Source organism: Spinacia oleracea, chromosome 2, assembly GCF_020520425.1.
Source record: "Spinacia oleracea cultivar Varoflay chromosome 2, BTI_SOV_V1, whole genome shotgun sequence".
Classification (NCBI taxonomy): Eukaryota; Viridiplantae; Streptophyta; class Magnoliopsida; order Caryophyllales; family Amaranthaceae; genus Spinacia; species Spinacia oleracea.
This window is the reverse complement of record NC_079488.1, coordinates 61,818,572-61,890,660: the sequence shown is the minus strand read 5'-3', so window position 1 is coordinate 61,890,660 and position 72,089 is coordinate 61,818,572. Positions and strand designations below refer to the sequence as shown.

Below are 72,089 nucleotides of genomic sequence, written 5' to 3'. Positions count from 1 at the left end.
TTTTTAACACATTTTATTCTATGCTTTTTTTTTAAGTAATAAGTAGGAGTAGGAGTAGGAGTAGGCTAGGCATAGGCAGTAGCAGAAGCCATGTTTTTTTTGGTATGTTTTTCTTTTCAATTGTTTTCTAATTCATGCCTTTTAATATTAGGATAGCTACCGATGAGGGGGGTTCAAGCACACCTTCCTTAGACACCGTGGATCCGACAAGAAAGTATGGTAAACCGGAACCTACTAATAAGACCAATTGGCATTGTAGATTTTGTCGTAAAGTAACAAAAGGAGGGGCTCTACGAATTAAGCAACATTTGGTAGGAGGTTTTAGAAATGTGACTAAGTGTCCTACTTGTCCCGAGCATGTGAGGGACGAAGTGAAACTTTTTATGATCAAGAAAGCGCAAGCTAAAATTGATAGTCAAATGATGCCAATGGTTAGCCAATTTGATCATGATAATGATGATGAGGAAGAACAAGATTGTGAAATCATGAACTCAAAAAGTAGTCAACCACTTCGCAAGAAACCAAAAATCAAGGGTCCCATGGATTTCTTTGTCACTTCTCCTTCCGAAAATGTCTTGAAAGGTAGAAATGATAGAAAAGGTATCTTTGGTGCTTGTGATAAGAAATTGAGAGACAAGACTTGTAAAGCGGTTGCAAAGTGGTTTCTTGATGCGGGGATAACCTTTCATGCGGCTATTTATGATAGTTTCAAAGGCATGCTTGATGCCGTTGCACAATATGGCATGGGATTCAAGCCACCAAGCATGCATGACTAAGAGTTCCTCTCCTCAAGAGTAAAGTAGAGGAGATTGATCAACTAAAGTAAGAGCACAAGAAATAGTAGGGAAACAAAAGGTTGCTCAATTATTTCCGTTGGATGGCGTGATTCGATTGCCTCAAAAGATATTGTGAACTTTCTTGTCAACTCTCCAAAACGCTCTTTCTTCATAAAATCCATGGATGTTTCCGATGTTGTGAGAGATGCGGATTTGTTGTTTCATATGCTTGATGACATGGTAGAGGAAGTTGGAGAACAAAATCTAATTCAAGTTGTGACGGATAACGCATCCAATTATGTTAAGGCCGGTAAGAGATATAGATCTTCTTACTTTATATGTTACATTTTTTCATTTTATTTGAAACTAATTAACTGAATGTCTTTTCTTTTGTTATAAATTTTTTGGAAGATTGTTGGAGGCTAAAAGACAACATCTTTATTGGACTCCTTGTGCCGCACATTGTTTGGACTTGATGTTGGAAGATATTGGGAAAATTCCTAGGGTCAAGAATGCTTTGAAGAAATTCATGTTCATGAATGGTTATATATATAACCATATATCTCTTGTGAACTTGATGAGGAAATTCACAAATCAAAGGAATTGGCATAGGCTGACGGTTACAAGATTTGCTACATCTTTCATTACTCTTGCTCAATTTCATAAGCAAAAGAGTAGCTTGAGGAAGATGGTTACTTCTCAAGAGTGGAATACCTCTAAGTTGTCAAAGGATGTGGGAGGAAAGAAAATAGAAACATACTTTTTGCAAGACACTTTTTGGAGAAATGTCTTTTATGCTCTTAAGTTGACCGGTGCACTAGTTAAGTTGCTTAGAGTTGTTGATGGAGAGAAAAAGCCTCCTATGGGATACATTTATGAAGCTATGGATAGGTCTAAGGAGGCTATCTCTAAGAGTTTTGGAATGAAAGAGGAGCGAGTTTTGGAATGAAAGAGGAGCAATACAAAGAAACTTTTGAGTTCATTGATAAAAGATGGAACTGTCAACTTCATCGGCCTTTGCATGCGGCCGGTTATTATCTAAACCCCGAGATCCATTATGATAATGTTGAAAATGTCGAATGTGAAGAAGTGATGATTGGTTTGTATGATTGTGTTGGAAGTTTAGTTCTGGATATTGAAACTCAAGAGAAGATTCTTTTGGAATTGGATTCATTTAAGAATGCCACCGGTCTCTTTGGTCATTATATGGCTAAGAGACAAAGAAAGACCAAATCACTAGGTAATAACTAACAACCTAAGTTTATAAAACTTTAAGTATATCAATTGTTTTATGTTGAAATTAATTGATCACTAACTTAGTTTTATTATTTTTGTAGCGGATTGGTGGTCTAGTTATGGATCTTCAACTCCCGACCTCAAGAATTTTTCCATAAAGGTTCTTAGCCTAACTTGTAGTGCTACGGGTTGTGAGAGAAATTGGGGTGTTTTTCAACAACTTCACTCCAAAAAGAGGAATCGGTTGGCACAAAGTAGTTTGAATGACATGGTGTATGTGAAAGCTAATCGGGCTTTAGAGCGCCGATATAAGAGAAAAGACATCATTGATCCCGTTATTTTGAGAGAGATTGATGAGAGTAATGAGTGGTTACTTCGGAGAATGGAAGAGAATTCTTCAAATGATGAAGGTGATCTTGTGTTTGAGGGCGATGACTTGACATGGGATAGTGTTAGTAGAGCCTTCGGAGCCAATGATCCAATCTATGACACTAGAGGAGCAACAAGTTGCTAGGGAGTCCATGCCATCCTCATCTAGAGTTGATAAAGGAAAAGGTCCGGCTACTACCTCCACTTCTAAATTTTCTCGTCGAGTTGTGATTGTTGATGATGATGAAGATGAGGTGGAAGAGGATATTAGTGAAGATGGAGATTATCTAGATGATGAGGATGAGGATGAGTATGATGCATTTGATGATGAAGAAGATGATGATGATGAGCTCTAGGAGCATAGGGGCGACTATAAGCTTGAAAAACCGAGTTTGCTTTTCTTTTTTCCTTTTTTTAGTCTTTCTACTTACTTTTTTATGTTGGTTGTGACTTTTGTGAGCTTGTGACTACTCTAAGTATTTGGTTAGTACATTAGCCTCTTAGACGTATTCCGGTTTGGTCTCTAGTAATGAATTATGCTTCCTTTTGTTAATTTATGCATTTATAATATAAGTATCATATTGTTTTAAGTACATAATATGTTCTAGAAGTGATTTTAAAGGTTTTTGGAACTTAAGGTGCGCTTCACCTACGAAAACTCCGCACTTTCGCTTTACGCTTTAGCTCCAGGGCCCTTGTGTGCTTCGGTGCGCTTCGTAAAATTAAGTTTCCTAGTTTATGTGAGTATGAACTCACATGAACATCCTTTGATTATTTGTTAACTTAAAATTAGAAGAATAAAATAGAAATTGAGAAATTAGATCCTCATAATTACCTAGATTTTCTAGGTTGATGCTTCCAAGCTTGGGCTCCAATTGCTAAATTATTGAACTTTTGTATGAGATTTTTGGAAAATATTGTATTTTGGAGAATTCTAATCTGTAGGAGGATTTGTGCAGCGTTACGGCATAGTTTGCTTGAGTTTCTCCTCCTTCATTTCGTGAAAAATGAGGAGAATTTATAGAAAAAATGCTAGAATACTGCCAGCAGGGGCAGCACCAGGTGCTGGACAACGCTGGGCGCTAGGCGCCAATCGTGATGTCAGCGGGATGGTTATGGTTGTCTTTTAGGCGCGTTGGAGGCCCTAAAGTACAACCATCCTTTTGTTTGTATTTTCCTTAGGGATGAAGGAATCCGAATTGAATTTCGTACATGAAAGCGACGTTTTGTGTCATTTTCGGGTTCTGGTTTATACTGATTTTGCTCGGTTTTGCGGGTCGATGCCCGGGGTGCTCGGTTTTATGGGCCGGGCGCCCGAATTTGAATTGCTTAATGGCATTTTGATTGGAAACGTGCCTCGAGGAATGATCTTGGTATCCGTTTCGCGAGATTGTATTTGGATTTTAAACTTGTGTTTGGAATTGAATTTCATACCAAGTTCCAGGATGAGAATGGACTTTGGAATTTGATTTTGGAACTTTAGACTTGGAATAAGTTCATTGAATTTTTTCAATTGGGGCTTCATCTCGGAGTTGCAACTTGAAGCTAGGGATTAGGATCGTCATCGGCCCTAGGGGGAGACACAAATTAGGTGTCTACAAGGAGAAATTGGCCTTTCTAGGCTCGTTTCAATACTTTTCGGGCTACTACACGATCTCGAGCTAGCTCGGGATGATCCTAGTCGACTCTAAGGAGCCTATGAAGCTTATGTTTGAGCCCTAAGAGGTAGACTCGTTTGGAAGAGAGAAGGACGTCCTAGAGCTTATATTGAAGGTCGCTCGACGACCAAAGGGTGAAGAGCGCCCGACCTGGAAAATTAAAGCAATAGACGACTGGGCGACGCTTGCCTGACCGGGCAATGCTAGCCCGGTCCCCTTCAGGCGGAAGCTTTTTTCTCCAGCTGAAGAGGCAAAAGCTCTCCCATCAGGCGTAATCTCGAGTCGGCCCAATCGGGAGGTTGGAACTTCACGGTTTTTTTTCCAGCTGCTGCTACTCAAGCCCGATCGGGCGACGACTCATTTTTTCCTCTTTTCTTAATTAATGTTCCAGGTTTTTCCTAATTTTTGGAAAGCCTATAAATAATAGTTTTAAATATTTTAGAAGACTCTTTAGTTTTCCAGAATTTTTATGCACTTAGTTTATTTCTCTCTCTAGTAAACCCTTGGTAATTACTTTTCAATCCAAGTTTCGATTTTTTAAGTTCAATCCTTCGTTCTTCAATTCAGTATTGCTTTATTCTCTAGGAAAAATTGTTTTAAATAATCCAACCTTTCGATGATTTTTTGTTAACAATCTAACCTTTTGATTATTATCTAATAATACAACCTAGCTTTGCCCCCCATTAACTTTTATTATACCCAAATGACTTTGTATCGGCTAAATAGGTCAACTTTATAATTTATATACTTCGTATTTTGTCCTCCTACTTCCTTCCACCTGCACTTTCCTCTTTGAGGTTTCTCCATTGTTGCTCATCTCGCTGCCCCCTTCAATGCCACATCTCCTTCACTACAATTTGGGAACCCTCAATAAATCAATTCAACATCAGCAACTAAAAATATGTTGGGTTAATTAGGTACTTGCATATACAACCAAGTTCAACCCCAAATATTGAAAAGCAATTTGATTGTATCTAATGAAAAAAATTAAATTATGTGGAAAGCTAAATTGTTGAAAAATCATCCAATAAACAATACCCATCAAAAGGTGCTAAACATACCAAAATTTACCCCCTTGATTTAGCCTTGAAGAACAATTTCCCTGCATACCTTAATTTTTTTTTAGATAAAAATTAAACAGAACTTCGATAATACCACAGCTCCATTGATCTTACAATTCCCCCACTGTAAAATTCCCATAATTTGCAAGCACAAAACTTACCACTCACAAATTCATTTCTCCATTGCCAGTTTTGCCACAAATGTATTATATCAAAAGGGGACCAAGTATCAAAATTTATCAAATTCTTTCGAACTTTCTCTAATTCAATTAACTAAACATTAAAAATCGATACCATAAATTCTCATAAGATGATGCTGGTGAAGCTGCCGTAGCTACAAAACCATTGTTGATAATGATTTCTCAGAATTTGAAATTGTGATTATAATTGAAATTGCGATGGATATGATTATGGTTCATGGATTGTTTGCATTATCTTTATAAATAGAAGGAGAGAAGATACTAATAAGTATGTGTTTCTTATGGGTCTCTTTCAACTTCTATTGTCTATGATTGTTGTCTTGTTGTTGGTGAGAAGGAGACATGTTCGTGTCCGTGAGGGAGAAGTAAAGGACGCCGCTAGACAGGAAAAAGGAAAGAAAACAGAAGAAATAAAAGAACAAAAGGAATTAAAGGAGGAAATAAGAAAAAGTAAAATAAAAATTATAATAAATGGTTTCATGACCCGTGTATAGATTACCTGTTGTATCGAGTTAGTGACCGATTGGGTGCAATAAAAGTTAATGGGGGGTAAAGGTTGGATTGTTAGATAATAATCCAAAGGTTGGATTCACTACTAGAAAAATAGTCTTTAGGAGCACTTATGTAGAGACACTTGTTAAAAATAATGTTGGAGCGGCGAAGGGACTGAACAAATTGGGGCGCTTTGATGAAGCGTCGGATGACTTCGCTATCGTGTAAATAAGAAATGATTAAAAAAAGTCAAAACCCCTAAATGCCCACTACTGCCTGTAACCTCCAAGTCTCCACACTCTTCATCTCTCCCGCCCACTATTCATCTCTAACCCTAAATTCCTATCTCACTCTTTTCACTCTTGGTAATATTCTTCTTGAATTTCCCTGGTATGTTTTCTCCATATGAATCTCTTTTGTAAACTTTTTATATAAGAACTTCTCTCAAGATTTGTTTTGTTTGGAGCACCAATTGCAAATTTAATAATTGTTTTCACTTAGAATTGATCTCTGTCGAATTTGGCTGGTAGTTTTTCTTCTAATTTTTATTGTAGTTTCTACTTATTTTGATTTAAGTTTCTCTCGAATCGCACTTCTTATCTCACATTTTCTTTGTTATATTCTCAGCAAGTGATTTTTGATGTTGATATAACACATCCTTCAATTCTTAAAAAAAATCCAATCCTTGTACATTCTTCCGAATATCAACTACGAGGTTAGATTTCAATTTGAGTTACGCTAACATATGCGAATACATGTCAAATTTTTCCTTAAATTATTGATTCCACTTTTAGTTGCTCTTGAATTTCTCTCAATTAGCTTGAGTATTTTTATTTCATTATTTTTTCGATTTGAATTGAGATGCGTTTAATTGTTTGTTTTAGAAACCTGTAAAACTATGTTATTACCATCAATACCATCAATACTAGTTTTCTTCTTTCAATTTATTTGTGTTTCTAGAATGATTTTTTTAATTTTTGAGAACTAATTTGTATATATTACCATGAGAATTACGCTTCTATATGACACTATTAATGTGCCCCTCTTGGTAGTCACCGAAAATATGGAAGCGTTCGTTAAACATTTTGCAGCTGCTTTAAAAGCATAGTAATGCTCTTACAATGCTTTTACTGTGCTCCTAAAGGTATGCTAATGAGAAAATCTGTAACAGATCTTTGGCAGCACTTAAAAGTGTAACACCCCGGCAATTCTCTCTTTTCTAAAATAACCTTTTAACATAAACTATAGAGAATTATCAAGGCATTATCGCCCGTGTGAAAACGTATCGGCTTATTCAAAATTTTGCAGCGGAAAACATAATAACTAACTTTAAGTTTATAAATAGTCAACTACGGAATTAACTCCAAAACCAACCAACGAAAAACAAAGTCGACGTAACCAATTCAACATATTTAAAGTCCACTTAAAACAAACCAAAGTCAACTTAGAATATCAAAACTAAACTACAAGCTCTCCAATCCCGAACCCAATGATGCATCATCTTCAAACCTATAGATAGACAATGCTTATTAATCCTTAGAGAATGCTCACCAAAATGGGTCATACAGGATCAATAAGGCATAGCCATGATCAACATACACAAGAAAATCACGTAATCATCAAAACTGAGTACTACATACTAAATCCATAATAATCCTAACATGATTCCATTAAACAAACAATCCTAACATGATTCTATTAAACGAACAGTCCTAACATGATACTAACAAATAATAGACGATAATAATTAACATCATAAAGACTCGCAAATAACTTTTACTAGACTGACTTGAATAACAATTCATTTAATTGGATTAGTCAATGGACCAAGTTGTCTAACTGGAAAGCTTCCATTTGGAAGAAAGAATACGGGCGCGACTCCGTATTCCTATGACCTGCGATATCGAGGAACCTTTTTAATTAAATAGAACACCGTGATCAATCCGATCCCAGAAAAAGCCATGGGCTACCACCATGAACTCCAACTCCTAATTGTCCGTCACTTCAGACGTGCACAGTCTAAAGCTATTGCTATCCGGTTTCACTTTACATGATTTATCAATTAATTATGTTATGACTCATCAACAACATACACAACACAATCAACAAATAATTACAACTTCCTTTTTATCATGGAATTTAATAAGTGATCACACAAATTACAATCCATGATTAATTCCAACTTTAATTCAATCATTCCTTAACCAATGATTAACTACCTTTCATAGGTGTAAATATCAACTTTCTAAACAAGGTCCACGGTACTCATAAAGTAGTGAAATGCTAAAAGGGAACAACGATCAATCATGCTCCATACCAATATATAAATAATATAAAGTTCCCAAATCAATCATGCTTGCATAAATCAATCATGCCAACATAATATAAATCTTATAATAAAATTTTATGTTCAACATGTTAATACAAGGGTATCGAACATGCAATTTCCAATATAATCAAGTCATACATGAATTCAACATAGTTTCCATTCATAGTATCACATCCACAAACACATAGGTATGTACGTACCTTGTGTAAACAAATTGTGAGGCCACTTTAACAACTCAAAAGTCGCCTACGGAGAATTCTCCACTTAAAAACAACCAATATAAATTCATATCAAACCTCCATGAATTTACAACAACATTAGAGTACTTCAAACCCTTCCTAAACATAATTAGAACATTCCCCAATATCAAAACTTAACTACTAAACCTCCTAGCATAGTGATTACTACACTAATGGTCACAAATCATCATAAACTCCAATAAACATGCCCTTTACAAATTTCCAGCAATATAAGATAATTTAAAACTACTCCAAAATATATTCAACATGCTTAAAATCATAAAAATAATAACTTTAATAATCTATAGTCATCCTACCATGATTTAACTACTCTAACATTCTTTCTTGTCGACTGTTTGTTTCTTGTTGTACTGTTTGTTCTTTTTTGTTGTACTGTTTGTTCTTTCTTGTTGTACTGTTTGTTCTTTCTTGTTGTACTGTTTGTTCTTTCATGTTGTTTTTTAAATTCATCATCAAATTTTCATAATTGTTGTATTTTTTGTTCTTTCTTCTGGAATTTTATGTTCTTTTTATATTGTTTATTCTTTCTTGTTTATTTTTTTGTTTATAATAATCATATGGTTAATGTTCATAATGAAATTAAACTCTTCATTAATCTTTTATGTTTTTACAAGCGCCAGTATTGTTTATTCTTTCTTTTTGTATTGTTTGTTCTTTCTTGTTGTACTGTTTGTTCTTTCATGTTGTTTTTTTAAATTCATTCATCAAACTTATTGTTGTATTGTTGGTTCTTTCTTCTGGAATTTTATGTTCTTTTTTATATTGCTTGTTTTTTCTTGTTTATTTGTGTGTTTATAATAATCATATGGTTAATGTTCAAATGAAATTAAACTCTTCATTGATCTTTTATGTTTTTACAAGCGCCAGTATTGATTATTCTTTCTTTTTGTATTGTTTGTTCTTTCTTGTTATACTGTTTGTTCCTTCATGTTTTTTTTAAAAAATCCATCATAAAATTGTTCATAATTGTTGTATTGTTTGTTCTTTCTTCTGTAATTTTATGGTTTTTTTTATATTGTTTGTTCTTTTTTTTTAATTGTTTGTTCCTTGTTTATTTTTTGTTCATAATAATCATCTGGTTAATGTTCATAATGAAATTGCATGTCCATACTTTTTATTTTATTTGTTCATACCTTTTGTATTCTTTGTTCGTTATTGTTCTATTAAGTCCACTTATCTAAACAATACCAGATTGACACCGGAGGAATTTAAAGGAATTATTAATATTTTCAATTGCGGTTGATGTGGGCTTGAATATCTCCACAATAAGGCCCAAAGAGGCTGAATGGTGAGTACGCCCACCTCCAGTTGATCCATGGGTCCAAGGCCTGGAAGATGGCTCAAGCCTACATACTTAAACAATAAAAGAACAATGTCTTTATCAAAAGCCCACCTTTGTTGGTGGCCAGGCCCCAATTGCAAAGGGTCCATCAATTATTGCCCTAGGACACGTGTCCTAAATCCCCAGTAGGCAACACATCCTGCAGCTAGGGTTGTGGGATCAATTCCCAAGAAACCCTAGCCCTATAAGTAGCTCAGATCCCAAGGTAAGAGGGCGATCAATTCATTCCCACTAACCAAAAACTATCTTTGCTCTGCCTTCTCTCTACAAATTACTTCTCTCTCTAGCTTATACTTACTTAAGCATCAGAGGGAATATTCCTACGGGAATATTCTTGTTTTGCAGGTTGCCAGAGGATCGTGCCAGCTCATACTTGATACCTCCGAGGAACGCGTGACACGTCATCACCGTAAAAGATCCCACAACATTTGACGCCGTCTGTGGGGAGGTATAGTACCATGGCCGAACAGCAATCTGAGGAAAGCGCGGAAGAAGCATTGTCTGCTATCAACGAAGGGCATCCCCCTGTTAAAGGCAAGACTAGCAAGCATTATGACGCCTCAACTAGCCGTCCGGCTTCCGCGAGGTCCCTGCGGTACCTGTTGAATGGTCTCCATCAGAACATCACGGATGAATGGCAAGAAAGATTTCAGCACGTCCTCCAACATGAAATCACCAGATCCTTCACCGAAGCCAACTCAATGCAGGGAAGCGGCAAAGTGGTGGAGCCAGTAGTAGATGGCCACGGCCCACCCAGGGAAAGACGGCTTCTAAAGGAAGAAAGTCAACATGTAAGAGAAGAGCGTCCGGGATGGCGGACGAGCCTACCATCACGACGGCCAGCTTGCAAGCCTCAGGATTGTCACTTCACAAAAAGGCCCTCCACCATAACTTCTAGAAGGCGGCACGTGAACCTCACACGGAAAGAAATTGGCCGAGGCAGTGAAGTAAGAAGGAAACGAAAGAAGCCGTCAGCAGAAAACCTGTTTATATACAACACGGCTCTTGAAGATATCCTCCTAGCTGAGGGACGAAATCTGGGAATAGAACAGTGGTCCCCCAAACGGCCGACTTCATCAAAACAGAAGGCTCCGTTCTGTGCTTTTCACAAAGAGGAGGGGCACGACACCCAAAACTGTCGGATGCTGAGAAAGATACTGGATGGCTACATGGCTAAAGGATACCTACGTCAGTACCTCTGTTTGACAGATGAAAATAAAGCCAATAAGAGAACGAGCGAGGAGTCGGGTGCCTCCCCCATCTCTGACAACGGCAGTAGTTATTCAGACGAAGGATTCGTAGCAGTGATATCAGGAGGGATTGCGGCAGGAGCACCGTCTAGAGAAGGACGGCAATCAAGTTCGTCTCATCTCTGCCCTAAGAAAATGGATTTACCTCCTGTGGAAATTTCCAAAGACGATTACCGCAAGACGGCAGCACCATATGATGATGATCCTTTGGTCCTGGAAATTAGGGTGGCCAATCTCAGGGTGAAAAGAGTGCTGGTGGACACGGGGAGCTCATCCGACATAATCAGTTTGCAATGCCTACAGAAATTGAAGCATGACCCTGGAACGATAGAAAAAGTGTTCAGGCCCCTTGTGGGTTTTGGGGGAAGTGTCGTCCGCCCCATTGGCTCCATCCTACTTCCCGTCTCCATTGGCACCCCTCCAGTGACTAAAGAAGGTGCCGTCCGATTTACGATTGTAGCAAGCCTCACCTCTTTCAATATCATACTTGACCATCCAGCACTCAATGACCTAAAAGCAGTAATTGTCCCTCATTTACTGCTAGTTAAATTTGTGGGAAGCAATGGTCGCATTGGAGCCCTCCACGGAAACCAACAACTGGCCAGAGATTGCTACCTATCTACATTGGAACCGGCAGCCTAGGGAGCTTCCCCGAAGAAGAGCGAACAGTTGAAACCACTGAAAAGCAAGAGAAAACTCAAAGAAACACCTATGGCTCATAGTGCGGACAGACGTCCTGAGCCGGTGGGAGCACACTATAATATAGTCCTGGACCTAAAGGATCCGTCTCGAACAGTTCTTATTGGAATCCCGCCTGACGATCCCATGGAAGCAGCACTGGTACAACTGCTAAGAGAATATAAAGAGATATTCGCCTTCATAGTAGAAGAAATGCCAGGCATTGATCCGGCAGTAGCCGTGCACAAATTGAATGTAGATAGTGCCATGAAACCAGTACGACAGAAGAAAAGGAATCATGGGGAGGCAAGGAATTTAGCCGCCGCCGCTGAGGTGCAAAAATTGATGGACGCAGGCTTTATACGCCCATGTCAGTACCCAGACTGGGTGGCCAATGTAGTACTAGTGCCCAAGCCCAATGGGACGTGGAGAATGTGCGTCGATTACACAGATTTAAACAAAGCCTGCCCCAAAGACAGCTTTCCATTACCAAAGATAGATCGCCTCGTCGATTCAACGGCAGGGCATGCTATGATGAGCTTTATGGACGCCTACTCTGGATTTCATCAGATTCCCTTATAGCCTGAAGACCAGGAGAAGACATCGTTTGTCACAGAGCAAGGTCTGTACTGTTACAAGGTGATGTCGTTTGGCCTAAAAAATGCACCAGCCACCTTCCAATGCTTGGTGAACACAGTTTTTGCAAAACAGCTTGGAAGGAACATAGAAGCCAATATTGATGACATGATTGTAAAAAGCAGACAAAGGACGGACCACCTCGGCGACTTGCGGGAGACCTTCGAGACCCTTAGGGCATACCAAATGAGGCTCAATCCAAAGAAATGCATTTTTGGAGTCACTCCTGGTAAGTTCCTCGGTTTTCTAATTGACGAAAGGGGCATTGAGGCCAATCCTGACAAAATACAAGCAGTCATCACTATGACGTCCCCAAAGACGGTTAAAGATGTGCAACGCCTGACTGGTTGTCTTGCCACCTTGGGACGATTCTTGTCTAGAGCTGGAGATAAGTGTCATTACTTTTTCAGCACCATCAAAAAGGGGACCCAGTTTGAATGGACGCCACGGGCAGAGGCCGCTTTCCTTCGCTTGAAGGAGCATCTGCACACTCTGCCGCGCCTAAGCCCTCTCCAAGGGGAGGTTCTATGCCTCTACCTTGCCATCTCAGACCACGCTCTAAGCGTCGTCTTACTTACAGAGAGGGATGGAGTACAGCTACCCGTCTACTTCATCAGCCACATGCTACAGAACGCCGAGCTTAAGTACCCAACTATTGAAAAATTTGGTTTTGCCCTGTTCTTGGCTAGCAAAAAGCTTCGCCCTTACTTCTTGGCCCATCAGCTGATAGTATACACAGATCAACCTCTGAAACGGCCATTTACAAATCTGGAAGCGTCCGGGAGAATGCTCAATTGGGCAATTGAACTCAATGCATTCGATATTTCATATGAGCCGCGGAAGGCAATAAAGGGGCAGGCCTTTGCTAACTTTATTGTGGAGATGAATAGGCCAGCCCACTTGAAAAATGACAAGACACAATGGGTAGTCCGTGTGGACGGGTCCGCCACCCAAAATGGGTGTGGAGCCGGCATCATCTGCGAATCGCCAGAGGGGGATGTCTATGAGTATGCAATGCGCTTCAACTTTCAGGCGTCAAACAATGAAGCTGAGTATGAGGCTTTAATATGTGGAATTCAAATGAGCAAAGCAGCAGGAGCAGCAGAGGTCTTGGTCCTATCTGACTCACAGCTAATTATCAGCCAAGTAAAGGGAGAATACGAGGAAAAAGACGACACCATGATGAGATACTTCGAAAAAGTCCGTCAAGAAGTATAACAGCTGGCTAGCTTCGAAATACAACATATACCGCGGTCTGAAAACAACAAGGCCGACTCCTTATCCAAGTTGGCCAGCTCTGCGTCTTGCGACACACCGCGTCATGTATTTTGGGAGATAAAGCAGACCAAGAGCATTGACGTCTTGAGAATGGCCATCCTAGACCGGACGGCCACTTGGATGGACGATATAGTCAATTTCAAAATGAATGGGGTACTCCCTGAAGATCCCAAGCAGGCAGAAAGATTGCAAAAGAAATGCACCTGGTTCGAGATATAGAATGGGACTTTATACAAAAAATCCTTCTCACGGCCTCTTCTCCGCTGCGTAACCCCAGAAAAGGGGCACAAAGTACTGGAAGATCTTCATCAGAGAGTATGCAGCTCTCACATAGGAGTGAGGGCCTTGGCAGAAAAAGCTCTAAGAATTGGATATTATTGGCCCACTCTCAAAGAAGACGTCCTTGACTTGGTTAAGCGATGTGATAAATGTCAACGGTTTGCTCATCTAATTCGACACCGGCTCATAAACTAACACCCATCGCAAGCCCCATACCATTTGCCAAATGGGGGATGGACTTACAAGGCCCTTATACGACGGCCCTAGGGGGACTGCGCTATGTGATAGTTGTTGTTGACTATTTCACCAAATGGGTAGAAGCTGAAGCCCTGAAAAACACCAAGGCACAGGACGTGAGAGCCTTCATCTGGAAAAACATCATTACAAGATTCGGTGTGCCTCAGTCTATTGTCTTTGATAATGGGCCACAATTCAAGACACCCAAGTTGGAAAGTTGTTTAGCTGATCATGGCGTCACGGCATGCTTTGCATCATTTGGCTGCCCTCAAGAAAACGGACAGGTGGAAGCATTCAACAAAATCATCTCTGAAGGGATGAAAAAGAAGCTTGATGAAGCAAAAGGATTGTGGGCCGACGAGTTACCCAACGTCTTATGGTCTATACGGACAACGGCAAAAAAACTCCACAGGAGAAACACCATTCTTATTAGCATATGGAGCTGAAGCCGTCCTACCAATTGAAATGTGTGAACCAACTCTGCGCGTCATGTTATTTGATGAAAATGCCAATTGGGAAATGATGAAGGCGGCCTTGGATTTCCTACCAGAAACCAGAGGGAACGCGGCTCTACGCCAGCAACTATACAAACTCCGAAAGACTAGAGAGTACAACAAAAGGGTCTCTAGAAGAATCTTAAAGGTTGGAGATTTTGTGCTAAGGAAGATGGAAGCCGTTGGACGCGCTAATGAACAAGGGAAACTCACCCCTACCTGGGAAGGTCCATACGAGACCTATGAGGAAGTTCGAGATGGAACCTACCGGATCCAAGACATGCAGGGGCGTCCGATTTTACGTACCTGGAATGCGGACAACCTGAAGAAATACTTTTTCTAAAATTGACATCTATGTTATCTTGATTAATGAATGAACATTTTGTAAGAATTAAGACGTCCACACTATAGATGCATAATGTAGCACGGCTTAATGAATTTTAAATGAAAAATCTGCCTGCAACTCGGACTTGCTAGGGAATCTTTATTTGTGTCTAATACGTTATCCAATCTCCTAAAGAGGCCCAAACAATAACATTCTCTTAAGAATTAAAGACTAGTCGTTTAAAGGCCTAACAAGTGGCCCAGATTAGCACCCTCACTAGGCTGATCACCTAGAACACAGGGGATACACATTTTTCAGCAACTATATGAAGTAGCTAAAGACCTTGGCAATAAAGACCAAGGCAAATAAATTGTCGTCCTTATTTAGGGGCGTCGGCTATAAATGTTGAACTAACCAACATCATAAATAATAGACAGGAACGGCAAATAAGATAAAACAAAGAACAGAAACGTTCAAAAGACACCTAGTCATTCCAATAAGTCAGTCATAATGACAAATTATGCACATTAAGCGAGGCGTCGCAAAAACAAAAATCCCAAAATAAATACATGGCCCCTAGAATGCCTCATTCATCATCATCGCCGGGAACAAATTCAGGAGGAGGACGTACTTCTTTCAGGGATTTCTCCACCTCCACCTAATAATGTATGAACTTCTCGAAGCAGCTGAAGGGGCGCATACTGGCGAACTTTAAATTCTAAGGCAGTTCAATGCCCCCTCGGATCGACCTCTCGCCCAGCACGGCAAACTGGCTACGCATCTCCTTGGACTTAGCCACTTCCTTACGAGCCGCCTCCAGCTGTGACTCCAATTCCTTAAACTTGGCGTCAAGACGAGAAAGCTCGGCCTCTTTCTCCTCTGTCTTCTCAGATAGATCCTTCATCTCTTGGAAGTTCTGATCAATTTGTTCAAGACGCTGCTTGTTTTCAGCACGTTGAGAAGTCAGGGACTTGGTCAGCGCGTCAATCTCCTCCTTCCTGTTGAGACGCTCCTCTAGCCCAGCAAAATGTTGATCGCCGCACTGACCAGCAAGCAGGCGGTGTCTAGCCTCTTCATGCACCAGGGAAGTGCGCCACTTCTTCAGCGAATCCAGCAGAATAAACATCTGCAAAGCGGCAAGTGTAAATTTCGAAACAAAAACATTTTCCTAAAGACAAGGACAATAAAACTTACATCCAGCACAGAGGACTGCATGGCAGCAAGCTGAGTCTCGGCCGCCTCGGGAAGAGTCGCAGCGTACTTCGGAGGAATAGCATTGCGCATTTGGTTCATTATCTTGACGCGGTCCCGAGAAGTAAACCGGCCTGAAGAGGGGATCTGATCCAACTCAGCATCAATAGCTTTCTGAGGGTCGGGTATTTCTATTGGAAAAACAACAGACTTAGAATCTCTGGGAGAGACTATAGAACTGTCAGACGAAGAACGGCAAGTGGTTACGATGTTGGAGTAAAACTTACCACCCGAATTCCTAGCCCTCTCCGCCGTCTTCGGAGGAATGTTCCGGCGGACGTCTTCCAGAATTCCCCCAAGCAGATCAATCGCCTTCTTAGCTTTCTGGGAACTAGGAAAGGAAAACTCCCCAGCCCTGGGAGTGTCCTGGGCAAACACCCTTTGACGCGCAGGAGACGTCTTCGCTGACGAAGACGCCTTCGAAACTGCCGGCTTGAAGGAAGGTTTTCCTGTGCCACCAGCCTTGCGTTTGGAGGACGGCGTCGGGGTCGTGGCAGCCTTCCTCGAACCCTGGGAAGATAAAACAACGTCAGTCGCAAACACCGAAGGAGATCACATATTTTAGAAGGCATAAGTAATACCTTCTTTTCCTCCGCGGGAGGATCAGGCTGTTGGACGGCCTGCTCCGGGTCGGCCTGCTCAGCGGCCTTCTGACGTTGCAGTTCCTGGAAGGTACTTGCGTCAAGCACCTCAGCCATCCAGGACGGCATGTCCACTCGGCCCTTGGCTGCGTCGTCTAGCTTCTCCATGGCCTCGTCTGAAAAAAGAGGAAGACGTCAAGAAAACATAAAAAATGACAAGACAACGAAAGACTCAGGTCACAAAGTATTACCTCTCGGCATATACTGACACAAGCCCATAGCCGAGAGGAAGATAGGATCGTCCAACTGATCCAAATGAGGCAACCCCTGAGGTGTATAGGCCGTCTTGGTTCCCACTGTGAGCGGCTTGGCCTTGAAAAGGGACGAAATCCGTTTCCAAAGGGCGGCAGAAACCGGAGGAAAGGAACCACTTCTTCCAACAAAGTTGGGTTGAAGCATCCACCGCCTCATTCGGCTACACATCTCCAGATTAGTATTCCTAATAACAACCCACTTCTTTCGTCAGTGGTGCCATTTGGACGCCTTGCCCATGACCGTCCTGTATGCTCCCTTATAACTAAGGGCTAGCCAACCCTCGGCGGCCTGAGGAACTTTGGACATTGAAGCTATTCTGAGAAACGCTGGGAAAGAAGGGGTGATGCCCTCAAGTTCACACCTGGCAATGTATCCAAACACGCCGGCCCAGGAGTTGGGAGACATCTGGTTCAACCTAATGTTAAAACCGTCCAGTACCTCCACCACAAAGGGGTGAGGAGGAAACCTCATGCCCAGTTTTAAGAAGGAGCTGTACACGGCAAACTCCCCTTCCACCAAACCAAAGCTGGTGCAATCCATGCCAGCTGGCATGCAGAACTTGTATTCAGAGCCCAAGTTCAAAGACGCCCCATAATCAGCTCCCTGATCGGTTAGATAATGCAGCCACGTCTGAAGGGGGAAGATGTCGCAAGGATGAAGGTGACCTTCTTCATTCTTGGACGGGCCCGCTGGCGCACCATCGGCACGCTCATTTATGGGAGCGTCCTCCTCCATGGGAGAAGAAGATTCCCCCTCGAAACATGGATCTTCCTCTATTTGCACCATGATATCCTGCACAGGCTGAAGAATTGGCTCAAAAGGGGGGGCATAACTTGAGAAATGAAGACGTCAAAATAACAGGTCGCCGTCCTCAGTTTTTTACCAGATCAACATATCATAGACAGGAGAAGGGAACAAAAATAAAAAAAATTAACAAACACGTTTCTTCAAAAGAAATATTACATATTGGATTAAAGAGAAGACTTCCAAGGAAATTCAATTCCCCTAAGATGAAGAACTTCGAGAACAAGGGTTCGAAGACTACGGTGGTGCTACAGTACCTCCTGGTGGTTGCTGGACGCCGGAAATCGCCTTCTCTTGTGTCTCTCAAATCATTTTTAGAAATGAGGAAGAAAATAACTCAAAGCAGTCACTTATTTATAGAGGGGTAAGAAATGATTACCCCTGCCACACGTCATTACCATACTGGATAACCCAAGAGCAATAAAAACTAACGTCCGTTTTCACTCCTCTTGAGGGGCAAATGATGTGGGCTTGAATATCTCCACAATAAGGCCCAAAGGGGCTGAATGGTGAGTACAGCCCACCTCCATGTGATCCATGGGTCCAAGGCCTGGAAGATGGCTCAAGCCTACATACTTAAACAATAAAAGAACAATGTCTTTATCAAAAGCCCACCTTTGTTGGTGGCCAGGCCCAAATTGCAAAGGGTCCATCAATTATTGCCCAAGGACACGTGTCCCAAATCCCCAGTAGGCAACACATTCTACAGCTAGGGTTGTGGGATCAATTCCCAAGAAACCCTAGTCCTATAAATAGCTCAGATCCCAAGGTAAGAGGGCGATCAATTCATTCCCACTAACCAAAAACTATCTTTGATCTTCCTTCTCTCTACAAATTACTTCTCTCTCTAGCTTATACTTACTTAAGCATCGGAGGAAATATTCCTACGGGAATATTCTTATTTTGCAGGTTGTCAGAGGGTCGTGCCAGCTCATACTTGATACCTCCGAGGAACGCGTGACACATCATCACCGTAAAAGATCCCACAACAGCGGTCATTTCCTTTTGTAGTCTTTCATCCTATAGAAGAATAGAGTTGGTTGTTCACAAGAAAAATGTAGATAATCTGCAAGTCTCTTCTCTTAGAAGTTGTTTAGCTTGCCGACTGATCCTGGCTTTAGACCATTACAAATTTTTTTGATCAATGTAGAGAAGGTGCAAAACAGATAAACTTATGAACCAAAACACAAAGTTTCTACACCTTAATGTTAATCACTACTACACACAAAGGTAATGCCTAATTGTCCAGAAATGAAATAATGCCAATCTTTCTGAGTTAATGACTAAGATGAACAAGCTCAGAAGCATCAATGTGTAGAACCAACAATCGGACAAATTCAAAATTCAACGGTGTTCTATAAGGATTTTATTTCGAGATAATGTAAACGTATGTTCAAAGTAATAACATCGTGATGCAATAACTAAGTTCATTTTAAAATTAGTAAATACTCATTTCACAATCAGTAGATAAATGCATTTCTAAATTGGTTGAATAAATGAAGATTGTCAAATAATTAGATAAACATTCATATTCGAATGAGTAGATAAAGGTTCATTTACAAACAAATAAATAAATGTTCATTTCCAAAATAGTAAATGTTCATTTCCGAAATAGTAAATGTTCATTTCCAAATAAATATATAAATGTTCATTTCCGAAATAGTACTCCGTAAATGTTAATTTTCATACCAGTATATTAATGTTCATCTTAAACAACATAAAATATATAAATGTTCATTTCCGAAATAGTACTCCGTAAATGTTAATTTTCATACCAGTATATTAATGTTCATCTTAAACAACATAAAACGACGTCGCTTTGGATGGGGATACAGCCAACTCTGGCTGTACCTGGATACAGACAAAAATTTACCGTAAAATTTGGGGTTTATGGGGTTTATTTGGGGCTTAAGTATTTTATGGGCTTAGGAATATAATTGGGATAGGATTAGGATTCCTGTTCCAATTTTAAAAGTGTTTAAGTTCAAACCCGATTAGAAATACTTTTTCCAAAATCGAAGTGTTTCTATGTTTCAAATCGTTTTCAAATTATGATTCTAAAAATGTTTGATTTTATAAATCATTAAAATATTTTAAATGCATTTAAATAAAATAAATATACATTAAATATATATATTTATTACTAAAATTCACCAATTTCATTTAAATATAATTAAATATGCATTAAAATATGTTAATAAACTTTATAAATTTACGGGGGATTACAAAAAGTGCGGTAAGTTATAACGGCACTATTGACGCAAAAAAATAGCGTCGTAACAAGGGGTAGCGACACGAGTAAAAAGAGCACTTTTGCAAGTGTCGGTAAAAGTACTTGCGACGCTTTTATGCGTCGCACCAGCTATTTTTGAAGCGTCGCTAGAGGCTTTTTTTGTAGTAGTGATTATTAATAGAAAACCGCCAAAAGGTTGGATTATTTAATGTAATTATTCCTTATTCTCTATCTTAATTACTTATTTTCATTTATGTATTCAATAAAATATGTTTGATTTGTTTAATTTAAATATGTGTGAGTAGTTTATTTTCTAGGGTTTAGGGGATCAATGATGTTTGATTGGGATTGGATTGGTTTTGATATTGGAGTATTGATCTTAAATCATATAGTCTATTTTGATTGTTCGTCAAGTCTGTTCGGCCGGACTAATTTGACTGAGTTTGATTAACCTTAGATTATACCCCGAGAGGTATAAATCTGCTGCTTTTAATCTGGGACTATTAGATAGGATTATTTCTAGTACATTGCGAGAGCCTGCTATATGTATTACTAGAGGATTCATAGTATTCGAAAGATGCATGTTATCCTTGGTGATGATTATTAATTGTTTATGTCCGTCTTACAATCCTAGTCTATATCTGTGGTGAACCGCTACCCTAGACCTTTTAATATTGATTTTCCCATCGTTTATTTATTCTCGTAGATTAAATATTCAAACAACCACTTTTGCCTGTTACCATAGTCTAGACTTGTCGATTAGTAGTAGGAAGAACATTGTTTCCCTGTGGATACGATCCGTACTTTCCCTAGCTATATTATTAGTTGGTGAACTATAGATTTGTCTTTGATAGGAGTACGATTTAGCATGTCAACCCTTCGCATCGGAAGGTGAAGCGCTGGTTTGCAGTGGTTGATGCTCTCAAGCATGCGTTCGGGTGACAAAGATGATAATTGGTCGTAACCGCCGTGTGAGTTTCGTTGCTTCTGTATTGCTTGATTTGTACTTTGTACATTGTAGGTTGATGCTTGTATCTTGATTCTTGAATAGGCCACTGGGGGTTCTCGCTGCAACACAACGCGCGGATGAGCGCGAGGGGTCGGCATAGCAGCCTCACTCAGGTCTCGGTCTTGGTCCTCCGGCGAGTGCTTTCCGGAGGCATTCAGACTATACATGGTCAGAGGACATGCTTTCGTCTTCTAACCATGGTGGTAGAGCTTCATACAGCTATGCTGATATGGGGAGCTTTGGCGTGGTTGGAGCGGCGTAGATGCCTTGGGGGCCCACCTTTGAGACATTGGTATAGTCTACGGCCTCGGAGGCGGACTGGCAGCACCAGATGGCTCAGCAGCGATTCATTTTTTCGTAGGGGATGTTCTAGCAGTATCAGTGTTATAAGGGGTCTCAACCATTCCCTTTTGATCCTAAGAGTGCCATGTTCGACCATCCTGTGCGGCCATCCGATAAGCGGATTGAGGAGGCGTCGTCACATGAACCTATTTCTTCGGGAATAAGTTGGGGCAAAACTTGCAGCTGGTTGACAAAGGCAGGGCCGTCATTGAGACAGACTCTGACAACAATGCTGATGATTTGGAGTGTTCTTGCAGAGATTAGTGGTCAAATTATACCATTAAGTAATAAGATAACGATCACTTAACATCGTGTACCAGTAAGGGCATCAAATGCATTTTTTAAATTCTCACGCGGATCTGGTGAACTATTGAATACACGAGGCTATCTAGTACATTTTTGTAAACCTCAATAATATCTGATGAAAAAACCAGAAAAAAAATCCGAATAGAGTGCTCACCGCCTAATTTGTTATCAAATCACTTGTTATAAAAAAATGAAAATTTGTATACATCTTCAAATGTACAGAAACGTTACGTAGATGTTTTTTGAATTTTCCTCCAAACAATGAATTACCCAGCAAAGCATAATACATTGTAACGTTATTACAACCCATATCTTCACTGTTAAACCTTCTACATAGAGGATTTTCGTTTTGCTTTCGGTTATTGGGTGTAGTTTCTAAACTCAAACAAAAGTGTTAGAAAGAAAATACGAGTATGCACATGACGTCATGAGCTCATCATATATCGAACAAAATCTTGGATTTATACCTATAGGTAATATTTGCTCACTTGGTTCTTTTTATCACTATCTTTGTAAGATCTACTAGTGCTTGCCTGGACTGTCTAACATCTTCATCATCATTCTCCGGCAAAGAATCAATAGCTTTAACCGCTAGCCTTGCATGCTTCAGTGCCAAATCCTTTGCTCTTTGTATTCCTTGACTTCTTCCTAGATAATCAAGAGCCTAAACATAACACAAGATTACATTTCTCAAAAAATAAACGGTACGCCGATAATCAGCCAATCTCTAGAAAATACATGCAACTGTGCAAGCAAACATAATCATTCTTAAAACGTAACAGCGTAACAGTGTAATAAAAAAGAACCATGATTTTCTTGTGGAAAAGCAATTGGATATAGAAGATGAGAACAATAGTTCAAAGGAAAAAACTTGCACACCCCCACCATGAAAGATGAAAGCCCAATTACAATAATATCTTTGAAACAGAAAATCTTACAACTTCAGTAAGAAGAGCCCTTCAACTAACAACATTAAGTTAAAGGGTAATCAGGAATCACAAATTCTTATTTACAATGGGTGTACAATAAATATTGTACACCGGAGTAAAAGTTAACTCAAAATGCTTAAAAGTTAAGCTTATATAGGTAAAAGTTATGTATTTTTTTTGTGATAAATTTTTTAATTTTAATAAAACTTATTTCTTTAAAATGACAAATAATGTATAAAATTAATTATTTAACCCTTTAAAAAGTTTATCTATCAACTTTTTTATTATTAATATAAAAGTTAATCAAAACTAGGTTAAAGTTACAAAAAATTGGGGAAAAGTTATATTGGTGTACAATAAATTTATTGTACACCTAGTGCGCGCAAGACCTTTTGATCAAGAATAACTTTGAAATATTTCCCTAAACAAAATAGAGAATAACTTTGAAATACATAATTATATCCCTCTACTCATCATCTTTATCCTGGATAATTTGTAGACGAATTTCCAAAGACATCTATGACAAGCATTTATCCTAGACAAGGCATCCTATCCATACTCCTAGGTCTACATTTTTCAAATAAGAACTCTATCAAAAACCACCAAAATCCTTCAGCCAGCACTATATATGCATAATATGTATTCAAAACTCTTTAGTGAACGTTTTTCCATATATCACCGTGAAAAAAGGAGAAATGAGACAAGAACGTTAAAGGGAATGCCGAAAGTAAATCAACTTCTTACTACTTCAAGCGGAATATGCTTCTCACACAATTGAATCTCCTTAGACCTCCGTAATAAATAAACGAAACCCAATTCAGTAGTAATTGACACATACGAAGTATTATCAAAAGAAGAAGCCAGGAGAAATAGAGAACAATACTCAATCAGCGAGAATAAAAGTCTTTCTCTAGCTAATGTAATTATGCTTATTTAGCCAACTATATTATAAAATAGGCCTTTGATCTATTTAGAGCAAAGTTTTACGCTTCATTTGGATAAAAGGAATTGGAAAAGGAAGGGAAAGGGAGGGAACAAGCCCCTTTGTTAAGATAAGGGGGTTAGGGGAAGGAAAGGAAAGGAAGGGATCCATTTCCCCTCCTATAATAAACACAATCCATCAAAAGTTGGAGAGATTTGGAGGGGAAATGGAGTCTTCGGGATCCTATCAAATAACTCTATTACTCCACGTATTGTACATTATTTTCTTGATGTAAAATAAGACGGTAAATAGGATTTACCAAGGAGTTTGCTAGGGAACTTCCTAGGAACAAATAACGTTGGCTATAATTTGGTGAAGAAAAGAAAGTAATATACTTCATCCGCTTTTATTTAGATGATACGCTTTATTTTGACACAAAATTAAGGAGTGAAAGAAAAAGTCTAAAGACAATAATGCCCTAACTTATACCTATCCAATGTACCGACTTCCAAAAAGTAATGTGGGGTAGGGGTAGAATTGGAATTGTATCTTACAAACTATTTCAAAAAGATAAACGTGTCAACTAAATAAAAAAATCCCAAAAAGGAATATGTGTCGACTAAAAAATCCGGAGGTTGCCGGTGTTTTCCGGTAGTGGTTGAGGTGGCTAATAGGGTGGTGGAGCCAGCGACGGGGTGATTTCGATAGTAGGTCCAGTTGTTGTGCAATGTTATTGGTTATGGTGGTCAACGTTCTTAGGAGGTGATGGGGAAAGAGAATGGAAATACTTAGGGACGAATGGGGAATCAACTTAGAAGACTTTGGAGTGACGTGAAAAAAAAAATAGGGTAAAGGGAATGACAAATCAGGCTTAACAAACAAGATCAAAGGGAATGATATCAGTCCATTCCCTTTCCCTTAGATGAATATCCTAACCAAACGACCCCTGAGTACATTTCAACAAAGTCATAACAAAAACTAGAAAATAGTAGTTAAGAAAGTTTTATGATTTAGGGGTTCAGTCAAATGGGTATACAAATTCTTCCCATTGCTCCTCCTCGAAAATCACGAGTGGTATAACAATTCCCAATTGACCATTTAGGTGCACCAGGGGGCAGGGTCCCAATGCCAAAATGATAGTACTTCAAAAAATTTAAATGTAAATCTTTTTAGGAAAATGAAATAGAAGTTTACTTCAGTAACTGTCACCCAACATTATATCAAAGCATTGGTAATATGCAGAATTCATAAACAAGAAACCAAGCAAAATTTGACATGAAGTTCAAACAAAAACTTACAAGATCTATATCTGCAGGATTGTCAAAGCCTCGCTGCAGAACTTCACCTAGTTGAGGAAATTCTTCTATAGCAAACAACAACGGAGCTGTGATGATTCCCTGAGGAGAAGAAAGCAATATGTGGCAATTTGAGATTGAAGAAAATAAAAGGCAGCCAATATTGGGGAGGTCCAAACGCAACTATGCCCCTCAAAGAAGGGACTGGATTTTATTTTTTTATCTACATACACACACACACACACAACACACGCACCTGCACGCAAACACAAACAAACACACACAGTTTGTACAGTTCTGTAGTAGTGATGCACACAATACACGATTGCCAGGAGCATTGCTGATTGTGACATGAAGTTCTATCTACGTTTAAAAAGAATTCATCTTCCATAAAATTAACCTCCAAGCCAAGGTTACAAGAACATTGGCTTCTCGGCTGGATTTGGCCTCCGTACACTTTTGATGTGTGTCAAGGGGTCCCACTTCCTTAAAGAATATTTTTTGGCAAACAAGTACAATGCTCTATCATAGAAAAAGTAAAAGATTACATGGCGAATATCAGAGAGTGAACTTTTTCCAAGAGATGCAGATGTGCCCGTGAAATCAAGAACATCATCTATCAGTTGATACGCCAGTCCCTGGGGAGAAAAAAAGAAATGGAGATATAACGAAAAATATATGTATATATATACCGATATCATTGAATGGGGTTTTTTAATCAGTCAGATTGGAACAATTATTTTTATGAACAGTAAAACAATCACTAGATTTTGCAGCACACAACAGATCTGAGTATAATATTATGCAAATGCCATTAGGAGATTTCATAAATTAAACACAATAAAAGATCACGGGAAATGGGGTCCTTAAGGTCTACAAATAATTCCATGGTCTACATAGATATCCAGTCCAGAATGAGCTCATGGAAGGTGCTATAGGACACTTATTTAACAGAAGCTTTCTTCTGTGAGATAAATAGGGATGTACATGTGCAATGTATCCCTTCAGAGATCTCAGAAGGAATAACACTTTCTTTACCATGACATTTTAGACATATACCTACGTAAGCAAAAGGAGCATATCGTCAAAGATATCAATACACAGAAACAAGGTACCATAAAATCAAGTTGCCTTAATATCCAAACAAAGCTATTATCACCAAGAGTCTGACAGATAAAGCATAGACTTAGGATTGTCATAAATGAGAGATAGGAGTAGCAACAAGTCACATTCCGGATATATTAACCACAAAAAGTACCAACCCACTTTGAACCTACAGAAACCCAACTCACCTCCTTTCTACCATACTCCTCTTACCCCTTTCTCTCTCAAACAACCAGCCACCGTCGACGGCTACTACCACCACCGCCATACACCGCCACCAGTACTAGTACCCCTCTCTTCCAAACCACCCACCACACACACCACCGCCATATGCCACCGGCAAGTCGAAATTCTATAAGAAAATTAAAAAAAGAGGCGTCCCAGAATGGTGCCACCACCTGGCATGGGCGTCTATCAATTCTGCCCACGCCTTGGCTGAGGCACGATCCGCGTACACCCCCTTTTTATTCTTTTATTATCTTCATTTCCAATTAACTGGGGAATTAGAAACAATTGTAAACATTAATAAGTCATGAATCATTTTCAATATTAGTTGTTATTGAAAATTAGTTTTGTAAGTGTCATTGTTTCTTTATGTCGGCAGAGTGGTGGCTGCCAGAATATGGTTGCTAGAGTGGTGGTGGCTGAACTTATGGCTGACCAGAGGTGGTGGTAGTAGGTTAAGTGAAGAGTAGGGGAAGGTGGGTGAAGAGAGATAGAGAGAGAAAGGATAAAATAAGGAAGGGGTAAAGTAGATATTTAATTATGCGTAGGATGTAAACTTATTGTGGTAAATAGCAATCCATATTCCATAATACTTGCAGAAAGCAAACAAAAACATCAACACTACCCAAGCAAAGTGAATTATTCATCATGTATTGCTTTCTGCAAGTGTTATGGACTTATGGCTGTTACGTGATGAATGTATCATTTTAATATCTTAAAACTCTTGATTTAAAATTGGCTGTTAGTTTATTTTGTGGGATGTGGAATATAATTCTTTGGGATGGTTCACTGCATATTGTTACCTCATAGATTAGTAAGATTGCTTACTTGTGCTAAGAAACAGTTGTTACCTCAGGTTGACCTAACAAACAGCCCCATCTCAAAGTTATATAATCCAAAATTCATCCTTTGTACTCTGTGACAACAAAAGACCACATCATAATTCACAATGCAAAGGCAATTTTCAAATGAACACAGGTAAAGAAGATACAGTCTTTTGCCTATGAAAACACGTTCTTAAGCCGGGGAAAAAAAAATCTTAATAGAGGTCTAACAGTTGAAAGTCACTTAGAGGCAAAATAATTTCTGCAACGAGAATACAAAAGATTGTGATTAAAAGATAAATACCGACCACAAAACAAAAGAACGCGTCTTCAAATATTCCTCAAGCTTAACAGTACCAGCCACACAATTCATGCAGCCAGAGGTCATAAGCCAAATTTCTCACATGTCAACCCATGACTTGGTAATTCCACATATTCCTCAGAAGCCAATATTTTAAAAGATTTCCTAAGCCTCGGAGCAAATAATTTTAGAGACAACAACGTAACCTTTCAGCAATTAGGACATGCAACATAAACAATTAACACTAAACTTAGGACATACGCAGCTTCACGCAACTGAAGGTTTTCAACATCCATGTAGTAGAATATAAGCTAACAATCTAAGCCTCATGACATGAGATCATCATTTTATTAACCACATGCTCCACAAGTAAGGCCTGTACTTGATAGCTGATAACACAAGCAAAACTAGAAAGAATAGCATGTTAAAAGACCTGTAAAGAAGATCTACCGTATAAAACTCTTCACAAATTTGACAAGTAATTTTTTTTTTCCATTCCAGTCTTAACATTTTACATGTACCCAGCTGTAAAATATAGTGAGAAATATACTACTCACGAGATGTTTTCCATAATCATAAGCTAACGTTGAAGTTTCTGCAGTTTGCTCCGTAAGAAGAGATATTGCCTTGCAGCTATTTGAGATCAATGACGCTGTCTTGTAATAGGTCTTTTCCATGTAATACTGCATGCTGCAAGTGGACATGAACCAAATATCAGCCCTACGGATATGAGCTCTGTTACTCGTACTCTTCATTTTACCTGAAATACCCGTGTCTAATCCTCGACACTCGGATATGGGTATGGACACTCAGACACTTCATTATGGGATAAAACCATGGAAATTTTCCTAATTTATCCGAGTCAGACACTAGGACATGCACCCGTGTCCCACACTAGTAACCGAGTTCCAGTAACATAGGATGTGAGAAACATAAATAAAAAAATCAATATGTCATAAAGCAGCTAGGTATTAATAAAAGAGTATCAAACGGTTGGTGCACAACTGCACACTGCACAGCCATCCCATCTGAGCCAATAGAGAAATCACAAAAAAACAACGGATTGGAAAAGAAAAACATATAGTTGGACATATGGTGCCCCAGCAGCCAGAAAAAAAAAAATTTAAAAAAAAAAGGGTTACCTACTAGATTGGCTATCAATCTTTTAAATTACTGAGTTTCGGAAATGGCAAACCACCATCAAAACAGGGAAGGCAACAAACTTGTCATAGATAGTCTTTTCCAGGTAATTCTAAGATATAAGAACAGTAGCAATATAACCTATGATGTTTACAACACTATAAAAACCAGAAAAGTGAATAGCTTGACAGCCCTATATTTATTTTGCCAGGAAACGCTTTAAAACTTTTCTAATAGAGATTCACCAAAATTATGTCAATCCAAATTAAATCCCTCGTCACATCAAGTAGAAAATTTTGAATACCATACAAACAAATATTCACCTCCATAAAATATTTTATTATTTTATCTTTTTCCCTGTATGAATTTATAATTAGTAGAATGCAACTGAGTCTTTCAAGCAATTTACCCTGAATATCCTCATGTCACTGTAGCAGCCTCATGCAAGTTCAACTCTGCACACTTAATTTGACCATTGCCGTTTTCTCTTTGAAAGAATAAAGTTTCAGAATATTAGTTCTAGAGCTACTTGAAAGCTAGCTATTCTACTTGATTGTATCTTTAAAACATGCGATGCCTCTTGGTCAACCACTGATTATGAAAGATGTGTTTGACTGTTTGGTAGGCTTAGCACGTTACCTGATCAATGTGAAAAAATAGACGATCGTAGTTGTTCCACCAAACTATCCTATCTTCTTGCCTCTGCAACCAAAAGTCCATATTACACATCTTTAAATCACTAAATAGTGAAATGGGTGACGGCTACATAATTTCTATATTTTATTCCTCCTTGTTCTGCCTTTCGTAGTATCCTCTCTGAAAGTACTGTGACAATGGTACAATCAGCACTTGAAATTTTAATTCACGCTAATATCAGTATATCAGCAGTTGTTTTCTTAAAATAATGTTGTTAAGTGCTACTTTCAGGAGGGGCAAGATGTTCATGATGAAAGAATTCTTTGAGCCTATGCATCATTGACACAATGCCCTCCTACTCTTTTTACAAAACAAATAAATTATAGGAAATATTCACAACAACAATCCCAACTATGGTACTAGACATCATTCCATGATAATCAGAACTGACGAATGCCTTCCCAAAATGATCTGGTTACCTACATTAACTTATTAAGCAGGTCAACTGCTTATGTGGCACAGTGACTTTCTTCCAACCCCTTCTATTGTTCTCTCTCCTCTGTTTCTGCATGTGGATTCTCTCTTTCTCTGGACAATCTTTCCACACTTTATAACCTCTACACCAATGTAGTATTGAAGTCTACTATGAAGATCAATAATTATTGGAAACTCCAGAAAGTTTGTTGCAGTATGCAAAAACCTGAAAGTGCACAGCTGCACAGATATTGGTCGTCAACTCGTCATAAACAAATGAACATCTAGAAGTCAAAAGGTGCTGGAATCAAAACCATTTGTGCTCGTGAACAATATAAGTTCATCCATATAGTTTATTGTTGATTTGTCCATATACAAGTTAGCTTTACAGTCTATAATATATCTCCAACTTTCCAAATTGGTCTTATCGAATTGAAGAAAATTTTAGAAACATGTGTTTTGAAAGAGAGATCGTGGGGGATGATTTTTCTGCAAGGGGAGGAAAAAGAAGAATGATTTGATAAGGAACAAAGCCATGGTTGTAGGTGTGTAGCTGTTAGGGACCAGAGTAAGCTGTGTAGCTGGGGGAGGAGGCAGGGAGGGAGACGGAGGAGGAAACCACGAGGAAGGGAGGCTGATGGAGGCGGTATGGCCGGGAGGGACTAGGTCAAAGGCAGGAGTGATGGTTTGCAGGCAAGGGAGAGGAGAAGAGGGTCCGTTGGGTGATAGAAAGGGAAGAAAAGGGAGAAGCAAGTTAATGGTTACCTCGGATCATTTTGGGAAGAGTCTCCCGTAGTTTGAATTTTTTTATGAAAAATGCATAGGTGAAATTTTTCCTTTCTTATAGACGCAGAAGACCTCACTAAGGGGCCTAATACTAGAATGTGGACGAGATACCTTAGGGGCCCAATATCAACAGCAACATTGTCTAAGACAAACAATCCCACTCCTACCTCAATATGTGGAATTGTTAACAACTTTCACATTAAGTAATCATTTTATTAACCACCAAAAAGAGAAGTACAGCACACACACACAGTCACACACAAAAAAAAGACTTACAACACCTCAAACAAGCTAATTAGCGGAGCATCGGTATTGGAAAAGCCCACCTCCTAGGAAGGGTGACAAACCCAACACTTCATATGCAGCTAAATTAGATTAACAACAACCTCCTCATGTTTTCATTTGCTCTACAAGCAACTCCAAAAATTATATTCCTGAAAATACTATCACTAGATTTACAACTAGTGTTAAATATTTCATCATAAAGATGCAACCAAATACAATAAACAGCTTCTGCAAATGCTATCAGGTACAAATTGCACCTATCAGTGGACTTCGTAGCCTTTTAAAAGAATGATCTATCTCTCCACTCAAACTCTGCACATGTCTTGAATAACCTAGTAGCATCAAAATCTTCTGCAAAATTTCAGCGCTAAACTTGAACTTAAAAAACAAATGAGAACTGGACTCAGGCTCTTCTTTACATAAGCAGCAAATGGGATCACAATTTACCCTCCATTGAATCAATCTGTCTACTGTAGGAAGCCTGTTTTGCAAATCTACACTAATATTTAAAACAGGATGTTTTGCATACCATGATGCCACAAGTCATCTCATTGATTTATTTATTATTATTTATTTATCTTCTCCTAGATTAGATGTTATTTTTCTTTAAAATTTATTTTATTTGTGTCGCATTCTAATTTCAGTTTCACTATAACCCAAATGCATCATATTTTTATTATTTTATAATTTCCGCATCCTCCCCTATAACCGAATTTTTAAATTAAGAAACCGTGAATTGCACGGGATAAAAACTAGTTAAGCCACAAAAATAACAACACTTCTGGGAGAAGCATGAATATTACTCAAGACTCTTCGCCAAGGCACTTTTTCTTAGCTGCCTCTCAGTTTAAGATATATTTCCTTGATAGAAAAATTTCCACATGCAGCAGAGCACACCACCTTCCACAGTCCACACTGATTCACAATAGCCTGAGATTGGACAAGATAAGAAAACAGTTTTTTATGCATAAACCAAGCATCCCAAGTGCTAAGAAAAACCCTTCTCTCAACATGGCAGCCAATTTTTTTTGTAAATGATGTATAAGGTCACCCCTTCCAAACAAAGCATGACTGCAGACGATGAGAAAAAAGTACTCCGAGAGCATAAAACATACTTTAAACGCTGCTCAGATGTCGTTGTCATCTGCATTGTCTCACCAGTGATAAGATGCTCAACAACTTCAGCTATTAACGATACGATCTGAAAAGCACATCCTTGTTTAAAATTTTGTTTCATATCTGAATTTCTAACAAAGCATAACGAAACAACCGACAAGAAAGGAGAAAAAACAATTTCAAATCACAATTTCAAATGTCTCAAGTTTAAACATTTACCTCATCATTTTCCAGAGAGGCTAGCACCACAAAAGCCCTAGAGAGCAAGAAATTACCCGCTAAAACTGCCAACTGCACTGTATGAAATAGATGAAGTAAATTAACCTGTACTCAAGATTCTTTATAACAATATTAAAGAAATATAGATAAAAGGTAGTGACAAGGAGGTCAAGGACAGAGAGAAGGGTACTTTGATCCATTCTCTTTTCTTACCCAAAATTTATTTGTCATAGGTTATATGGGTCAACAGCTCAACACTGAAGAAACCAATAATCCTATTGATTTGTCAGAGAAGTTAATTGTATCATTTTCTTAACAACTGATGAAAAGGAGTACACGCAAAAGACAAATTGTCCCCTAAAACAAAAAAAATGTAAATCACACAATAACCCAGTTTCTTGGAACCTCCTCAACCGAGTAATCCTTGAATCTCTGCTACTTTAGCCTATTATCACGCCAAGTAATTTCACTTTGTCTAACAGCAAATCAGAAGAAAAAGAAATACCATACACCACAAAGATCCCATGAAACCATTGCACCACACCAACCTTACTCTTACCGACCCCCTATAACAAATTTGTAGCTAATCCACAACCTCCAAAGGGAAAATCCATTATACCTCATGCATTCAAACAACCTCTTCAAGAGGTAAACTTGCCTCTAAACAATGTGAAAAAACCATGTGACAAGACTCACTATTAGCACATCTGAGCAAGCAAATATCCGGACAAATAACCAAACCCAGACTTCGCTTTTGGAGTATGACATACGCATGGATTGTCCGAAATTCCATACAAAAGTTCACACCTAAAAGCCACCCATACTTTCGGAATGAAATTTACTTTTGGAAAAGCCGGAAATTGAGGTGTTGAATTGTTGATTCAAACAACTGAGAAAAGATTTGCAAGCAAAAATCCCAATGAATCCTGGTCAACTCTCTTGAATCCTCCATGGATAATTACATCAAGTTTATTTGGATGTAGTTCCTTTAAAGGACTGTGTAGTCTTACTGTCATTGTCATGAAACTATTACTCTCTCTAGTCTTGAATGTTAGTCATATTTCCTTAGAGTTGTTTTTTTGTTAGTCCTATTTGGTATCTTTCCTTTTTTTTCAAAACTGTATCCCCCTTTTACCCTCGCATCAATAAGGAATCCCAAGTTAATACCTTATTGCCCACTTGTTTTTAATTAAATGTCATTCAACCACCAACCCATATTGAATTACCGCTACTGTCAGATTCCCCCCCCCCCTTAATTATTTCTCTCACCTAAATACATGGGCTAAATTCCTACTAGATTCTTGGACAAATGGATTGTCAAACATTCTAAGTATAAGATGCTTTCAACTAAACAATATGTTATGATCAAAGAAAATAAAGCGACAAAAAAGGGGGAGATGTCACTTAAACTTAGTTGGATAAGAGAAAATGAGAGACAGAAAGGGAAACAAGTTCCCTTGTTTGAATAAGGATTTGGATAAGGGATGGTGGAAGTAAGGGGAGGGATCCCATCGCTCCACAATTGGAGAGATTTGGAGGAAAAATATAGCTCCACCTTCCCCCTAGCCTTCCTCCTCTTTCCCTCCCCTTCCTTTCCCTTCTATCTTGCTATCCAAACAAAGCGTTAACACCTCCGTAGTGAGGGGATATCACCTAATACCTATTCACCTGGGTAGCTGACAAAGAAAGAAAAAAGTGAAAAGGATGTTACTTTTCTCTCTCCTTTTAACCATGTAAGTACTTGTAGAGAGACGGTGTGGGGCCAGGGAGTGGGAATAAGCGCATGACTTTTTTTCTTTTTCAAATATTAACTTTTTCTCTGGGGAAAAACCAACCAGAACGCTTCACACACAAAAGTTGTTGCTTTCCTCGCCTAGCGCCACGCCTCATTTCGCCTCTTGTAATTCGCTCTGCTAAGTCTTCCTAAAGTGATTTCTCTAGCGCCTGAAGCCTAGGAAAACTAAGCTCTCATGAACATGTGTCTTAGAGGTACACAAAAATCTTGATGAAAGCTCAACCAAATTTTAATCAACTTTTGAAAATGAATGTTACAACTTGAACTCCCTTCCTACATAATCACAATAAAATACATTCTTAATTTCTTAAGGTAATAATATATGAAGTTCCTTATATTTGGGCTCACAATTATTAAATAATAAAATATGAAGTACTAAAATTATAACAATCTACATACAAGTCCAAGAAGCTAGATAATAACTAGTTATAACACGCATATTTCTAGAGTTCTAGTGCAACTAACTCATCCTAATGTAGCAAATCCAAAGGAAGTTGAAGATGAGATGCCTCGGTGAGCCTCATTGAAGTGAGTCACACGGCGCACCTAATAATCAATAAAAAGTAATTGTGAAACAAATTGTCAACGAAATCGCCTCACCCTCTTGCGCCTCAGAACCTAGGCGCGCCGTTTTATACACTGGATCACACATGGTGCATTAATCCCACAACTCACTCATATACCAAGATCCAACATGTTCGTCGACCACTTACATCCCATTTACATCCCAGAGACCGCAATGCCACTAAAATAGATACAAATACAAAAATAAACGGACTAACTTAGGATTAATAGAATAAAACGACACAAGCAATTGTATTTCGAGGAATCCATTAAATGTCTAAAATAAATGATTTGTTTCTCAACACAAGATAGGGATAGGGGGGGTGGAAACGTAGGCAACCATTTACCAAAGAAATGCAAATCTACTACCATTAGATCCAAGATCCAGTGGAAAACTACACCTCTTTAAACAAACCAATAATTAGACATGGCTAGCTGATAAGTAATACTACGCAATAGATGTTAAGCGATGTAGAAAGAAAGCATAGAACCTTTGACAAACATCATCAATCTGTAGCATAGGCATAGAACAAGAACGGAAAATGGTAAACTTTGAAGTACGAAATGCGAAAGCGACCAAATAGAAAAACTGTTAAAATTATTTTTGTTAAAGATCCTCGGTAGACTTTTCTCCCTAGCCATGTACGTTGAGGAGAATTTGCTAACAAGCGCCTCTCTCACAAATGGCAAAGAAAAAACTACTTCAAATCCTTCGGGAGGTAATGGCGGCTCATCATGGCAATCTCAAGGATTAGTTTTATAAATTATCAGTACCTAAATTTCTGGTGGCAAGGAGGCTTGATTTGACAGGGCGCATGAGGGGAGAATGAGTATTTTTTATTAAAGTAAAAAAGGGGAACGGAGAGTGTATATATTAGATAGGAAAAGAAATGTCTCACATCCTACAAGTGGGAGACATCGATTATCCTACTAAAAAGTATTAATGCATCATCCTTTGCCAGCTGCCTTTTTCTTTTATCCTTCCTTCCAACTTGCATTCCTTGTTTCTAATCTCTTTGGACTTATTCTCCCAAACCGGCCATTAAAAAACGGGATACTACCATCTACGTTATTTGTTCCAAATAGACTCCTATATCCTTTTATGATTTGGGTCCACCACATAAAAATTATTAACCTTCCCTTCTCCCCAATTTATCTCTCCTAAAAAAGAACTTTCCCCATTATCTCAGTTTTTATTTTTGCTTCACATAATAATGACCCACTACAAGAAAGTCTCCCAAAGACAGGACATGGGGAGTATTAAGGTTGCCTGTTTATAGACTTGTAGCCTTCTAGAATCTAGATAAATCTAGATACATTGAGTGATACATCCCACAGACATCTTACATATCTTACATATGTTGTGTATTTAGTTTTCGCCAACGAATACCTTTGACATTCTTGTACTTCCATAAGTGGGACAGACGAGCCATGTTATGCAAGATAAACCTAGCTGATGGAAACGAGACCAAATATTGTGTCATTAAGCCAATAATTCTAGACCTTCAAGTGGCAAAATTTTGAAAAAGATAAAGGTGTAGTGTGGAGATAGAGATCCTAGAGGCAAGGCGCAAACCACAGCGTAAAGTGCACGCCTCGTTGAAGTAGTCGCACATAATAAATAAAGAATAAAAAAATTTGGTGTACAGAGCACCTTGGTTCCCCACTTCGAAACCACCTCCCCTAGTCCAATAAGAGCAATTGACTCTAATCACTGGTCTTCAGCACCCAGACACATTTTATAAAGCACTTAGAAGTGGGAACTGTTTCAAAGGACAGTTTTCTATACAACACATTTTCGGCTCCTAATTAAGTTCTACAAAATGGCAAATTCTACCATTAGACGATCGCGTGACATGTGAAGGAAAATTTCACCTCATTTCACAGTGAAAGTCACCCTAAAATTTTAGTTATTAATAATAAGGTAACCTTTTGTAACGTTAAAGAAGTCTTCCTTAATTATACACTTGTCTCACACAAGCATTACCCCTACACAATATCTCCTTGTTAGTTTTCAAACGACAGGGAGTCGAAATTGAGCTCTGCACTAAAAGCAGGGATTTTGTAAAGGAAGAGTAGCACAAGCATAGATAAAAAATGCGGTATCGGTCACGGTCACGGGATCGGTCGCGGAGTCTCGGTAACGGAAATGATGCGTTAGTCGCGGACCGTGTCGCGGTTGTCGCGTAGGAATTTGAAATTTGAAAAAGAAGCCCCATGTCAGCCCCACTCACTGCCTACCCTAGTCCCCTCCCTTAAACCGTACACATGACATACTTAAATGATTACTTTTGTCTACCTTCTCTCTTCTCTCTTGTTTTAGCTCTGAAAAGGGAGTTCTCTAATCTATTTCAGTGGAGTTTCTCCATTTCTTTCCTTTTTCCTTTTCTTTTTACCGAAAACATGGGGAATTCGGCTGAAAACCGAGTAGATATGAGGCTAACGTTTAATGCGGACAAAATTCATTCGGATCGGTTGAACCGGCCGAGATATCGCCGTTTTTAAAAACACCTTGACAACTCGGGATATCTCGTATCGCCAGCCTCCAAAACCTAGTTAACTCGGGCGATACGAGTTAACTCGGGCCAGTTTTTACACCATGAGCACAAGTAAAGCGTACATATAAATTTCTGGATAATGATGACTGTGATAAGAAAGAAAACTTTCATTTGGAGATCAAACTCATAAATCTTTTGAAATATAGGGCCTTACAATATAAACGGTCCCCCTATTTCCTTTTTTGATTTGGGCCCACCTATTGCTACAATAAATCAAAGTCAACCTAAATTTCATGATTCACTACAGCTTTACCAGTGTTACTCTACCAAATTCTTGAAGATAATATGAGTTTGAAATGCATGCCAAATGCAATGGCTTGGATAAGGCTCTAAGTTCTTATGCTTGTCCTTCCAAATTAGAAAAGTTAACATATTTCAATTAAATTATTAACACATTTATACTTCCCGGGAAATTCCCTTACAAAACAATTCGTCAAAAAAAAAATCATACAAGCTGTCCTTTAATTCCCTTTGGCCCCTGTTTTTTTCTCGATTACATGATATGCAAACATAGATATGTTTTGGTTTCCTGCCACTGAGACCAACACAAAAAAGGGAGGGTAAGATGTAAGAGTATTCTGAGAACTTCCGATACCAAAAAGGTTGAAAAGAAAAAGGAATTCCGGATACGTATATCACAAAAATCCGACTCACATAGTAGGCACCTACAGTAATAAGCTGACAAAGAAACTTTTGAAACAATCTGAAAATATCAAAACAAAAAGGTGCCAAGATTTTCTGAATACTACAGTTAACAGAACTGAGCAACTGATGTATCAATTTAAAATTAAAAACAAATAAGGCAACATATGACATGTAGAATAGCCATTATCTATCACAATAAACATGCTGCACAAGAAGCTGAGAACATTACCTTATTCCCCATCAGTGAGTTTAATGAACTAACACCACGCCGTGTATCAGCATCATCCAATACATCATCGTGAAGAAGGCTTGCCACCTACAACAACAAAAGAATCTTACTTGAGACCAATGGAGGACATTCATTTCAACCATCAATCTCTAAAGTCTCCTCCATATTATACATTGACAATTAAGAGGATGCCCTAAATTCCCAGCTAACACAAAACTTGGTAACTCACTAACAGATAAGAAATGAAAATACCAAAAGCATACATCATGTAGAAAGATAATATGTACATAACTCCTGCAGGAATTCAATTTCTTCCAGTGAGCAACGGAATAGTTAGAAATCTTTAGAGGACAAGAAATGCATAAAGTATCTGATTCCCCCTGAAGCCATCATGAAACAAAGAAAGACCAGGATCTAATACTGGGAAAGATAATTCGGCAGTTTGGCCTACAAATATTTTCACCTAACAGCAAGAAAAAGAATAGAGACAATAGCAACAAAACAAGTCTATTATGGATACTGCCACAGGTGGATAATGGCAGTCAGATTACACAAAGCCTTAAAGAGAAGCAATCGATATAGAAAGTAGTAAGACAAAATGAAAGTAGCAGACAACTTGCATTTAAAGTAGTAAGAAAGTAACACAAATTGCACTTAAATTTAGTTAATCAAACTACATAGTCCACACATCACAAGCCCGATTCAGCATCATATCAAGGTAACTCAAACTTTGAGAATATAACAATTTTGAGCAGAACATTTAATATAGAAGCAAAAGAGAATATGAAGGGAGGAATGATATTTATTATAAACTGACATGGATCATCTCTGTGATCTCAGCAATGCACTGTTGTCTTCTACGAAGCTCTGTTTCCAGATTATCTATTACCCCGGTAGGTGATAGTCTATCAACAGAGGGCATAGACACAGGCATGTTCAAAGCAGTGGCCATCAACAATAAAACCTGCACACGGAAATTCAATTCTCAGTGAACATACTTGGCAAGATAAGAAAAATCTAGACTTGATCAACGTTAAAATGCTAAACTGGATTGATTATTGAAATTCTGCAATATTTGCGGAGAAAGATGTGAAATATTAGGTTGCTTTTTGACCTATTTCATAACACCCACAAGCAAAGTATGATAGTATTTGAACACCCATCCCCCTCATACAGTTCTAACCCTGTTTATCGATCCAGTTATGCACAACAAATTTGGGTTTAGCACTTTAGCCATGTGTTAAATAACATTTATGATACTATTTATAGTCTTCTTCCTTCGACTTTGAATAAGGTTGTTGAAAAATCGGTTCAGACCACACCGAAGACAATAGGTTAGATTTCCAAGTCAATAAATATTTCATTTTCTGGATTCAATTGAACCAAGGAAAACACCAAAACTGGACCAGACGAATGTTTTAACCTAAATTAAACAAGGGTTCTTTAACTTCGCTTCAGAATCCATTTAAGTCTGATTATGGTATGAATTTCTTTTAAGAAATTATATAAGAATATGGTCAAGTTTGACAATGGACATGAAGTTTGATATGTATGTTCAGTTTGTAAGGACCAACCATAATGTTATTTTGAATAATGAATTTGTAATGTTCCTTTTTGTTTGTCCCGTTTGGATTATTCCATTTGAAAAGAGAGAATTTGACCATCAGTGTTTATCGATTTACATAAGAAAAAACAAACCCGTGTGGGATCTTGTTAGATACGTCTCGATGTGTAGTTTCAAAATGTCAACTTATTATAATTTTTTATCATACAAAATTGATGATATCTATGTTTAAACGGGTGCCTTGAAAACGTAAAAAGGTAAATGAGACAAACAAAAAGGGACGCAGTTTGTAATTGATACAATACCTTATACTCCCTCCACGTTTTGAATAAGTGCATCGGTTTAACCGGCACGTAGTTTTAGAATTTCAAGTTGAATTTTGTATAATATGAAGTGGGTAAGTGGGTGTGTTCTTTGTTGTAGGAAATGGAGAGTGAAAGAATTTTCTATTGTAAAAATTGATGGCGTGAGTAGACCTAGAAAGCGGGTCGTTTGGATCGGGTTCGAACCGGGTCATTTTGGGCCATTTATACTTCAGATTGGGTTCGGGTATGGGTCGGGTTCATTTGGGTTTCGGGTTACTACGGTTGTTTGATAATCAGGTTTAGGTCAAGATTTCGGGTTCATATTGGATCAGGTCAATCTTAGTTTAAAAAAGCACGCCCAAGGCGCGCCTAGGCTCAGCCTTCAGCTCTACGGGCTCACTAATGTCGTGTGCCTTAGGTAAGGCGCAAGGCACAGCGCCTTGTGCGCCTTCAGTCTTCAGGGGCAGGTTGACGTGGATCTTTTATTTACTTTTTTTTTTCCTTTTTTAATGATATACACACACCGTATATGTTAGAATCCAACCTTCCTTTACTTGTATTTCTCTTTTCTATTGCTTTCTAGGATCTTTCTAATAGTTTTCTAGGCTTTAGAGAGAATTATCATGTTACTGTAATTCCAGTGTTCACTGGCAAGTTTTAGCTAATTCAAAATAAACCTCTATGAGGGGTATGAACCACTACCTCTCATCAGAAGATGTCTTTGCTTAATTCATGTGTTGTTGCTAGCCTTTATAGATATTGTGCTGTCGCATGCTTTTAAGCTTTCTAAGACCCAATAAAGTCTCCCTCACAATAGATACACTCTCGTCGACGGTCCCGCTTGTGCCTGCTGTGCGCACACAAGCGCCCCGTTCGACCCTCGACCCTCGCTCTTGTCGCCAATAGGCAAGAGTGCCCATTCAGAAGCAAACACCCGCTCGTGTCCCGAGCCTTGAGATTCACTTTCCGCACAAGGCTTGCGCCCTTGCCGCCCCATAGGCAAGAGCGCGCCGCACGGATCCAGTGTCAAAACATTCGGACCGTGACACTATATGACCTATTAACGGTCATATCTCTACAACCTAAGCTCTTTGGGTAGTGGCAGTAGCATAATATGAGTTAATTTTCATATTTCCAGCTTGTAATTACCATGGAAGGTTCTATTCAGTCACATCATCGATGGGATCACGCGATGCTTATGAACCGGCAAGAAAATATGACACTCCAATAGCATTATGTTGTTTTGAGTATAAATTGTGTTAGTTTTGTTCAGTGTTTAAAAAAGCGCGTTTAAAGCTCGCTTAAGCGCTGAAGCTCGAAGCTCTAGGGCAAAGGGCTTAATTAGGTCTGAGCGAAGCGTTTGTGAAAAAGCGCACCGAAGCATACTTAAGCGCATGAAGCGCAAAAAGCGTATGAAGCGCGCTTTTTTGAGCTTCATTGAAATTCTTCTTTTTTTTCAATTTTTCACTTTAAAAGCTTTTTTTTATATGTTGTTATTGTCTATTGGACCACATCCTATTAATCCTTAACAATAGAAAGTGGGCGAAGAGTCCAAAGAAAAGAAAAAAGAAGAAAAAAAGATGACATATCCTTTTGAAAATACTAGCATAGTTTTTTTTGTTTCCTAGTGGATATTACATGATAAACACTATGTTATATGCTTCATTTTGTTAAAACAAGGAGCAATAGGGAAGAAAATCAGATGTTTATGTGTTTTTGTGGTTATTTCAGTAAGATATATATCCATAATGGTAAAGAAACCTTGAATTCTTAAAAAGTGCGCTTCACTTCGATGAAGCTCGCGCTTTGCGCTTGCGCTTTACGCTTAAGCTCTAGGACTCATATGGCTTTAGTGCGCTTTGCGCTTTTTTAAACACTGGTTTTGTTCTATACCGAATTTTAAGGTTTATTAGGAAATTATGTTTTTGGGACTAAGGCTTTGTTGTTGTTGTTGTTGTTGTATTAGGAAATTATGTGCGCCTCGTATCCAAAAGGCGCGCGCAAGCCTTGCGCCTTGCGCCTAGGTTCCATCACCATTGTGCGCCTTAGTACGTCTTGCGCCTTTTTAAACTAAGGGGTCAATATCGAACCGGTTCATATCAAATCAGTTCATACCGAATCCGGTTTTTCGGGTTATGTCGGATTTGGCTTAGATCAAGTTTTTCGAGTTGGGTCGAATTTTGATTAGGTTATTGCTCTTTAGATTTGGTGGTCATTCACGAAATAATAATTATTATTATTATCATTGTTATCGTTATTATTATTATTATTATTTATATTATTATTATTATTATTATCATGTAAAAATATTTTTTACAAAAAATTAAGGGATAAGACTTAGGCGTATACAGTTCGAAGTTTAATGGTTTATGGTATGGAAGTTATAGTAAACGATCAATGGTTAATTTTCAATTTTTACAAGTGATAAACTAGGCGATTCAAGTCTTAGTTCTACTAATTTACGGGAGAGAAGACGAGACATGAGACATGAGACATAGACAAATATAATACTGCGTAATGTATTTTAGTGATCAACAATAAATTATCATGATTTAGAAAAGTACGTAACTAGTACCGATACCAAAAGCTCGGATTACTTCTAGGACAATATGTCGTTATAAATGAAATTTGATTTCTTTTATTAAGTTTGCTTTATTACATTTCCACATATCATAAGTTCATAACATTATCAAAGCTTTTTCCTATAGCACAACAGGGAATAAAATAAAATGAAAATAATAATAATAATAATAATAATAATAATAATAATAATAATAATAATAACAATAATAATACTTAAAGCTAAAGAAACTTGTATTTAAACTATTGGTAAATTCTAGTTGCTCTTGGTTCGAATTGATTTCGGGCCTTCGGTTCGGATCGGTTCGGGTTGATTTAAATTTTACAGTTATTTTCGGTTCTGGTTAATTCGGTTACAGGTGAAGATCAGTTACTTCACTTACTAAAAGATGGAGGGAGTGTTTAGAAAGATTGATGATAGTATGTAGCTTCTTTCCTTCAAAGCATGGTTTTAAAAATCATTGTGAATTGATCGATTGAGGAAACTAATACTTGTTATAAAAGTTCTTACTTGGACGGGACTTATGTTTGGACCGGTCCAGGTTTTGGACTAAACATATTCATCCAATTTTAATCAGTGTGATCTCTAGGTCTAGAAAATACATTTGTCAGGTTCTGGTTCAGTCCGGTCCAATCCGATTCTAAACTGATTTTAGGGTAATTGTTCATTTTCCTTTGTAGTTACTTTACTTGAGATCTGATACTTGTACAATTGTACCCAACCCTCCTCCTCTTTGTGTTACTCGTTATAACTGCTTTTACTACTCATGCTTTTCTAGACTAACTTTCCCGTTGGATCAAGTCTTACTTACCTTAGCAGTTTGTTAGAGTATATAAGGCTCAGTTTGTGTGCACTTCGACAACAGACCACATGTCAGTAATAGGGACAGCGTGTTCACAATTATTATTCTATCAAATTTCCAAAAAAGAACCAGCTTCAGTTTACACGTGTCTGGACACTCTCTACGTGAACTCCCATCGCCCAAGAACTATTCAGTGTCATTTAACATCAAATTTCACATACAGATATGTACAGTGCTTGGTAATATGCAATCAACACATACTGTCGGGCGAAAGCGCTTTCCTTCAACTCCCTTCTTAAAGAAATATCCAGCAGCAGATGCCAACTTAGGGACCTGCAAGAAGCAAATAGAGTGAATGTCATACAACGTCCAGCATTTAGTAGCCCAACCTCCACTGAAACCATATTATTATTACTGGTTCACCTCTGTGACCACCATTGACCGCAATCTATCGGTTAGGGGTGATATTTCATCAGAAACAAGGGAAAACGGATCTAATTGGTCCTGCAAAAGAAATTCAGTGACTTTCAGTTGAAAATTACAATAAAAAACAGTGCCGAAAAATAAGACCAATCAACCAAAATTCTTGTAAGAACAGCTGTAGTTGTAATCTTAAGTCGTTTCTGTTTATCTCTCCATCTACATTCCCTGGACATCAGAAACATTTATGGCGTAATGCATACCCATCATTAAAAAACTCAAAGCTACACATTTGTATTTATGTTTTACGGGACATAGAAAGAGGACTATCATTTGACCTGCATATTAGGACATGCAATCTGGGATGCGGACAACAATTTACAGCTGGGGGGTCAGACCCGTGCTCCGGGCAACATTGCCTTACACAGGGCTTTGCTTCACCTCATTTTGTTTATTAATATACTTTTCACAACTTCTGTGAACGAGTCAGAACTTATATGTTAACTAGTCCAAATTAAATATCCCAACCTCTTCTAAACTTTGTGAACTTTGCCAGACATTTCAAATTTTGCTGAAGCTTATTACATTGCATTTCTGAAGTTTTCTAAATCTGTGAAGAGTGAAGACAGCTAGCATGCCTAGCATATTAAGGAAGCAAGAACATTCTCATGCACAAAGAATTTGTCAACATATAATGACTGCTTTAAGTAAAAGTTCAGAAAGTAACCCTGAGCTTATAACACTGGCGATAGAACTTAGTTCAGGAACATACCTTCACTGCAGTCACTTCAGCTCCTGTCGACAAACCATCAACATGCTTGTACAGCTGCTCGGTTGTCTGTTTCCCTCTGCATAAAACATTCACCACGTCAGGCTTAGCATCAGCCATCACGTGTGTGGCCCTCTGACTAGGATGGGTTTTTAAAAAGAGGATGTGTGTTTAGTTACCAATCATAGAGAACGGACAGGTGAGGGAAGTGAAGCGAGGGAAGGAGTGCACTGGCATAAGTAGTAGCATTTTCCAACATTTGGACATAGTTTGTGTGTGTAAGTAAGGGGGGGGGGGGGGGGGGGGGGGGGGGGGGGGTTGGTTATCATTCCGATTTATTTCCCTTTCCTCAATCCATTTCCAAATAAAGCAAGGTATATCTCACTCTTGCTTCCCTTCCTTCCCTTAAGATCCTTTATCCATACAGACAAATAAAAGAAACTTGCTGGCAACTACAAATCGAAGAGCATAATTTATCCAATATGTTAGTATTGAACATATTATCTCAGTTTTAGATCTTAGTTGACTCCTTTCAGGTCCTCTACTTTCTCCTTCAGCTGTTTAATTTACAGTTGGTGGGAGTAAAAAGAATTTTTAAATAAACGCAAAAGGGGGAAAACCACATAGAGAAAACAACCATGATTACCCACTGGAATCTCACCAATTGAATAAAATGATAAACCAAATGGAGGGATCATAATTACACTTTACGAAGGAACATGGCAATAGAAGTTGATTCTCATATACCAAGGAAATTATCCAAATTCACAATGTTAATGCTCAAATTCAAGAATCTTAATGCCTACGAAGCAAAACTAAAAATTTAAGAAAAAAGCCATATCATGATTGGGCATACACTTGTAATAACAAACAAATTGGAAATTCCATGGCATTACAAAAGAAAAGAATTGCAATAATAAGAGGCATTGCTGTCAACACCAATATCTAACCAATCCCTCATTTACCCAAATTGAATAAAGAAAATTGGATTAAGTAATTGTGCAATCATGTGATTACTCGATACTCTTTTGTTGGCACAAGAATCCAACCGCAAAGCGAAACAACCAGTAATAGAATCAATTTAACAACTAAATACACCAAGTCAGAATAAACTGAAAGCATTCGACTGATCCTCATAACCAGTATCAATACGCAATTGGCTAGCTAAGATAAGATTGTTAAGCTAAAATGTAAAACATTCACGTAATAAGTTACCTTTTTTGGGTTCGCAGTTTCGTGGGGTTTAAGGAGTTTAGATAACTATGCCTGTAACCCTAATTGCTTGAAACCATAAAACAACATCTTGAGCAAGCTAACAATTAGAATGACATAAAAAACAAACTAAAGGACTGGTGATGAATTACCGGATAGCTTCACCATTAACCACACTGAATTGACGACGACTTGATGAATAATCAACTCCATTAATCAATCTTAGCTTCGCAATAGAGTGCTGGTAAAGACCTGGATTGGAGAAGAGAAAAGCACAAACACGTTTTCTGGTACCCATTTCTTAGGAATTTTATTGTTTCGTTTAACAACAGTAATGCTAAGCAAATCGTGATTTAGGGGGTTGTCACTTGTGATTTGAAAAGGACCTTTTTTTTCGCGACGGATTAGAGACAAAGACAAGATAAATTACAAATGGATCGGGAATGTAAACCTGAGAATTGTTGTAAATTTTTGGAAATTTGGTGAACACTACCTTTAAGTTTGATGGTTTTGTGAATTGCTACCTTTTAAAAAGGAAATTATATTTTACTACCTTATAAGTTTGGTTTGTTTGACTAACACTACCATTTGCCTTTTTTGTTAATGTTTTACGTCTTTGGACTCCACTACAACGGTTATTTAATATGGCAAATGCACAAAATGACAAATGAACATAGATATTTAAAAGAATAGAAGAAATACACGACGGAAAACATTAACGAAAAACGTCAAATGGTAGTGTTAGTCAAACAAACCAAACTTATAAGGTAGTTAAATTTAAAAAGAAAAATATAAGGTAGCAATTCACAAAACCACCAAACTTAAAGGTAGTGTTTCACAAAATTTCCTAAATTTTAACCATCGGTCAAGACCTCATTGGTGAAAATGACATTTTCTGAGGTGATCTTGGCAACTGTGTTTTTTTTTACAAAAGGTCTTGTGTGCAACAGGTGCACATTAATATTAATGTGCACCAAGTTGTCACACGTGTGAACGCGCAGAAAATCACGGAAAGAAAGAAAAAAAATCACGCAAAGAAAGAAAGAAAGAGGAGAGAGAAAAGGCGCATAAAAAATCGCAGAAAAGGAGAGAGAGAAAAAAACGCAGAAAGAGAAGGAAGGAAGAAGGAAGAACAAAAACGATCGACATTGAAATCGATCGACATTGAAGAAGGAAGAAGGACGCAGAAGGAAGGAAGAAAAAAGAACAAAAACGATCGACATTGAAATCGAAACAAAAGAAGAGGAAGAACAACGCAGCAAGGAGATCGAAATTGTGAAATCGATATATAATGGAAAACCTAATTAGGAGTGTGATTCAATCCACTCAAAGAATTCAAGTTCCTGTTGAACCTGATATTCAAGATGCAACAATGGAGGACGTTCTCAACAATTGCATCGAAAATAATGCTTTGGCACAGGAACGTGAAGAAGAGGAGGCAATGGAAGCTGAAGAACAACATATTATTTCTGATTCTGAAGGTATGAATAATTAATTATATGTTTGAAGTTAAAGTTATGGTTATAAACGTAAAAGTTAGGGATATTCCTGTTAAAGTTATGTAAATGTGTTGGTTTGCCTGAAGTATTGGTGTTTGAAAAAGTTACATATATCAAAGTTAAAGTTGAGGTTTTCGGAGTAAAAGTTAAGTATGTAAAATGTAAAGTTATAGTTATGCATAAAAGTTATAGTTTATACGTTCAAAGTTAAATTTATAGTTATGAATGAAAAAGTTAGAGATATTCCTGTAAAAGTTATGTAAATGTGTTGGTTTGGCTGAAAAATAGGTGTTTGAAAAAGTTACAGATATCAAAGTTAAAGTTGAGGTTTTCAGAGTAAAAGTTAAGTATGTAAAATGTAAAGTTTAGAATATTTGCTTAGATTTTTAACATGATTTTAATAAAGAATTTACAGTTGTGGTTTTATGCGTAAAAGTTATAGTTTGATGCATAAAAGTTAGCCTTGTTTAAATAGATATAAGGCTTGTTTTAGTAAAAGTTATTGTGTTATCCATAAAAGTTAGACTTATTTTAGTAAAAGTTACCCTTATTGTTGTAAAAGTTACAGTTTTATGCGTAAAAGTTAGGCTTGTTTTAGTAAAAGTTAGCCTTGTTTTAGTAAAAGTTAAAGTTCTATGCATAGAAGTTAAACTTGTTTTAGTAAATGTTGGCCTTGTTTTAATAAAAGTTATAGTATTATGCGTAAAAGTTAGGGTTTAATAATAAAAATTTCTGCTGATTTTTAGTAATTGCAATAACAGAACCGGATCAAGATATTGTTGGAACACTGATGGGATACACTGCCGAAACAGTGGAGGAACTTCTAGGTTTCTACGAAAAACATGCTAGTGAGGTTGGATTTTCCATAAGGAAAGGAAACACGAGATTCAAAGTTGGGACAAGAATCGTGCTTGAAAAGACATATGTTTGTTCAGCAGCAGGAGTAACAAACAATGGAAAGAACAAAAAGAAAAAAGTGCAAACAGTTGTTCCTGTAGTGCCCAAAAAGAGAGAAAACCAAGGCAAGTTTCGATCACGAGAACTCAATGTAGGGCTTGCTTGAGATTGAAAATGAATTCTGAAGACATATATGAGGTTGTTAATCACGTGATAATGCACAACCATGATTTAACTAGAAGTCAATGGCACTACTTGCATAGATCTGAAAGGCAAATAACGGAAGAGAAGAGGGAGGCAATTAAAACTATGCAAAAATCTGGTAATAGTTACATTTTGATAGTTAAACTTTTATGTTCTGTGTAAAAGTTATTGTTTTGATACTCATCCTTTTGTTACTGCAATCACCTTCTAAGATGAAAAAAATTGGAAATATAAAAGTCACACTCATCTCAGTTAAAGTTAAGCTTTTTAAAGTAAAAGTTAGGTTAGAGTAGAATGAGAACTGTCTTTAACTTTGACAACAATTTCCTTAACTTTAACCTACATAACAACAACTTTAACACATAAATTAACTATAAGGTGTTAAAGTTAAGTTAATGACAATTAAAGTTTTAAAAGTTAAAGTTAAGCTTTTTAAAGTAAAAGTTAGGTTAGAGTAGAATGAAGACTGTCTTTAACTTTGACAACAATTTCCTTAACTTTAACCTAAATAACAACAACTTTAACACAGAAAATTAACTATAAGGTGTTAAAGTTAAGTTGTTGACAATTAAAGTTTTAAAATTTAAAGTTAGCCTTTTTGTACTAAAAGTCAGGTCTGAAGAAGTAAAAGTTGAGTAAAGTTAAACATTTTGCCTAAACTATTATTTTATTTACATTCTTTTATGCTCAACCGACAGGTCTGTCATCCACGGCTTCCTTTAACTACATGGCAATTGAAGCTGGAGGTGAAGAAAATTTAGGACACTCGAAGAAAGACCATCTAAATTACTGCACGAGGTTAAAAATGAAGCAAATAGAAGGAGGTGATGCACAAGCAGTAACTGACATAATGTATTTAGAGCTTGAAGGTGACCCAAACTTCTTTTTTAGATTTAGATTGGATGAAAAAGGCAAATTGAGGAGTTTGTTTTGGAGGGACTCTATGATGATAGAATACTATGGAATTTTTGGAGATATAGTGGTTTTTGACACAACCTATAGAACAAACCGGTATAACCTAATTTGTGCTCCAATAGTTGGAATAAACAACCACTGGAACAATTGCATGTTTGGTTGTGCATTCATAGGAGATGAAAAGATTGAGTCGTTTGTGTGGCTTCTACAAACTTTCAAAAAGTCAATGGGGGGAAAAAAGTCCAATATCAATCTTTACAGATCAAGATGCAGCAATGAACAATGCCATCAATCAGGTAAAAATCCAAGATTTATCCTTTTCAGAGTCCTTAACTTTAACTTCATATTCCTCAACTTTAAGTTCATAGTCCTTAACTTTAACTTCAAAATCTTTAACTTTAAGTTCAGAATCCTTAACTTTAAATTTAAAAATCTTAACTTTAATTTTAGAATCCTAAAGTTTAAATTTAGAATACTTAACTTTAACTTTAGGATCCTTAACTTTAACTTTAACTTTAAAATTCTTAACTTTAACTTCAATATTCTTAACTTTAACTTCAAAAATCTCAACTTTTAAGATTGAGTTGTATATGCAGGTCTTTCCAGATTCAAGACACAGATTATGTGTATGGCATTTGCATCAGAATGCTATTACCAGATTTGGGGCATTGAAACGAGATCCAACTTTTAAGAAGACATTCAACTATTGCTTGTATAAGTGTGTCACAGTAGTTGAATTTGAAACCAATTGGAGATCAATGCTGCAACAATATGAGCTGATAGGGGAAGAGTGGTTTACAAATGTATACGATTTGACAGAAAAATGGTGCCCTGCGCTAAGCAAAGACTTCTTTTCAGCTGGGATTTTGTCTTCACAACGAAGTGAAAGCACTAATCGCGCCATCGGATTTAGAGCAAACAGAACAACAAGTTTAACTGATTTCTATAGATTGTTCAAAGGTACAATACAGCATTGGAGAAGTACAGAAAAGCAAGCTGAATTCTCTTGTAGTAAATCGGTTCCATCCTCGGCTTTACCACTATCTGGATTGCTAAAACATGCATCAGAAGTTTACACGTTGTCACTATTCAGAGACTTTGAGGAGGAATTTGGATATTCAATTGCAACAACAGCAAAATTAATTTGGAAACAAGGTAAATATCAGAATTTAAAGTTTCCATTTTTGAAAAATTATAAAGTTAATCTTTTTACTGTAAAAGTTATGCCTTTTTTATTAAAAGTTGATAAACTGAAATATAAAGTTTATTAACTTTTACTTCACTAGGGCTAACTTTTATACATATTTTCATAACTTAAGTAAAAAGTTAAAGTTAGGTTTTTTGTTTTAAAAGTTAAGATTTTGAAGTTAAAGTTTAGGCATCTGAAGTTAAAGTTTAGAATTCCGAAGTTAAAGTTAGGTTTTTTGTTTTAAAAGTTATGTAACCTGAAAAATTAAATTTCATAACTTTAATTACACCAGGGCTAACTTTTATATTGATTTTCCTAACTTTAAAACATGCTACTACTAATGCAGAAAATACTGAGTTCTATGCTGTGTGCATTGATGAAGAACCTTGGTCTGCACATAGAGTAACATACATCCACGAGAGCCAAACAATATCATGTACGTGTAAAAACTTTGAAGCTTCGGGATGGTTGTGCTACCACTGCATTAGGAATTTAGGATATTGCACCTTCATTCGGTTAACCGGATTCCAGAACAGTACATCAAAAAGAGGTGGACAAAATCTGCCAAGTCATCAGTTTGGAACAAATTAGAAAATGAAAAACCAGAAGAGGTGCAGTACACACCTTGGCGCCAAACCATGGCTAGGAAATACTACAACCTTATCTTGAAAAGCCAGTCAAATGAGGAGACAAGAACCCTTATGGAGGATGGTTATGCCGCTAGTGTGTCTCTGGTTGATAAACTTCTAGCGTCATTAAATGTTTCAAACACTAACGACGCTTCAACCACAGAAACAAGTGCAACAGCAGCACCTGAAACAAGTGCAACAGCAGCACCTGAAACAAATGCAACAGCAGCATATGAAACAAACTCAGCACCAACAGGTAAAAGTTAATTGTTTTTTGGTAAAAGTTAAGATATTCACTGTTAAAGTTAAGTTAGAGATGACGAAAGTCTGTCTTAACTTTTAGAATAAATTTCATAACTTTAACCTACAGAACTACAACTTTAAACCAAAAAAACTATAATGTGTGAAATAAAAACAGATTGGAACTCACATTTTCTTAAAAAGGAAAATATGTAAAAGTTACAATTTTATAAGTAAAAGTTAGGGTTTTATATGTTAAAGTTTGGGTTTTATAAGTAAAAGTTATGATACAGTATGTTAAATGTTTGTAGGTACTCATGCAACAACAACAAGTGATACAAGTGTACAACAAGCAACAAGTTCTGAACCTGCAACAAACACAGCAACTGAACCTCTTATGGTGTTGGATCCTAAACGTTGCACAACAAAAGGAAGGAACAAAAGACCACGAGGACCGTTTGTCAAAAAGAAGAAGGGAAAAACTGCAGCGCCTCCAACAGCAGACTTTGGAACAATAACTCCAAATTTGAGATTATTTTGATTCTTTTAATGTTTCTTATCAAAAATAGAATTTAATTTTTTATTAAAGTTAAATTAAGGTTCATGAAGTTAAAGTTTAACATTCTGAAGTTAAAGTTGACTAGACTTGAGAACTTAGTAAAAGTTTGTTTTTACATTGAAAGTTTGAATATATACATTAAAATTTAGTGAAGTATAATATTTCTCTGAAGTGTATATATCTTTTAATCTGTCTTTTGTTCAAAAATGTAAAAGTTGAGATTTATATATTAAAAGTCAGGCTTGATACAGTAAAAGTTGAGGTATATTTGCTTAACTTTTAGCATAAAATTAACAACTTTTAATATGTTACGTAACTTTTTCTAAACATCGCCAAAACCCATGTTACTTGGACTGACTTGGGTACGTGTCCAAGTGTCTAACCTAGCTAAATTGTGAAATTTGTTTTCGGATTTAAGTTGAAAATAAAGTTTCGAAGTGTTTGAAACCATGTCGGAGTGTTGAGGGTCTGACATGGATACTTAACGTACAATGAAGAATTGAATTAATATACCAAAAACCAATATTATACTTAAAGTTGAGAGTTTTGTACTTAAAGTTACCCTTTTTGTAATAAAAGTTAGATAAACTAATATTAAATTTTCTTAACTATTTCAATAACAGGGCTAAGTTTAATTATGATAATCTTAACTTTAAACATAGAATCAACAACTTTAAATACATGTTTTAGAATCCTAAACTTTAACTTTAGAACCCTCAACTTTAACTCTAAACCCTCAACTTTAACTCAATTATCCTAAACTTTAACTACAGAATCCTAAACTTTAACTTTAGAACCCTCAACTTTAACTCTAAAACCCTAACTTTAACTCTATAATCCTCAACTTTAACTCAATTATCCTAAACTTTAACTACAGAATCCTAAACTTTAACTTTAGAACCCTCAACTTTAACTCTAAAACCCTAACTTTAACTCTATAATCCTCAACTTTAACTCAATTATCCTCAACTTTAACTCAGAATCCTAAATTTAACTTTGGATTCCTTAACTTTAACTTCAAATGCCTAAACTTTAACTTTAAAATCTTAAACTTTAAGTTCAGAAACCTTAATTATAACTTCAGACTCCAAAACTTCAACTTCAGATGCTTAAACTTTAACAACAAAATCCTAAACTTTAACTTAAGAACCCTCAACGTTAACTAAATTATCCTAAACTTTAACTACAGAAACTGAACATCACCAAAAACCAATATTATACTTAAAGTTGATCTTAACTATAACAATAACAGGGCTAACTTTAATTATAATATTCTTAACTTTAACCATAGAATCAACAACTTTAAATACATGTTTCTAAGTTCTACTGAACATCACCAAAAACCAAAATTATATGCCATACATACACAAAAAAGGCATTATACTCTAGAGAAATATTTTTGTGAAAATGTAAAAGTTAAGATTATTGTACTTAAAGTTAACCTTCATGTAATAAAAGTTTAGTAAACTAATATTAAAATTTCATGCTGCAGGTTTCTTTGCCGTCCGTTTGGTAGGAGCTTGCTTCTTCACTGGTGGTTCTACATTTTCGGGGGCAGATGCATCTGCTACATTCCTTTTCAGATGTTTTCTTGAAGTAAAAGTCTTCAACGGTTGTTTGTTTCCCTCTGCCGCATTATCATTCACATCTGCCACATTGTTATTCACCTCTGCCATATTACCCTCTGGTTTCTCGTTCTCATTGGCATTCTCCTCTGCAATATTACCCTCTGGTTTCTTGTTCTCATTGGCATTCTCCTCTGCTTTCTTTTCAAGTTCCTTCTCCTTTTTGGCAGCTTCTTTCTTCAACTTCTTATCGTCTGCCAATTTTTTCTTCCTCCTGGTTACCTGATATATGCGTTTTATATAGAGTTTTTTACCCCCGTCCCTTAGTACTTTTATGTATCAAACGTGCTCTTAGGAGCCGTTTCTAGTACTAATGTGTGTTATTGAGTGTGCCTTGAGTTTCAGGTTTGATTATGAGAAATTGGTCGTTTTAGACCCGTTTCATTGTTGATCAAGGCCACTATATGAGTCCGAGAAGTTCGGGACCTCCATCGTCGACTTTCGGGAGCCTTAGATGCTTATGGTTGAGCCCCGGGAGTTAGACTTGGTGATACGGGCGAAATACATTGAAGATTGCAAATCGCCCTGGAAGCTGAGGGCGAAATGCAACCATCGGGCGGAATTATAAGCCAGCCAAGTTCATCAACGCGCGCCCGATCGGGCGCAGCTCGCCCGATGCGGATCGGGCGGTCAATCTGGAGGCTTTGTGGAGATTTCGCAATCCGCCCGATCGGGCGGATTTTGGCCCGATCGGGCCGACTATCGAGTGATTCGCCCGATCGGGCGAAGCGTCGCCCGATCGGGCGACGCCAACCTCCAGCAGTTTTTTCGCGTTTTTAATTCCGTTTTTAGGCCTTATTTTGGCAAAACTATATAAGAAAAACTTGTTTTATTTTTGACGGACATCTTATTTTTCCAGCACAAAACCCTTAGTTTATTTCTCTAAGTTTTATTTTCTCTCTACATCAATTCAAACACTTAGTTCGATTTATATAAAAATTCAAGCTTTCATTATTCATTGTTCTTCAATTAGGTATTGCTTCTTGTTCTAATTTAGTTTATTGCTTTAATCATGTTTTCTATTATATTAATTGCTTTGTTATTTATTATCATGAGTGAGTAGTTTAATTTCTAGGGTTTAGGGGATCCATGAATGCATGATTGGGATTATATGTGGACATGATATTTGATTGATTGATTAATTTCTATAGCTTATTATTATTGCTCGTCAATTCTGTTCGGCCGGACTATTTTGATTTGAGTTTGATTAACCTTAGATTATGCGCCGAGAGGTATAAATCTGATGTTTTTGGTTTGTGGCTATTAGATAGGAATTATTTCTAGTACGTAGCGAGAGCCCGCTAGTTGTTCTATCCTAAGGAATTCATAAGATTCGAGAGATGCATGTTTTCCTAGTTATGATTGTTAATTGATTGTTATTGTCCGTTGTCCAATCCCGGTCTGCATTTATGGTGAACTGCTGCCCTAGATTCCTTTAATATTGTTATTTTCCGATTTGATTATTTGCTTTAGTTTAATACACAACCCAATCCAAACTCTTGTTACCAGTAGTCTAGATTAATAATTTAATAGTAGAAAGAACGCCTGTTTCCCTGTGGATACGATCCCTGCTTCCCTTGCTATATTTTTAGTTGGTGAACGTTAGGTTTATCTTTGATAGGAGTGCGATTTAGCCTGTCAAATTTTGGCTCCGTTGCCGGGGAAACGGTTTTATTTTCTGTTATTAATTGTTTTTCTGGATTATTGTTTGTCACTTCTCAAGGGACTCCCGTTCCTTGAGACCGGATCTCACGACTGTTTTCTAGTTCTTGCTTGTTTATGCCCAGGACTGTCCATACCAGCGATCTGACTTCGTTCGATCCTGAACCTGAACGGACCTTTCGTAGACGGCGTAGATTCGTTGAACAGTTGAGAGACTATTCTGACTCTGAATCCGACTATCTGATTAGCAATCTATTCCATACAGATTCAGAGATGGGTGACCAAGCACCACCACCCCCACTTGTGCCAAGGCTTACAGACTATTCTAAACCAAGTCTGTCTATGCTTCCCAAGGCAATCATGCCTTCCATTGCGGTCGAGAATTTCAAGATTGAACCCCAGCTGATAAACATGATCGAGAGACACCAATTCGGTGGGGAAAAGGGTGAAGACCCCAATCTCCACATTCAGTCTTTCATTCAGTATTGTGCCACCATTAAGCAGAAGAATTTAACACCGGAGCAGACTATGGAGATACTCTTTCCATTTTCATTGAGTGGGAAGGCCAAGCTATGGATTAACAGTCTCAACCGCGCAGCTATGAAAATCACCGATTGGAATTCTTTGGCCCTTGCTTTCTATGTTAAATATTTCCCACCTGAGAAGACAGCTCGTCTGAGGGGTCAGATATTAGGTATCTCTCAACAAGTAGATGAGAGTTTGTTCGAAGTTTGGGAGAGATTCAAGGACTTGCAAAGGGAGTGCCCACACCATGGTTTAGATGACTGGTTCCTGGTTCAGCAGTTCTACAATGGTCTGGGTAATGAATCTAGGTGTCTTTTGGATTCAGCTGCCAGTGGAAGATTCATGCAACTGGAGGTGCCTAGAGCTTTGGAGGTGATTGAGGAGATGGCCATCCATAGTGCCCAATATGGGAATCCTAGAGGTTTTGCCGACCGAGGTGTTAAGCATGAGATGAATTCTATTGAACAGCTTACTGCTCAGCTAACTGCCCTACATCACAAGCTCGACAATATACAGATCGCATCTTCCCAATCCACCCAACATGCTAGTGTCGCTGCAATAAGTGCCCAATCTGCTAATGTCTGTAATAGTTGTGGGATGCAGGGCCATTATGCACAGGTATGCCGAAGCTCCATCGAACAATGCAATGCATTCCAATCCTACAAGCAGAACAATCCGTATTCCCACTCATACAATGAGGGGTATAAAAACAACCCCCTATTATCATATAGGAGTACTAACGTTCAGAACCCCCACCAGATTCAACACCCTCCACCACCACAACAACCCTACCAACCGCGGAGTAACTACAACTCGCAACCTAGTGGATCACCTGGCTTACCACCACAACCTCAACCCACACAACCTGATCCCATGTTTGTAGAGATGAGGAATATGATGTTGGAATTGCAGAGATCTCTGAGCGAAAAGGATGCCAAAATCGATGCCCTCACTGCTCATAACAAGATCATGGATAAACAGTTGGCACAAATGGCTACCGCTCTTGCAGAGAGACCCAAAGGTCAACTCCCCTCACAGCCTGTGACCAGAGAGTCTGTAAATGCTGTCACTTTGCGAAGTGGATATGAGTATGATGGGCCACCTATGACTATAGAGGAAGGGGTTGAAGTATCCGTTAGTGGTGTTGTGCCAAGAGAAAGTGAGAAGGTGGTCAAGGATAAGGAAGCTGACACAAGGGTTGAGAAGAAAGTTGAGATACAAGTTCCACATATCAAACTTCCCTTCCCTCATCGTCAGCTAAAGAACAAGCTAGACAAGCAGTTTGGTAAGTTCTTAGAAGTGGTAAAGAATCTGCAGGTAACAGTCCCTTTCACTGAATTAATTACTCAAGTACCTGCATATGCTAAATACATGAAAGACATCTTGACTAGGAAGAGAGCATTTAGTGAGGTGGAGACTGTTGCATTTACTGAGGAGTGCAGTGCCTTACTACAAAATAAGTCTCCACCCAAGTTGAAGGACCCCGGGAGTTTCTCTATCCCGTGTAATATTGGTAACCTTTTTATTGACAAAGCCTTATGTGATTTAGGTGCCAGTGTTAGTGTCATGCCCCTGTCTGTATGTACTAAGTTGAACATGGGTGATTTAAAAGTTACCAACATAACTCTGCAAATGGCCGATAGATCTGTAAAATACCCCCTAGGTGTCTTAGAAGATGTGCCTGTTAGAGTAGGTAAATTCTTTATTCCTGTTGATTTTGTTGTTTTAGACATGGAAGAGGATAGGCAAATTCCTATTATTTTAGGTCGGCCTTTCCTACACACTGCGGGGGCAATCATAGATGTCAAGAATGGCAAGTTGACGCTAAATGTGGGAGATGATAAGGTTACTTTCAATTTAACCCATGTTGCTAAGAACCCTATGGTAGAGGAGTCATGTTTTGGAGTCAATATTTCTAATGATTATTTTAATACCGAATTGACTCATACTAACTCTAATAACTCCTCGGAAAAAGCACATGTTTCAAATTGTCTTGCAGGTGGAGGTGATCGGAGTATACACTCTTCGGCATGGGTTCGAAAGAAGGGACGGATTGATGATGCCACGACCCAAGGGGCCGAAAGTTCTGTAAACGGTGGACATCGTATTCACGATCGGGGTCGTGATCTGTCACTTCCCGCACCACACAGCTCATCCAAGGTAATCGATGTGACACCAGGTGGCACCATCTTTGGTGCCCCCATTCGATGAGCTGTCGTGGCTCTCATCCCTTTCATGTCCATTGTCTGCGCATAAACGGAGATACTGTAATGGGGACATTACATCAATCTCATAGGGGATGAGTATTTTATTATCCATTTATTGCCTTAGTAGTATAAGTTTGATTGTTGATTCTAATTTTTGTGTGTTTAGTTAGTATTTCCATACCTAAGTGTGTTTAAGTATTGTTTTTTTTGGTGTTAGTGAGGCGAGAAGAGGGCATTACGCTGTTTGGGTGTTTAATAATGTGCAGGCCTAAAGCTCCAAGTTCGAGAAAGTGAAATTACGCACAAGGCCAAGCACGCTGCAAACCGCCCGATCCGTATCGGGCGAGGTGCGCCCGATCGGGCGCGCACGGATGAGTTTCTTGCTGTTTATTTCCGCCCGATCGGGCGCAGCATGCCCGATCGGGCGGTCCAGCGAGTGGAATGCTCGATCGGGCGAAATAATTTTGCCCGATCGGGCGGTTGATGAAATTTTCGAGGAAAAGTCAAGGATGATTCTGGGCAGGAAAAAGTCAAGAAAATGAGCTTTCGCAAATCGCCCGATTCGGATCGGGCGAGGTGCGCCCGATCGGGCGCGCACGCATGTAAAGAAAAGGATCGCATCCCGCCCGATCGGGCGGAAAGTCGCCCGATCGGGCGAGACGCGGTTTCAGCGATAAACTCACGGTTTCCCCAATCTTTCTTCACTTCCTCTTCATCTTCAACCTAACTTTCTCTCACTCCTCCATTAAACCCCAACTTCCAAAAACTTCAAACCACCATATCTCCCTCAAATCTCCACCAAATTCAACAATTCTTTCATCAAAATCATCCTCTCATCATCCTCTACAACCTACACCTAACCGATTTAAGTTTTCTCTCATCCCCACAAAATCCCCAAATTCACCCAAAAAGCTCAAAAAACTCAAAATTTCAGATTTTTCATCAATGGCAAATAGACCACAAAGAAAATGCACGAGGGTACCAAGAAATCAACATGAGGCTTCCACAAGCCGAGCTCGGGAACCGACACCACCACCTCCACCACCGCAATTCGAGCCCGACACGGATTTTCCGGATGTCATCTTTATTACGGAGGAGCAACGAGCACGATTCATGCACCTCAAATTGAGGGAGGTAATCCCTACTCGCTTTATATGTCAAAAATCATTGCATGAAATGGGAATTGAGCGTGATGTAAAACGTGTTTTTGTTGGTGTTGGTATGAGTAGCATGTAGGGTATGCTCCGTCTCACATTTAGGCGGTTGACTCTAGAATTTTTGAGTAGTTTTAATATTCGTAGGGATGGTTATCGAACCGTGTCATCGGTTCAATTTCGTGTCATGAACCGAACCTACACCATGAGCTTATCTGATTTTGGTAGAATTTTTGGATTGTCTACCACATATAGTAGGAAACCCAAGGAGACTCACAATAACTGTACCATGTGGGGAAAGCTTACGGGCAATGATAATCCCGGGAGTATGCAACATTTGCATGCTTCCAAGATTCAACACCCGGTACCCATTGTCTTTTACAGGTTCCTAGGATTTACTATCTTTGGTAGGGATGAGACCCAGAACATTAGAAGTACGGAGCTAGAGATCCTAGGTGGCTACGTTTCCGAAGGAGAGGAGAGCTACAAAATGAACCTTGCACATCACATGGCCTCTCAATTTTACTCCATAGCCACCTCCACACATACTACCAAGATTACCATTGGTGGGTTGATCACCCACATAGCCATGGCCACGGCCAATTTTACTGAGGCTAACCAGATCCCAGTTCTGGGTAGCAACTTGCTTGATTTGGCTTATTTTGCTGGACTCCGTAGGCTGCAGGGGGAGCACGGGTTATTTAGGCCGGGAGCCATGTACTGGATGTTCGAGGGAAACAGGCTTTTCACCTTGCCTGACCCTCAGGGCCGCACTAGTTTCAGACCCGGTCAGGCTCATTATCTATTTGTTGGATTTGAGCGAGAGCCTCAACCTGACCCCCAGCCTCAGCCTGACCCTCAGCCAGAGCCCCATCAGTACCAGCCAGAGCCTCGCACCTACTTCAGGAGGGGGCGTCGAGACACGGGGAGGCCCCAGAGTGGCCCGGTAGTTCATGAGGATCAGGGGTCCATTGATGAGAGGTTGAGCAGACTTGAGCTCGGGTTCCGGGAGTTCGCAGCTGATCACCAGAGGACCATGTTCCCATTTTATGATCAGTATGCCAGGCAGGGCTATATTGCCCCAGATTACGAGCACCCTACCTGGTTTACCTATCCCGCGGAGGGATATGGAGCTCCGGGTTCTATGGGCACCTTCACACCCACCCAGTACGGAGGGTGGGGAGCGGGTCCTAGTGGGCATGCTGGCCGAGATGATGGTAATGATGCTGGTAATGATGGCCAAGGCCATCAGTGATGCCAAGATGATGTTGATGATGAGGTTCGATACCCTTGAGCCAATGAGGACATTGTCTGATTTGGTTTGGGGGGGGTTTCACACTACTTGTACATTGTAGGTATGTCTTTCTTTTATTTTCGCATTTCTCTATTTTAGTGTGTTTATTTTGGTATGTTTAATGCTTTCTAAATTAGTTTATTGCTTTGAAAAAAAAAAAAATACAAAAATACAAAAATACAAAAATACGTTCCGATGAATACAATATCATGCTTCCCTGTGCCCCTTTGAATTGAGAATTGTTTTGATTCTTGGTATTTGATGACGAGCAATGTGGATGCGTTAGCCATGATTTGATATTCGATTGCTTTGATGCCTTAACATGAGTCAACTCTGACCAACTATTTGTGGACTTGGTGCTTGACTAGTTGATTTGGTTAGGATGTGTGATAGCTTCCTGGTGTGTCATTGATTTTGAGTATTGATTTGCAACTATTAGTAGTGTTTTATGACTCATATACATGCACATTGTGGAGGACGAAGGCATTTTTCTATTTAGGTAGCCTTCAGATGAAATTAGATACATTTGTCCCCTCCTTTTCTACCCATGTTGTTGCTTGTGCCCCTTTATTCGGTGACTAGCCATATTACAAGCCCATGAAAGCCCCATTGGTTACTAGTCCCAAGCCTAGCTTGGGGGAGCTAATAGTAAGTGAGGTGAGGGAGTTGTAGTGTGCTTAGTTTTGAGCACAAAGTGAGTGTTGAAAAGGAAATAAGGGAGTTCTTCTTATCTTGTTGTTTGAAAAAGAGAAAAAAAAATAATGAAGAGTGAAAGAGATGAGAAGAATAGAAAATATGAAGGTTTCCAAAGAAAAAAAAAAAAAAAAAAAAAAGAAAAAAATTCATTACTCTCAGAAAAATTCAAAACATTGTTACACTCAAGTATTGTAATTTCTTATCTTTATGAGTGATTGATTTTAATTGTGAAAGAAAGGCAAGAAAGTATAGTGTGGTTTGTTTGTTGTTTCATCATGTGTTGAGTGGGAAGTTGTGGTTGTGGTCTTCATTTGTGGTTGACCATGGTTTTGCTAGGATTTATGCTCCCCAAAGCCAAGGCTTTAAGCTCACGTTTTACCCAAATTTACCGCACCTCTACCTAAGCCTATCATTACAAGCTTTGAAGACCTTCCGACCTTTGTGCATAGAGTCATATTAATGTGAAAGTAGTTGTTTATCAATGCAAGTTATGACATGACACATTCCGAGTCGACTACTAGGTTGAGTGCATGTTTTTCTAGACACACGAGTGTTGTGAGTTTGGGAGGGCATTGTACACATATATGTTGGGAGGGGAGCGAACGGGTACATTTTTTATCCGCCACATAAATGAGTGACGAGTGTGTGAGCACTAGTCTTGAATTCCATTGTACACTTGTGGTTCGCTTTACGTGACGATTGTTGAGGTGGATTGGCGGTTGAATGAATTTGATTGGTTGACATTGATGCATGCTTGTTGGATTTTGCCTTGAATCGTATCCATTGTTTTTAGATGTATTTGGGGTGAAGTTGATTTATGTATTCATCGATGATTTCTTTGCTTAGGGGCAAGCAAAGATCTAGCTTGGGGGAGTTTGATATATGCGTTTTATATAGAGTTTTTTACCCCCGTCCCTTAGTACTTTTATGTATCAAACGTGCTCTTAGGAGCCGTTTCTAGTACTAATGTGTGTTATTGAGTGTGCCTTGAGTTTCAGGTTTGATTATGAGAAATTGGTCGTTTTAGACCCGTTTCATTGTTGATCAAGGCCACTATATGAGTCCGAGAAGTTCGGGACCTCCATCGTCGACTTTCGGGAGCCTTAGATGCTTATGGTTGAGCCCCGGGAGTTAGACTTGGTGATACGGGCGAAATACATTGAAGATTGCAAATCGCCCTGGAAGCTGAGGGCGAAATGCAACCATCGGGCGGAATTATAAGCCAGCCAAGTTCATCAACGCGCGCCCGATCGGGCGCAGCTCGCCCGATGCGGATCGGGCGGTCAATCTGGAGGCTTTGTGGAGATTTCGCAATCCGCCCGATCGGGCGGATTTTGGCCCGATCGGGCCGACTATCGAGTGATTCGCCCGATCGGGCGAAGCGTCGCCCGATCGGGCGACGCCAACCTCCAGCAGTTTTTTCGCGTTTTTAATTCCGTTTTTAGGCCTTATTTTGGCAAAACTATATAAGAAAAACTTGTTTTATTTTTGACGGACATCTTATTTTTCCAGCACAAAACCCTTAGTTTATTTCTCTAAGTTTTATTTTCTCTCTACATCAATTCAAACACTTAGTTCGATTTATATAAAAATTCAAGCTTTCATTATTCATTGTTCTTCAATTAGGTATTGCTTCTTGTTCTAATTTAGTTTATTGCTTTAATCATGTTTTCTATTATATTAATTGCTTTGTTATTTATTATCATGAGTGAGTAGTTTAATTTCTAGGGTTTAGGGGATCCATGAATGCATGATTGGGATTATATGTGGACATGATATTTGATTGATTGATTAATTTCTATAGCTTATTATTATTGCTCGTCAATTCTGTTCGGCCGGACTATTTTGATTTGAGTTTGATTAACCTTAGATTATGCGCCGAGAGGTATAAATCTGATGTTTTTGGTTTGTGGCTATTAGATAGGAATTATTTCTAGTACGTAGCGAGAGCCCGCTAGTTGTTCTATCCTAAGGAATTCATAAGATTCGAGAGATGCATGTTTTCCTAGTTATGATTGTTAATTGATTGTTATTGTCCGTTGTCCAATCCCGGTCTGCATTTATGGTGAACTGCTGCCCTAGATTCCTTTAATATTGTTATTTTCCGATTTGATTATTTGCTTTAGTTTAATACACGACTCAATCCAAACTCTTGTTACCAGTAGTCTAGATTAATAATTTAATAGTAGAAAGAACGCCTGTTTCCCTGTGGATACGATCCCTGCTTCCCTTGCTATATTTTTAGTTGGTGAACGTTAGGTTTATCTTTGATAGGAGTGCGATTTAGCCTGTCATTACCACATCTGGATAGACATCTACTCGTTTGGAATTGAAATCAGCAAGTTTATTGAGAACTTCTGCCTGTTTGTCATTCATGTCTGATAACACAAGTGTGGCACATATTTCGGCACGCAGAACAATCCTTTTACGGGGCTGTATTGTTTGAAAAAAAAAGAATAACATTATCAACATCATTTTAAATTCCAAAATAAATAAGGCTAATAAAAGTTAAGCAAATTGCAGTAAAAGTTAGAAATTTTGACTTAAAAGTTATGATTCGAAAAATTCTAACCTCTTTCAAATCAGGACAGCTACATTTGATTCCTTCAAATGTCAACATACTAATCATCGTATAAATTCCACAGTCAAGGTCAGAACCTTTTACAGTCTTCCAATCAAACTCAACCTCCTCCATGGGGTACGTTCCAATATCACCTTCATGATTATTGCCTCTATCGTCAAGGAAAGTACCCAGGAGATCACACTGAAAACAATATTAAACACATTAAAAGAAAAAAGAAAGTTGAGCCGGTAATTCAAAATTCTTAAATTGACTAGAGGTAATTACCAGAGTTGCTGAAAAACTTTCCAAGTCAATGATTTGAGCTTCATCATACACAAGATTGTCCACGTGTTGCATCGTTTTGGTTTTCAAATTCAACACAAATAGGAAAAAGTGGCGTTCTCGAAAAAAAGGAACAAAAACCTACAAAAACAAAACATATTGTGATGTTAATAGATACACAAAAACAAAACTTAAACTAGTGAAAGTAAACTTTAACTTCAGAATCCTAAACTTTAACTTTGGATACCTTAACTTTAACTTCAAATGCCTAAACTTTAACTTTAAAATCTTAAACTTTAAGTTCAGATACCTTAATTATACCTTCAGACTCCAAAACTTTAACTTCGGGTCTAAACTTTAACAACAGAATGCTAAACTTTAACTTTAGAACCCTCAACTTTAACTCTAAAATCCTCAACTTTAACAAAATTATCCTAAACTTTAACTTCAGAAACCTTAACTTTAACTTTAGAATCCTAAAATTTAACTTCAGAAAAATTTAATGTTAGAAGTTAAATTTTAGGATTCTAAAGTTAAAGTTAAGGTTTTTGAAGTTAGAGTTAAGGATAATTGAGTTAAAGTTGAGAATTTTAGAACCCTCAACTTTAACTCTAAAATTCTCAACTTTAACTCAATTATCCTAAACTCTAACTTCAGAAACCTTAACTTTAACTTTAGATCCTAAACTTTAACTTCATAAAACTTGACTTTAAATTTAGAATCCTAAACTTTAACAACAGATGCCTTAACTTTAACTTTAAAATCCTTAATTTAATTTTGAGGTGATGCCAAGTAATAACTGACCAGATCAACACAGGTGATGTCAAAGCCATTGTTGTGAATATCAGTCCACTCTTGCCAACAATTTAGAAGCTGATCCATAGCAGCCTCGTTAGTTGAATCTTTCCAAAGAAGTTCCAAAATTTCCTACAAGGGAAAACAAACAAATTAGTACAACACAAATATTTCCTAAAAATACGTTAACTTTTACTAAACTACTACACAATTTAAGAAACTCACACTTTGGCGGACACCAAAACAGAATTTTGAAGGCGGCGAGGCATGCTGCATTTCATTTGCATTTATCATTAATGCCCAACACTCAATAATAGACAAATAGATCTCTTGATCTTCAGCAAGTGACAACATATCCTCTCTTTCAATCATATGTACGGTATCAAACCAGACCAAAGTTTCCCTAAAAAAAAATCAAAGTTAGAATTTATTAAGTTAAAGTTATACCTTTTGTACTTAAAGTTAGGACAATGTATTACCCTTCACTTGGTCAAAATCAAGTTACATTATATAGAACAATTAAAAGACTTACTCTGCCTTCACTACGACAGGATCATCCAGAAGGCAATAATCAGCAACTTCTTGATACAACTCGGGCAAACGTTTCATGTTCCTCTTGTAGAAACGCATGAAATGTCCGACAAGGAATGGTTCAGTGTTAACCTTTCCACATGGAATTCCAATTTTAGCCTTGCCATCAGTGAAAGAAGAGTGTATAATGGAATGATAACCGACAGTAGGATCGTAAACTTTTAATTCTTTTGGAGCAGTTTCAGCACTTGGAAGAGGTTGAACACTTGGAAGAGGTTCAACAATTGGAAGAGGTACAACCGGCTGCTCAGATAAGCTTGGTTGTACATCAACCTCCAAAGTTGCGCCTGTAGTAGAATAAATGATTTCTTATCATTTAATGTGAAAAGGTTAAAGTTTTTTTAGATATTTCTAAGTTTTGAACATATAGTAAACTGAAATAGAGTAAAGTTGCACCTTCATTGGTCTGCTGAGCTGGATCAGTGGTAGCATCAACAATACGAGGTTCTTCACACTGTACAGCAACCTCCATAGTTGCATTGGTCTTTTGAGCTGGATCAGGGATAGCATCAACAAAACAACGTTCTTCACACTGTACAGCAGTCTTGTTAGCAATTTCATTGACATTAATTTCATGAAGAACTCCTTGGATCTTTTGATTTGGACTAACATCTTGAGGTATAGCATTAGGTTTTCCATCACAATATATTTTCTCCAAACCTCCTGGCATAGACTAAACTGAAACTACCATCTCAGCCAATTCTTGCATCATGGCATAATACCTTGGATCCAAATCATCATCCGGCAGCGATGGAGATGAACGGCGCCTCAGTGCTGATACAGCTTCAAGTTGTTTCAAATGAAAATTTGAAACAATTTCCAAGTTCCTCTTCATTCTCAAAAACTCCGCATGCATTTCCTTCAAGATTCGGGAAAAGTTAGACTTTTTGAATTAAAAGTTAGACTTTTGAACTTAAAAGTTAGACTACTGAAACCTTAACTTTAACTTCAGAAACCTTTACTTTAACTTTAGAATCCTTAACTTTAACTTTAAAATCCTAAACTTTTAAGTTCAGAATCCTTAACTTTAACTTTAGTATCCTAAACTTTAAGTTCAGAATCCTCAACTTTAAATTTAGAATCCTTGAAACAATTTTAGAATCCTAAACTTTAACTTTAGGATCCTTAACATTAACTTCAAAATCCTCAACTTTAACATTAAAATCCTTAACTTTAAATACATAATCCTTAACTTTAACTTTAGAATCCCTAACTTTAACTTCAAAATCCTCAACTTTAATATCAAAGTCCTTAACTTTAAATACATAATCCATAACTTTAACTTTAGAATCTTTACCTTTAACTTTAGAATCAAATCTCAAAACTACAATAAAAAATTTAATAAAAGAGAAATAACTATAAAAATGTTGAGAAGAAACTTACATCAGTTGCAATTGATTGAATTGCTGAATTTGACAATTGCCCATCAGGAATGACGAACCGTATATGGTTCTCATCATCGTTCACAGCATCATGCCTACCACAAATCTTGGCAAAACCTTCTTCAAAACCCAACTTCTGACAAACAGGGTAGGTCACAGTATTTAATAAACCACTGCCAAAGCAAGCTGAATCCTTTTCCAAAACAAGCCTTTCATGAATTTTAGTACCAGACCAATGCTTCATCAACGGAAGACTACAACTCTCTGCAATGCCCCTAAATTGAAGGCGATGAAAATAGACAACTTGTAAAACACATAAACAACCACCAACATTACCCTAGCAGCCTGAAGTTTTATGCTTCCTAATAGCTCGATAAAGTCTCTCGTGGACATATCCACACCAATCAAGATTCTTTATTTCATCTACATCCTCAAGAACTTTAACTAAACCCAAATCAGCAGTCCTATTAGCTATAGGAGCTAAGAAAACAGATAATGCAAACATCACAAATATTCGCTTGAACATTTCTCCACCTTCCACTAATTCACCCATCTTAGTCTCTAACAGACGCAATGGAATGGTTGCATTTTTTTAACTTTAAAGTACTCTCTCCACTGATTTTTCAAACCTACATCCTTAGTCCTAGTGCTGCTATCTACAATAGGATTGTCAGAATGTAATGGGAGAAGAAACACATCATGCACATCACATGGACTAAATATGAATTCCTTTCCAGCTTCTATTTTAAACAACCAACTAACAGGATCAAAATGATCAATCAACCAGGGAAATAATGTTGTATCTAACTTAGAAGTTTGCGTAGGTAAAGATAACAACCAACCGAATCCAATTTCTGAAACAGCCTTAATTTGATTTGAATTAAATGTTTCTATGACAGCTAACAAAGCAGTTGGTCTACACTGGGTAGTCATGTTTGAAGTACTGCAACCCCCATCCAAGCTGAAAAAAAGTTAAACAGGTAAAAGTTAGACTTTTAGCAGTTAAAGTTTGGTTATTAACAGTAAAAGTTAGGTTTCAGATGATGGAAGAATTTCTTAATATTTACAACAAATACCATAACTTTAACCTACATAAGTACAACTTTAATATTTAAAAGGAAAAAGTTGACTTTTAGCAGGTAAAGTTAGGAGAAAAAAGTCAAAATCCTTAACTTTATATTTAGAAATCTTGTTTGTAAGATTTGACTTTAACATCAAAATCCTCAACTTTAACTTCAAAATCCTTAACTTTAACTTCAAAATCATCAACTTTAAGTTCAGAATCCTTAAACTTTAAATTTAGAAATCTTAACTTTAACTTTAGAATCCTAAACTTTTAATTTAGAATCCTTAACTTTAATTTCAAAATCATAAACTTTAACTTTAGGTTCCTTAACTTTAACTTTAAAATTCTGAACTTTAACTTCAAAATTCTTAACTTTTAACTTCAAAAATCTTAACATTAACTACAAAATCCTTAACTTTAACGTCAAAATCCTCAACTTGAAGTCCAGAGTCCTTAAAACTTTAATTTCAAAATCATAAACTTTAACTTTAGGATTCTTAACTTTAACTTTAACTTCAAAATTCTTAACTTTAACTACAAAAATCTCAACTTTAACTTCAGAGTCCTTAACTTTATAAAACAACTTTAACACAGAAAAGTTCAATTTGAGAAATAAAAAAAATTGTAAAACTCACATCTGGACATCATTTTCAGCATCAACAGGAACATCAGCATCAACCTCAGCCTTAATCCTTGCCTTCTTCCCTTTGGTTTTTATTTCAACCAACTCACTCTTAACCATTACTTTCTTCTCCATGACTCCCGGCTTCTTCTTCCCTTTGCCTGTCGGTTTAACCAAACCAGCATTAACATCCTCGTCCTCGTCCCCGTTCTCGTCCTCGTCCTCATCAGTATTAACATCCTCATCATCTTCATAAAGAACATCGTCATCATCGCCATCATATTCCATATTTTCTGAATCTGGATATTGAATGTCATCATCTTCTTGTAAAATCTCCTTCATATTAACAGTTTTAGTTCTCGCCATGATTCAATGATGTCAAAAATCACTGCAAAGGTTAAACTCCCATTAGATGAAAAATTTGTAAATATAAAAGTAATAGATTTAACTGTTAAAGTTAAGATATTAATAGAAAAGTTAAGTCTTAAATGATTGAAAACGGTCTTAACTTTTATGCCAATTTCCATAACTTTATTATATAAAACTATAACTTTAACACAACAAAGAACAACAGTGAAATAAAACAGACTGAAAGACTCAATTTAGTTGTAGAAAGGTAAAAACGTGAAGGTTAGACTACTACCAATTAAAGTTAAGTTATTCACAGTTAAAGTTAACTCAATTATCCTAAACTTTAAGTCAATTATCCTAAACTTTAACTACAGAATCCTCAACTTTAACATTAGAACCCTCAACTTTAACATTAGAACCCTCAACTTTAACTCTAAACCCTCAACTTTAACTCAATTATCCTAAACTTTAACTACAGAATCCTAAACTTTAACTTTAGAACCCTCAACTTTAACTCTAAAACCCTAACTTTAACTCTATAATCCTCAACTTTAACTCAATTATCCTAAACTTTAACATCAGAAACCTTGCAGCTTTGATACAGATTCAATGATTCACGTGCTTGCAACTTTGAATACAATGTTCTTCACTATTAGGTGAATAACCTTAACTTATTAACAGATTTATCAACTTTAACATTTATATAAGGAATTTAACAGAAATTAAAGCACAAAATTGAAATCACAGCAAAGGAACAAAATCGCAGCAAAGAAGCTATATGTGCAAAGGAACAAAATCGCAGCAAAAACAAACGATCGTTGAAGAAAAACCTAAATCAAAACACACAAATACAAATTCGAAACAACACAAACAAAACGCGACATAATTGGAAGAATAATTCAAGTAGAACAACTAAAATAATTAAACCTAATTATCAAAATACGAAAAATCAAAGAAAATAGGTAGAAAACTAGCCTGGATGAACTGTCGAGGTAAATGTAGCAAAATCGCGAAGAAATTGCAGAAGAAATCGCAAGAAGTTGCGGTTGAAATGCAGAAGAGAGAAATCGCGAAGAAATCGCGAAGAAATCGCACCTGAAATCGCAGCAGAAATCGCAGAAGAGGGAGAGAGGAGAGAGAAAAGAGAGAGCTGGGAAGATGAATGAAGATCAACTGACTACTTCCCCAATTCGCGTTTCACTTCACACGTGCCAATTATTTTGAGTTGCCTAATATGGGCTTGGTGTACAATAATTTATTGTACACCCATTTTAAACAAGATTTTGTGTTTTTTTATTAATCTCAACTAGAGATGGAAATGGATAGGATCTGGACCGGATCCTACTGGTCCATATCCGTTTTTCACACAAGGATAAAGATCCGGATCCCGATCCAACAGATTCACGGGTAGGATCTGGATTCACAACTAATTTTTCTCCTTCAAAACATTTTATTTTTATGTTTTTTACAAAAAAATATTAAAATTATGCATTCACCTTATGATGCAAAATATTTTCTAGCAAAATAAGAAAATTAAATATCAAAATCATGTAAAAATTAAAGTTTATATTATTTTATACATATTTTTAATTAAGAATAATTTATTTTTTTGAAAAATGAATCCATGGGCAGGATCTGGACCAGATCTTGATCTCAAAAACGGGATCCAAATCCTATCCACCAAAAAAACGGATCTGGATCTAGACCCGCACTGTCCAAAATTTAAAGGTACAGATCCTATAATACGGATCTAGACCCATCGAATCTGGACCGGTTCCATTTTTGTATTATTCGACCTACAATGAACAAAGTTAATTACAATAATTAATACAATTAGTAACACGAATTTTATATTAATTATGCCTTAACCTATACAAAAAAATGTTAGTGATAATTTAATACGTATTTTCGTACCTATATATCATTAACAAACGCATCAAAATATTTCAATTGACTTTTTTAGGCTCCTCAGAATTTTTACCGAGATTGTTTGGGTCTTAGGGATGTACGAGCCTTCAATAGGGGCACTCATGTAAAGGAAATATTGTGATGAGTCTGATGAATGATGATTAACGAAACTTTAATGATATGAGTGCATGAATGTGAAAATGTATATTGAGAGAGAAGTGTGAAGTTTTCTGCCATTTGATTAGGAGGAAAAAAAACTCATATGATTAGTGTTAAAATGATCCTTATTTAGTTATTTATACTAAATCAGAAAGAGTTAGTGCAGAAATGTGATCAGCCGCCAAAATAGTCGTGCCACGAATGGGAAAACAGTGCACGCTTGGACCAAGCGTGGTTGGCTTGGTGCAGGCGAGTTACGCTTGGTCCGGTGGGTCACGCTTGCTTTGTCCATGAGATATTTTTGAAAAAGACTGCAAAATATTGCCTTGGTTAGGCAATATTCGAATAAACGAAGCGGCAACGCCTGGTACAGGTGGTCCATGATTGGTTCATGTGTGGGTCGTCTGCTTAGATTTGGAGAATATTTAAGTAGTGAATTAAAATTAGGTTAATTCGAGTTAAATAAATTAATTTTAGGGCTAAAATGATTTGTTTGTCGAACTAGCGAGTGTGGGCCCATAAATCCAAGGTTCAAGCCAATTCAACAAACAAAGCTAGTCCAGTCATATGACACTTTGCGGAGACACTTTTTAGGTGTCTACAAAACCGACCTCCAACTAGTTATTCACATCATTAACTTCATAATTAATCTAAACAACATTTATCAGATTTCGTATAAGTACATTAAATGCATGTTTGAAGCAATGATTCTTCCAACCTTCTCATCTCATATCTCTATCGGCTCTCTCCTGTTCTCAACCTCCATCAATTCTCTCTCCTCTTCACTATTCATTCTAAAATAAAGTTTTGTATGGCAAAAAATTAAAATCTGACCTTCTAAAATAGCTCATAAAAATGTTGAGTTACAAAGCTCGTCTAATTTGAGCTCAAAATACAAACAAGCAAGGTCATGTCGAGCTCAAGCAAGTATTTTATTAAACGGGCCAAGTTTAAACGGAAATTTTAAAAGCTCATTCAAGTTTGAGAATGCTCGTACACCAACATTCCTAACAAGTTTAGCTCAATAACATTATTAATTAGTTCATTTCATCTTATCTGCAACACTACTTAAACTTAGATTTGTGAGTCAACGACAACCGGCTTTTCGGATTTAAGGGTGTTATAGACCATGTGCATCATTGGCCTTCGGTCAACTGAAAACAATTTCTCTCTCATATATCCCCTTTTTCCACCTCATCTTCCGCTAACTTGACATACCCCTTACTTAAATCCTTTATTTTTCTTCCACAATCTTGACTCAAGGTCACTAAGTTCTTTCACCTACTTTTTTACATATACTCCACTTCAAATTTTCTTTCCAACACAAGTTCTTATTTAACAAACTAATAAATTTAAAATTAAATTATAATTAATAAATTTAAATAATAAATTTTGTTTATTAAGTATTTGATATTAGTTTTATTTAATTTAATAAACAAATATTATTATTATGAAATAATTATTAATAAAAGTTATGGAGAGTAAAAAGGTTAATTATTTGCATACATAAAACTTAAAATTTATCAGATAAACAAACTAATAAAAAAATAAAAATAAAGTCTAACATTTAATTGCCTAACAGGTCAAGTATGTGACATGAGTCAAGAAAGCTTAGCATTTAACATGCATACTCA

The 72,089-nt window shown here is 37.6% G+C and overlaps 3 protein-coding genes, 1 non-coding gene and 1 pseudogene across 6 annotated transcripts; 3 read left to right on the top strand and 2 right to left on the bottom strand.

Annotated features, from left to right (window-relative positions):
* Window positions 1-956: 956 nt before the first annotated feature.
* Window positions 957-2,526, top strand: LOC110804828 (uncharacterized; annotated as a pseudogene).
* Window positions 2,527-21,925: 19,399 nt separating this feature from the next.
* LOC110804837 (solanesyl-diphosphate synthase 1, mitochondrial) lies at window positions 21,926-45,881 on the bottom strand. 3 transcript variants are annotated; one of them, XM_022010444.2, is made up of 12 exons: window positions 45,594-45,873; window positions 44,233-44,308; window positions 43,464-43,544; window positions 43,302-43,373; window positions 38,606-38,752; window positions 37,789-37,875; window positions 31,998-32,069; window positions 31,778-31,863; window positions 27,899-28,031; window positions 25,436-25,525; window positions 24,891-24,989; window positions 21,926-22,405 (listed from the first exon to the last, which is right to left on the bottom strand). In XM_022010444.2, the coding sequence occupies exons 1-12, from the start codon at window positions 45,737-45,739 to the stop codon at window positions 22,226-22,228; spliced, it is 1,269 nt and encodes a 422-aa protein (XP_021866136.1). In that variant the 5' UTR covers window positions 45,740-45,873; the 3' UTR covers window positions 21,926-22,225. The 3 variants fall into 3 exon arrangements, 2 of the variants coding, with proteins under 2 accessions (XP_021866136.1, XP_056692849.1); XM_056836871.1 differs by lacking the exon at window positions 25,436-25,525 and having other exon boundaries at window positions 45,594-45,876; XR_008927866.1 differs by lacking the exon at window positions 21,926-22,405 and having other exon boundaries at window positions 25,144-25,525; window positions 45,594-45,881.
* Window positions 45,882-48,699: 2,818 nt separating this feature from the next.
* On the top strand, window positions 48,700-49,764 carry LOC130467882 (protein FAR1-RELATED SEQUENCE 5-like). Its single transcript, XM_056836870.1, has 2 exons — window positions 48,700-49,252; window positions 49,553-49,764. Exons 1-2 carry the CDS (start codon window positions 48,769-48,771, stop codon window positions 49,645-49,647), a joined length of 579 nt encoding a protein of 192 aa, XP_056692848.1. The 5' UTR covers window positions 48,700-48,768; the 3' UTR covers window positions 49,648-49,764.
* On the top strand, window positions 49,715-51,555 carry LOC130467452 (protein FAR1-RELATED SEQUENCE 1-like). The gene is made up of 4 exons (XM_056835961.1): window positions 49,715-50,111; window positions 50,492-50,547; window positions 50,634-51,030; window positions 51,326-51,555. The coding sequence occupies exons 1-4, from the start codon at window positions 49,715-49,717 to the stop codon at window positions 51,553-51,555; spliced, it is 1,080 nt and encodes a 359-aa protein (XP_056691939.1).
* Window positions 51,556-55,532: 3,977 nt separating this feature from the next.
* On the bottom strand, window positions 55,533-55,639 carry LOC130468251 (small nucleolar RNA R71). Its single transcript, XR_008928669.1, has one exon. It is a non-coding gene; the product is annotated as a small nucleolar RNA R71 (small nucleolar RNA).
* Between the last annotated feature and the right edge of the window lie 16,450 nt (window positions 55,640-72,089).

Excerpts from the sequence above, each read along its gene's own strand:
- LOC130467452 (XM_056835961.1), top strand. The coding sequence starts at position 49,715 with ATGCTGCAACAATATGAGCTGATAGGGGAAGAGTGGTTTACAAATGTA. Across the intron at positions 50,112-50,491 it reads AAAATTAATTTGGAAACAAG|AAAATACTGAGTTCTATGCT; the intron begins GTAAATATCAGA and ends CTACTAATGCAG. Across the intron at positions 50,548-50,633 it reads AACCTTGGTCTGCACATAGA|GAATTTAGGATATTGCACCT; the intron begins GTAACATACATC and ends CCACTGCATTAG.
- LOC130467882 (XM_056836870.1), top strand. The coding sequence starts at position 48,769 with ATGGCAATTGAAGCTGGAGGTGAAGAAAATTTAGGACACTCGAAGAAA. Across the intron at positions 49,253-49,552 it reads TGAACAATGCCATCAATCAG|GTCTTTCCAGATTCAAGACA; the intron begins GTAAAAATCCAA and ends TTGTATATGCAG.
- LOC110804837 (XM_022010444.2), bottom strand. The coding sequence starts at position 45,739 with ATGGGTACCAGAAAACGTGTTTGTGCTTTTCTCTTCTCCAATCCAGGT. Across the intron at positions 44,309-45,593 it reads GTTAATGGTGAAGCTATCCG|AGGGAAACAGACAACCGAGC; the intron begins GTAATTCATCAC and ends TGTTTTATGCAG. Across the intron at positions 38,753-43,301 it reads GAAAGCGCTTTCGCCCGACA|GTTTTATTGTTGATGGCCAC; the intron begins GTATGTGTTGAT and ends TTCCGTGTGCAG.